Source organism: Brachycentrus maculatus, unplaced genomic scaffold (assembly GCF_059751285.1).
Source record: "Brachycentrus maculatus isolate JH-2025_06_01 unplaced genomic scaffold, ASM5975128v1 h1tg000440l, whole genome shotgun sequence".
NCBI classification, from domain to species: Eukaryota; Metazoa; Arthropoda; class Insecta; order Trichoptera; family Brachycentridae; genus Brachycentrus; species Brachycentrus maculatus.
The window spans coordinates 382,121-454,209 of NW_028281188.1; the positions used below are offsets into that span (position 1 = coordinate 382,121).

General features: G+C 34.2%; 2 protein-coding genes across 4 annotated transcripts in view; one reads left to right on the top strand and one right to left on the bottom strand.

Annotated features, from left to right (window-relative positions):
• Positions 1 to 6,616: 6,616 nt before the first annotated feature.
• Positions 6,617 to 35,441, top strand: Pak (serine/threonine-protein kinase PAK 3-like protein). 2 transcript variants are annotated; one of them, XM_088271403.1, is made up of 12 exons: positions 6,617 to 7,074; positions 10,586 to 10,749; positions 21,458 to 21,632; positions 24,277 to 24,398; positions 25,610 to 25,714; positions 26,540 to 26,721; positions 27,315 to 27,434; positions 28,685 to 28,862; positions 30,755 to 30,959; positions 32,485 to 32,600; positions 33,375 to 33,593; positions 34,846 to 35,441. In XM_088271403.1, the coding sequence occupies exons 1-12, from the start codon at positions 6,963 to 6,965 to the stop codon at positions 34,927 to 34,929; spliced, it is 1,782 nt and encodes a 593-aa protein (XP_088127529.1). In that variant the 5' UTR covers positions 6,617 to 6,962; the 3' UTR covers positions 34,930 to 35,441. The 2 variants fall into 2 exon arrangements, with proteins under 2 accessions (XP_088127529.1, XP_088127530.1); XM_088271404.1 differs by having other exon boundaries at positions 30,758 to 30,959.
• Positions 35,442 to 53,126: 17,685 nt separating this feature from the next.
• The window catches only part of SelR (methionine sulfoxide reductase SelR), a 19,420-nt gene continuing 457 nt past the window's right edge, over positions 53,127 to 72,089 (bottom strand). The window contains exons 3-4 of one of the 2 annotated variants that reach the window (XM_088271406.1): positions 65,444 to 65,605; positions 53,127 to 58,763 (exon numbers count right to left, since the gene is read on the bottom strand). In XM_088271406.1, the coding sequence (XP_088127532.1) occupies positions 58,615 to 58,763; positions 65,444 to 65,605 (311 nt within the window). In that variant the 3' untranslated portion in view covers positions 53,127 to 58,614. Of the gene's footprint in view, positions 58,800 to 65,443; positions 65,606 to 72,089 lie in introns of both variants that reach the window. The other variant, XM_088271405.1, reaches the window with a different exon arrangement.

The window sequence follows — 72,089 nt, forward strand, 5'->3', positions numbered from 1 at the left end:
TTTGTCCACTACACGGAATGTCCGGCACGTCAGTTAGCATCTTAAAACGACGATTGGCTTGGATTGGCATGTACTTTGTCTATATTTTTTGGATCAGTGCTCTTGATCGGTGCGTGAACGTGTTGCGCGTAAATTCGATCACGCTAAACTGTCGTCGCTTTAATTTTTCAAAACCGGGCCTCCGGACTGTCAAATTCCGGGTAGTGGACAATCGCCCATCCTCTCATTATTTAATTTACCAGATCTAATCATTTTGCCCGGAGTTAAGTTTACTGGATAATTTTTTTAAATCCAAACGAGTCGTGACAATCGGTCTTTGATTTTACCTAATTTGGTTTTACCTGATTTTGTTTTACCGGATTTACTCTTTTTGCCCGGCCCATGCTGATGCTCTCATAATTGATTGTACCGGGTTTAATCATCATTTTAAACAAACTTTTAATTTTTATGACTCTTGCCAGATTCTTGAATCTTCATTTCTGACACTCTTAGCGCGTTTTTTGTGACTACAATGCCTGCTCAGCTTTCGATCCCATATGTCATGATGGGTCGCACACGGGTTTTGTATATTTTCGTAACTTTTTTTAAATGTACCAATACAGTATGTATTGGTTAAATAATATGGAAATATTGAGAATGAGACTCCATTTTCATTCCGCCATTTGGCACTAGATTGCAAAGTAATAAAATCCTTAAAACTGTATATTAATATTTATTCAATCAGTCAGTTTGTTTTGAGATACCTATTATAATTAAAATATAACTTTGTTTTAAAATCATTTTAAACATTTTATTATAACTTAATTATAATGTTTACCGGTTTAGAAGCTAACCGCTTCTTTATCAAGACTGATTAATACTATAGTATTGTATATATTTTGTCCACCTCCGTAGCGCAGTGGTCAGCGCGCTTGGCTACCGTGCTGGAGGTCCCAAATAAATAAGGCCGATTCTCACTCTCATATTTATTTAATATCACCCTGGACTGGTACAAGAAGCGCAGGGCTGATCACCTTGCCTTCATGCAATTTACGATCAAGGTAACACTGCGTCCCTACGATGCTGTGCCCTATGCACCATTGGGTGCGGATAAGGGTAAGAAGAAGAAGAAGATTATATAGTGATTTTAAATCAAAGTTATATTTTAATTATAAAATGGAAAATCACAAAGTTAGTGTTTCAAATATAAATTAGATACCTATTACTTTAACCTGTTAACCGGGCGGTCCGCTGTCCAATTACGCAACTTGTAACCCAGAACACGTCTACCACTCTCAATACCCAAATGATACTGATTCACTCCGTGTCTTAAATTTATATCGAGACATATATAGATGACTGATACCTTTGTTACTTGAAAAATATACGTCCCGCCCGTTCCAGGGCACAACATATATTTCAAGGACGTATTCAAATGTCCTACCCGTACCCGATATTGTTTATGTTTGACGTATTTATGCATCCCGTCCGGTTAGCAGGTTAAAACTGTTATTTAAAAAAAATATCAATAAGTACTATTGTTTGGAGACTTGTAATATAAAGAATACCCAAAGAAAATACTCCTGAAGGGTCCTGTAAATTAAGAAAAAAAAACAGCAGTATTGCTCGGCAACAATCAAACATCATACCCGCAATGTGTGGAAATTCACAATATTTTCTGTGTTCAAATCTGTTCCGCTCAGGAGTTTTTTATATTAATATCTCAATATAGATAACTTAAATTCAATTCAATTCAATTCAATTTATTCAACAAAAAAATAATATATACATAACAAACAATATTCAAGGCGTATATATTAAAAGTAAGCAAGAAGACTTAAAGGTGTAGAAGAATCCCGCTTCGGAAAACTCCTTCGGACACATGGAACAGATCAATATCCAATGTGATATTGTTCAACATAGCGGTAGCTCTTCCTACAGGCATAACCATCGGCAGGTTGGTCCTGTGTATAGGAATGTGAAACAATCTATGCCGACGCTGTCTTAGGTAACTATCGGGAACATACAGACCAATGATCCGGTTGGTAAAACAGCCTACAACAGGTTGTATGCCCTGTCGATACTGAGGCTTCCATAGTCTTCTTCATCTTTATTGAGATATCAATATAAATGACTCCTGTAGAAACTGGTTGTTGTTTTTAAATTATTTATTGATTTGGCATTAATTTTTTGGAATGATGATTTAAATATAAAAATAAAACATGTGTATAAGAATACTTTTCAGTTTATTAATGTAAACACGACGAGTTTCGAAAACTACAGATGTTCTCATCTACGGGTAAAAAATATATGTAGTTTGTATTTTTACCTATTGATGGGAGCATTTGTAGTTTTCAAAACTAGTTGTGTTTACATTAATAACCTCAAAATTGGCCCTATACAAGTTTATTACATATTTGTATGTTTAAACTGTTGTTTTTGCATTGCCAATTGTTGTTTTCACTCGCATTGTTCACTCGAGATGTGTTATGAGAAAAAATGAAACTTAATTGCCGATGTTTAGTTGTTTGTTTAGTAAGCAAAATCATTGGCAACATGCGGCAACACTTGATCATATTGCTACACCACATGACCATATTGCTGCAGTATTACCGCCAATATGTACGTTGCCGTGAAAATGTTACTAGTTCACAGCCGCCTATATTTTCAGCTGTACGTATTTAATACATTTTATTCAAAAGTTTTATATCAATTCGTCAAATCACTGTTGTACGCGTAACCTAAAAGGGAATATGTTCCTCTTTTTACTTTTTTTCCATTGTTAAAAATTTATTGTTAATCTCTTTTATAGAATAGGCCCAAGAGTTACATTTTATTAAAGAAAAATTCCAATTTCACTAATTGATTCGGCAGTCACTTTGTGGTAAAATCTATGCATTTTTATTTTAGTTTTACTCAGTAAATACCACTATTCTGGTAGTTATTTAAAAAAATGTGTAAAAAGTGGTATTTACTAAGTAAAACTTAAATTGATAATGAAAAATTCCAAAATTTACCATATTTTTCATATTGCAAATGCAACGTTAAAATATCACTGCTAGTTGTTACCTTTTAAATTTTCTGCCCTAATTGATATTCATGGACTGTATTTAAATACTATTTTATAAGTTCATTGGTGTACTAAGCTGTGTTGGAACAATTATGTAATCACACACATTCATAGTTTTTACCTGTCAATTTTTTTTGCAATGAAAAAGACGATGTCATTACATATTAGTTTGAAATTTGTATAGTTTTTTCTTACCCTTATGTAAACTTGTTTATTATTAGGTTTATGCAAATATTGTTTAGTTAAGTTCATTTTACTCTCGGTTTTTACGCCACAAATGTTAAATTTGTTTCATTGGATTATACTGTAAAATATACAATAAAAATAAATAATGGACTTTTCTTTTATTTTTTGTATTCATTTCATGCATTGTACATACTTCAATAGCTGTTATGGCAGTTTTGATTTTTGCTAACTTCAGATTAGATCAGGAACTTGTGCTTTCGTGTTGGTGTTGTTTTCTAAATGTGGCAACACAAGAGCATTGACACTCGAACCCTTTATACTATGTATGTGGTATACATACGAATAAAAATACCAAAGTAGTCATGAATTTAATATTTCGAGTCGCCCATGGTATGTATTTAAAAATTGGTACTCCTATATACTTTTTTTTTATAGTTTATAATGATTATTTTTACAGCTAAAATCATCCACTATGGGATTCCATAGATACATACTAAATATGAAATAGATGGGAATTTAGCCGGATAAAAGACTTTCAACCGGAGCACTGTCCGGCCACCGGGTGTTGCCGCTGTTCAAATTAAATTCAGATTTATGCATTTTGTGCACTTTCCGGTCAACATACCACAGTACTGATGATTAGCAAGAAAAGATGTATAAATGATAATGACACATTACTGATAGTATATATATTTTTAATTCCACCTTGTTTCGAAGGCACACCCTTATAAGTTGGCAAAAGCCAAACAATGTGTGATCCTAAAAAAGAGCCAGATACTGGATATCGTTTCACCTCTAATACAGACAGTCTCCAGGGAGTAGTATTCCAATGGAAAGAGAAGTTAGCAACAAAGTATAGATCAGGGCTGTTCAAACCAGATACGATCCTGGCCAATTCAAATAACTATATAAATTGGAGGGCCGCAGAAACAATACCTTAACTTTTTAACCCTTTGGCTACCAAAATCCGATATATCGGCTTTCATTGCTCTAGCGAGAAATACCAGGTCCGGTGTTTCTTGCTAGAGAATTATATTGGTATTTCTAGCATCTTCTTCAAACCCTTATCCGCACCCGATGGTACAAAGAGCACTGCATCATATAAACACAGTGTTTACCTTGATCGTTAACACATGAAGGAAAGGTGATCAGCCCTCCGCTTCAGGTACCAGTCCAGGGTAATATTGAATGAATATTAGAGTGAAAAAAACCACTAATATTTATTTGACCTCCTCCTCTGGGAATCGAACCCGGGACCACCAGAACGGTAGCTGAGCGTGGACACTACGGAGGCGGACTAGCATAGTAACCCCAAAAGTCCTGATAACCAAATGTTTTGAGAGAAAAAATTAATTACGGGGAAGTCGTTGTTATAATATTATAAGTTCTTCATTAATTTTCAATAATATTTTTTATGATCATAAAAGAACTTCGCTGGCCACACAAATATAAGCCGCATGCGATCTGTCCGTACTTTGGACAGCCCTGGTGTGGATATTAAAAAAAAGGTTTTTTTCTAACATTACGGATGAATAGCAAAATACCGAAGAGGGGTTGACTCAGGGTTACCTCAACAAATAATTATCATAATTTTGAGTATTTTATATGTAACGTCATTTTTGTAAAATTAAGGAAAACGAATTGATGACGAATGAAATAGCTATAATAATTGTTATTTACGATACCAAACGAGTTTACAAATGATAGTAAAAGTAGCGTAAAAAAATATATGACCCCTTGAACAACTGTCAAAACAGTTCAGTGTTGTCAGGAAATGAAAATTTATTTCGCCAAAAATGGTATAGTAATTTCAATGCAGGAGTAGTCATTTCCTTTCATGATATGTTAAAGATATCTTGGAACTTAATACGCTTCCACAAACTATATATCTGAAGGACAAGTTTGGTCGCAATTTAAAGAATGTCAAACGGTTTTGTATATTTTCTATTTTAAAAAAATGCGACAGTGGTCCCCTCGAGAAATTCACCTGATAAATGATTTTGTCGAAGCGTAAGGCTTACTATATGTATTATTTTTATACAATACTAACGAAAACCTTTTGGAGGCAATAGCAGCGCGAATTTCCAAATTTTGCCGTTACTATCGAACCGTACAATATAAGTATTTTTAATAGAAAAAACAACAAAGCCGGACAGAAAACGAATACGGTCTGTCTGCCTTCATAGTGATGTGGTTACCATGTTTGTCTACTATTCAGGAGATCCCGGGTTCGATTCCCAGAGGGGTTGAAATAATAAATATAATTGTTTTATCACTGCAATATTTATTTGAAATAGCCCATGCTGGTACCTGAAGCGTGAAACTGATGACCTTACCCTCAAATAATTAAAGATTAACTTGACATTGCATCAATCTGATGCAGTGCTCTACGCATCATTAGATGTTGATGAGGATAAAAAGAAGAAAACGGATATATCTGAAGAACCTATGAAACTTTTATGGTGAATTTAAATTATTTATATATTTTATTAAATCACAATTCATCTTAAGTTACTCGATGCAAAGTTTGAAATATTCACACGCACCTATGATACGTATGTAAATATTATCCTATTTTGCAATATCATGGAACGTGATCATCAAGTATGTTAATATTATTATATATAAATAAAAATCATGTGGATGTAACAATTGAGTAATAATACATTTTGATAGTTAATCACACGAAACTGTAGTATATACAAAATCCCATTCCCTAGTGTTAAAATATTTTTAAATGTACAATATTCCACCCTAAATTTCCTACAAGTTTGATTGATGACTAAATCTGAGTGAAATAACTTACAAAAGGCAACATGAAAAGGCGTGAAGAATCGCGTTAGTTTCCTTCACATTTTCGGTTTAGCACGTTCAAGGATATTTTTCATGCAAAATAGATATATTCAGATGTCGCCGCTCACAAATTTGACACATTGCTGGCTGTTTTTTTGTCGCATTTTTTCAGCCTTTCCTGGGTGTGTGGGGGTTGCTTACCAGCACCAGAGAATATAATAGTATAGATCGCAAACTTAGCGTATAGAAATCTCGATATTTAAATACTTTATAATTACCAAATAGTGAGATAACGCGCTACGAAGTATGCTTATCTCTTTTAAAACCTTATTGTTGTAAAGCCCCCACTCCTACACAAGTTTTAACGTTGTCTCTTTTTATTAGAAATATGTTTTTACTGGGAAAAGAAAGATAGAGATATAAGATTTTTAATTTTGCATAATTTTTGTACTGAGGTTGTAGCGGCTGACTAGCACCAAGTGATAAATGGCAAACGCACTGTGTTCTTTCTCCTTCCCACGTATCCAAAAAGTGAGAGTAAGAAATACATGTGGCCTTGTATTTTATATTTTTCTGTCAATATCACGCAATGGCGGTTAGTCACTTTTATCTCGGTTATTTTGCAAGTGATTTCGTGCGTTTTCCCCGATAAGCGATGCATATTCCGAACGGGTGCCGCGACTCGATCGTGAATGTAGTCGATTTATAGTGATTTGGTGTTTTTATTGTGTTGTTTTATTGTTAGAGTTTCGCTATGTCAGTTGGCTTTTCAGACATGTCGGGATGTTTGACGCATAGCTCTCCCGTGGAAGGCGACGGGTCGCGCCCGCTGATAATTATACATGTCGCATCCGCGTCCTTTTAAGGGCATGCAATATTATTTGAAGCTCGCTTTGAACGTACATTTGTCGCCGTTAAGTTCCCGTTTGGCAGCATGTCGAGCGACGAGGAGAAGCCTCCGGCGCCCCCCGTGCGGCTCACGAGCAACCGGGGCGCCGACAGGACGGACTCCGCCCCGCCCGTGGACATGAGGCCGCTGCCCAAAGGTACCCCGACCTTCGCACGTCACTAGAGCACTTCCTGGCTGACATAACTCGTCGCAGAATACTTGTTGTATACCTAACAGTCCACCGTGTCACTCGCCCGCAGTTCTATTCGATTCCCCATACTTGACCATCTAAGGCCCATTACTAGAAACCCCCATGCCAAAAATTAGTCATTTTCAGTTAGGTTAGGTCAGAATGCAGTATATTCGGCTTGGCATCAAAAATACTTTGTTTCTTCATTCTTTCATGTCCCTACGTCACACTGTTGTCATTTCCAGGTATATTTTGGAAGTCTCTTTAAAAATGTTCACTATTCCGATATTAGAAGTGCCTATGTCAGCTGATGTGTTGGAATCATTCCATTGGACATTGCTATGTTAGCTGCTTCAAGCTGGGGCACTAGGACAATCTTTGGCCAATCCCCAACCTCTCAAAGAAATGATACCACTGTGCAGATGTGGTTTCTAGAATGTTGTCAGGCAGTATCAAATTGATCGGGTTGTGGCCCCGTAGTTAGTGTTGTGGACTCTTGAGTCAGAGTTTCTCGGTTCAAACCCACTCTACTACTATTTGATATCTATTCTCAGGGCCTTTTTTCAATGTAACGAGGTGGAACGACGTTCCGATAACTTTTTTCACGGATAAATTTAATTTGTATTAAATTTTCAAAATCAATTAGAGGAAACAATGTTTGCGTCTTCGTAATTACAATCTGTATTTATATAATTCGTCAAAATGAAAAGATATGAAATTGTAATGAATATTTAAATGATATTTGAATATATATTTTTTTTAGTAAAAAGCTTGACATGAAGTGAGTTCCGGAACCATTTTTTACTAAAAAAAAAACCGTCCATATTTCTAATAATGAGAAATAGTATGAAATTAAAGTATTTTTGTAAATAATAATAAAAACCACAAATATTTATCTTTTAAATTTTATAATAAAAGAAATTGAAGCAAATATTCAAAATGCAAATACAATTTGACAGAAGAATGCAGTTTTGATGCTAATATTTATCATTTGGCCTTGGTAGCTGAACAATAGATTTATGAAGTGCACAAATACGAGGCCATTGTTTCTTTGCTAAATTATAGGCTTCTGTTCAGTGCTTGCGTATTATTACAATCATGTATTTAGCTCTGAAGTGTAATAATAATAAGCCAAGAGTTCAACCCATTGGGTATAATTATTTATTAGTATTTTTATTATATTCATTCCGCCTCCGTAGGTAATGATCAGAATGCTCGGCTACCGTTCTGGAGGTCCCGGGTTTGATTCCCAGGGGGGGTCAAATAAATTTATGTGATTTTTTCACTGCAATATTCATTCAATATTACCCTGGACTGGTACCTGAAGCGGAGGGCTGATCACCTTTCCTTCATGTGTAAAACGATCAAGACAACACTGCATTTATATGATGCAGTGCCCTATGCACCATTGGGGTGCGGATAAGGGTTTTATTATTATTATTATATGCATTTATTTTTCATCTTACACAAATGGCTGGTTAAATGCCAAAGGGCCATAATTCAATAAAATTAAACTCTTTATTCCAAAAATGGTATCTAAATCGTCAAAATTTTCAAATTCGAAAGACACCAATGATTCTAGCGTTAGAAACTGACATTTCTAAAGTCTAACTTCTAAAACATGGGTGTCTTTTTCTGTCTGACATTTATAACTAAAATTTGAAAGAGAGAGAGAAGTCAAATGAATCACAATGGGAATCTTTTTAAAAATGGACTTTTTTTGTTTTTTCCACTTTTATTTTATTTGATCAGTGACCGGGTTTCGTCATTACCGGCATCATCAGAATGGGGTGAGTCCCGGTCCCGTGATATCGGTTACAGTAAAGAACAGAATCTATGAATTAAAATGATCAAATTGATTAGTATGTGATTTAAAATAGTGCTGATTTGGGTGACAATATAGAATTCTTAGAATCGTATACTTCCCGAAAAAATGGTTATAGAGATGTTTCATCGTTTCTGGCTATCAATTATCTATGATAGTTTTCAACAGGATATTTATTAATATGCTGTTGGCAATCTTTCTGGAAAATGAAGTGACTCATTTTATTATCAGTTCTTCAAGTTGGTTCCTTGTATCGTATTTGAATTTCGCTTCCATATACACGTAATGGATTATCATCAATTTATACTTACACTTGCTGATATGAAATTTTAACTTATCGCGTTATCTAGATAATTATTATCAATGAAGCCACGTGTTATGTACAATTTTATATGATGGTCTATATTTAATTTGTATTTTTTTTTTATTGATTTTCCAAACCTTGATGTAAAGTGTGTAAGCTTCTACTACTACTACAACCATCACGACGGTGTCTGCGCAGTTGTAGGCAGAGGGGATGGAACGCCACACTCTTCTGTCCTGACATACACTCCTCGCCTCCTTCACATCCATACATCCAGTCATACATGCCCTCCGATTACGCAGACTTTTGACACCGCCAGATTTTAGGTTCTGATTGATCTGATCGTGCCAAGTCTTTTTCGGTCGTCCTCGTTCTGTTTTCCCTCTCACATTCGCCACATATATTTTCTTACTCACCTGTAAGCTTCTAAGGTTCATATAATGTATACATTATATAGGAAACAATGATTTTACTATTGTTTTCTTATCTGCATATACTAGTACTAATACGTTTCAATTATACACACATATATTATTTATTATTTATTTATATCACTATTTTTAATCTTTTCCATCGTTCCTCATTAATGTGTCTTAATTTCTTATTCTTTCATACATCGATTTTTCCACGCATTCATCTAAGAGATCGCATTTCAAGGGTGTTCACTCTACTTACATATAAAAGTGGTTTGCCTTCCGTGTGTTATATGTAATATCACCCTGGACTGGTGCAGGAAGTGCAGGACTGACCACCTTGCATTTATGCGATTAACAATCAAGATATTGCCTATGCACCAATTGGTGTAGATCAAGACTAGTTAGAGGATATATTCACACACACATTCACGCACGCATTCACATACACATTAACTTTTAATAAAAAATCTCTTTTAGCCATGTGTGCATGTGTGTGTGTGAGTGTGTGTATGTGAGTGTGTGAATGTGTGTGAGAATATACTAGTTAGTTAGATATTCACACACACATTCACACATTCACACATCGGTAGTGTAATGGCAAATGGGGATATCTGTAAAATTTTTCATTTTCTAAGTTTGTTCCACAAAATGTCTAAAATAGTGTATTCCATAATCTAGCAAAAGGATATAGCTGTAGTTGCATATTTAGTTTTATAAAGATATGTACAGTTGCCATACGAACAAAGTATTTAATTTACAAGTTTGTTTTTGCTCTCCTGTAAAATTTGGTCTGAGACAGATATGCCCCTTTGCCTTGACACTCCCGACATATACACACACACGGCTAAAAGAGATTTTCAAAACTACCGGTTTTCACGCGGCCGTTATTGCCCCATTTTTGCGCGTATCTAAAATGCCTCTTGGAAATTGCAGAGCCCGACGACAGCGGAGACCGCAAGAAGAAGACGCTGAAGGCCAAGATGAAGGGGTCCAAGAGCCAGTCCTCGCACAGCGACAGCAAGCCCAACATCAGCTACCCGACCAACTTCGAGCACACCATACACGTCGGCTTCGACGCGGTCACCGGGGAGTTCACCGTAAGTCCGCTGCCGCTTTGCATCATTCCCCGAGAACATTGACGCAAGGCCGATTGCGATACCAGTCCGTTTAGCCAATCTGACTGGGATCTAACTCGCTAGACATCAATGAAATTTTTAATTAAAATATTCGCATATTATTTTTTGACATCTCATCAAAGATGAAGATGAATATAAAAGTCTGGGCATTTATGGGGCTGACGACCGTCATAGGCTGGTTTAAGTGATCACTTTACACACGTGTAACATAAATGCCCGGACTTCCATATTCTTCTTCATCTTTGTTGAGATGTCAAAAAATAAAATGAAAATAATTCCTGTAATTGGAGATAATTTATGAGTATATAAACAATATACTCTTAAAGTTGGGTTGAAAAGTATGATAAACCGAATATTATTAGTGGAGTATGATAAAAGCTTCTTGGGCATTATGAAATAGCATGGTTCACTTGTCACCACAACCAAGGAAGACGCATATTTGGTCTCTTTTACGTGGTGGACAGGTGACATTTTTGTGCAACCTAATTTAACCTAAAATGAGATTATTCAATTCTCTACTCAGCCAACCCATTTTTATGCTATGAATCTAATAAAATTATGTCTTTGAGAAATAAATACACTGAACTCCCTTTTTACATGTATTTTTTTTTACAAAACAGTAATATTTGTGTTTTTATTATTTACAAAAATACTCAATAATCATTCTCATTATTATGGCTCATTATTAGAAATAGGTATCAAATTGTAGTAGAGCGGGTTTGAACCCAGAAACTCTGACTCAAGAGCCCGCGACACTACCCACGGGACCACAACCCAATAAATAACATGGTTTAAAAAAAAGAGGAAAAAATGTAACACTTACTTTACAGTAATTTGTAATTTTCTACATCCCTTGCATATACTTACTATATACTTAGTAGTATGCGCAGAGGTATGCGGAACAGGGCTAGATGAATCATTTTAGTTACCTTTGATTTTTTAAAGTATTTCTTTAATGAAATTAAATAAAATTAAGGCATTCGAAATGTGGTTACATCGTAGAATGCATTACATTCTATAGACCAATATGGTCAGAAATGTGAATGTGCTCGAAAGAGCAAGAGTAGGAAGACAGTTGCTGATTAATATCAAGGTCCGGAAGGTGTCCTATCTGGGGCATGTGCTTAGAGGAGAGAAGTACGAGTTATCATACTTAATAGAGAGTCGGCGAGGTGTGGGCAGAAGCCAGATCTCCTGGCTCCGAAATATATGAGTTTTCACAGGGATCAGAACCGTCGAGGCGCTGTTTAGAGCTGCCCAAGACAAGGATGATTACTCTCAAGTGATAGGGCGCTTGTCCAATACCCGGAATTTGACCGTCCGGCAGTCCGGTTTTGAAAAATGAAAGCGAGTACGGCAGTTTAGTGAGACCGAATTTACGCGCAAGGTGTTCACGCACCGATCAAGAGCACCGATCCGAAAAAATATGGACAATAGCACATGCCAATCCAAGCCAATCGTCGTTTTAAAATGCTAACTGACGTGCCGGACGGTAATATTCTGCGTAATTTCGTGTAGTGGACAAACACCCATAGTTGACGTCAGTGAAACCTTACGTAAAATTAAGATATAATGAATATTATGTTTTTGATATCTTGAATTGATTTTTATACTAGGAAACCTACCCACCATATTTTTATTTTAATATATTTTTTACACATTTTTTTTGTGGAATAAATCTGCCGTGTCGTGTATCACTCAATTTTGGGTGCTTTGCCAAAAAAAAAAGTCTGCCTTGTAAATAGGGAGTTCTGTGTATATGCATTTTCAAGATGATTTTTTAAAAAATATTCTTTACTGATCCCGATGGTTCAAGAGACACATTTATTGTATTTTAAAATTTGCCATTTTTCTTTACGCTTTGCTGCTTTGCGAGCAACGATTTATTGGAATAGCTGAGCTACGATGACTTATGATGCACCGGAATGGCAATTTTAAAATGACTTATTATGAAGCAATATTTATTTCTTAGCTTTATTTTTATATAGGCTGTTTTAGTCTTAATGATTTATTGGTTGTGTACTCCATATACCTTGTCATTATTCTTCGGAATGTTTAGCGGCTGCGTTTTATAAAAAAATGTAGATAGGAAAGTATAATATATTAACCTGTCTGGGTGTGAGTTTCTCCGGACAAAACTGTATCTGAGGAGTGGATTTGTTTTTGTTTTTTTTTTACTTTTAAACTTTTATAGTATAGTCGATGCTATAAGCAACATGTTTTCTTGAATAAACAAAGATATTTACCCCAGTAAACATGATTTATATCAAAATTATCGAAATACCGATAAATCATGTTTTGATATAAATCGTGTCATAAATCATATTTTGTATCGGCCGTACATGTACGTCCAAACTCCTTTGAGAAAAGTTTGGTATGGCCGTACATGTACGGCCATACTCCCGGACAGGTTAATTGATGAATTAAAAAAAAAGTTAAAAAGTATTTTTGGTGTAATCCACAAGAATTAGCAAATAAACAGAAATCCAGTGCCTCCTTTATCAAATATAAATCTTTGCTTAAGTAATGCAGCATCAGATGTAAATGGTAAACCTGGTTTACAAAATTGTAATGTTGGTATATAACCATTTACCGAGTGAGTATGGTGAACACTTGATCAAATTGATGCTTTAAATATAAAAATATAAATTGAATACCTAGTTTTACTTGTACGCTAGTTGTAAAAAATATCAAATTTATGGCCTGACCGAAAATATATGAAACTTTGCCATGTTTCAGATAATACTTTTAAATAGGTTTTTTTTTAAAAAAAATTAATCTTGCAACACCAATGCTAAAAATCAACTCTGATGACTGTTAGAACTTTCGCTTAATTTTTTATAAAAATAAATCATAAATATATATATCGCTCACTCCTTTCAAGAACGTCATAAATAAAAAAAACTTGATTTTTCAGGAGAACGTTTTTAAAGTTTAAAAATATAATGCAATGTTTTAAAAGTAAATATCAAGCCAATTATTGAACTTTTTATTGTGCAACAGATCTTTTTAGGTAAAACCTTGAGGTTTTTTCTCCATTTGAAAAATATTTAATATATTTATAAAATAATTAAACAATACCTTTTCTTCAAAATGCAAAAACAACACTTTCTGCCCTGTAGCGGGTAAATATTAAGTTAAAAATATGCCTCTTTTGCTGGGATATAGTACATTTTCTGGGCATTCCGAAAACATGGACAACTGAAAATTGACAATTTTTGATATATGACGTTCTTGAAAGGAGTGAGCGATATATATAATAAGTTATTTTGTTCGAGTTTCTGTTTTTTTGCTAATCAGTGAAATCTATAGAAATTGGATTTGCATGGGTTTGGAATTTGATGTAAAATATATATACCATTGAATTACACTGTTATTACACTTGTCTTTTGTGAAATGTAGTTCTCATTCCAATTTGTGTTTGAATGTTGTTAAAATCATGTGTTCATTTTGTATATTTCACATTTTCATACAACTTAAAAACAAAGTAAATGCTATATAATGTGTAAATGGATATAAGTAAATGTTATAATTGAAATCAAATCAAGATATATTTAATTCGTTTTTAAGGAAAAGGGTTATGAGAAGAAATTAATTGAAAGAATAATGACAAAATATTTGGATTTTTTTTTAGGTTAGAAAATAAACTTAGGTTATAAATGCATTGAAACATGGTGCTTAGATTATTAGGAAAAAATAGCGTTAATCCGCAAATTATCTTACCGATAGATGGTTACAAAATGTAGGTTAAATGACATGATATTAAATTAAGAGTTTTAGAAATAAAATCTTAATGTTGCCGTACTTAAATATAAGATGTTTGACCACCCTCTTTCAATGTCTATTATATCAATAAATATTTTTAACAACTAGCCCCGTATTAATTATAAATCTTAAACTTTGTTCACACTTATTTCTTTGATAAGTAGGCCCCTTGAAGAAAAAAGAGTTATTGGAAGGATTATTTGGGGAATAAAATTTTAGACTTTATTAATAAAATCTCAATAAATAGTAATAGTTCTATTGTGGAGACCCTCGTTGCAGTTAAATATTCCATTTAGCATATTTTGGATGCTGTAAATGTATCACATGAGAAAATTCTTTTATCATATTACTATATGTACAATCATATCGTTTCACTGCAGAGGCAAGCAAGAGGATGGAACGCTACACTCGTCTGTCCTGATTCAATACAATCATATTTCCAGGCCAACAGTTTGTTGGAAAACAAGTCTAAAAATTTACTTTAAGTACAAATTGAGTAAAACCTTTTTTAACCATATTTATTAAGTTTTTTTTATATATCGCTCACTCCTTTCAAGAACGTCATAAATCAAAAATCGTGAATTTTGAGTTGTGCATGTTTTCGGAATGCCCAGAAAATGTATTATATCCCAGCAAAAGCGGAATATTTTTAACTTAATATTTACCCGCTACAGGACAGAAAGTGTTGTTTTTGCATTTTGAAGAAAATGTAATGTTTAATTATTTTTTTAAATATACTAAATATTTTTCAAATGGAGAAAAAACCTTCAGGTTTTACTTAGAAAAGATCTGTTGCACAGTAAAAAGTTCAATAAGTGGCTTGATATTTATTTTTAATATATTGTGTTATATTTTTAAACTTTAAAAACATTCTTTTTTATTTATGACGTTCTTGAAAGGAGTGAGCGATATGTGAAATAAGTGTGAATATAGTTTAAAAAATAAATAAAATTATCATCTGATTAGTAACAAAACCCTAACTATGCCAGTTTCATTTTGCCGTACCGAAAAATATTTTTAAAATTTTAAATATTTTTACCTGTATCTCTTATATGCTACTCGTACAATTATATTTCTATAGTCAAGGTTTACGTTACTGCTTATGTAACATTTACAGTCGTGATAGTTAATGGTTTGGTTACAAAGCACATTTTGGGCCCTCTGTGACCATACCAGCGCCATTGCGACTGCGATTGTTACACGGGTGACTTGGTGATACATTTTGAAATGATGAATGTTAACACATTTTGTGCGGGGAGGGTATTTATACCCGCGCTGGTGCTTATCTGCGGAATCGGATGTGGCGTTCACAGAGTTTTTAATCAGTGTAGGCAGTAGGGTTGGGTAAGAATAAGGCATAGTAGGCAATGGTCGTGTTTCTATATGGAACGCGAGTAATCCAGGGTAGGCACTGCCTTTCTGCCTATATAGAATGCTCGCCTCTGGGGATGGGTAGTAGTACCTTGTACACCGGATGTACTTTAAAGGCGGGTAAGGTATTTCTACTCGATTATTTCATAGGAGTATTATATGTCAATGCTTGAAGACATTTCAAACTAAGCATGCATAAGATGTGCCATTTTGTATTTTTACATACACACATAACCTTGCCCATCTCTCTGTGTGAGAAGGTGATTAGTGATAGAAATTAAAGTCAATGAGGCAGTGAAATAATTTCCATTTTAATTATAATAAATACCACTATCGAAACAGTGGTATTTACTAAGTAAAACTTAATGGATAGATTTTACCACAAAGCGACTGCCGAATCAATTAATGAAATTTTTGTTTTAGCTTGAAAAAAAATGATATTTTCTTTTGAACCAACCGGTGTTCAAGGGCCAAATCACACATTCACCTCAAAACTGTCAATTCCTCAGTGTTCTGGACGACTTGTTTAACCAAGTTGATTGCTATGTTGGCTATGTTGAAAGCTTTCACAGCTTCGGAAGTTGGAATTTTTAAAACTGCATGCCTCAAATTACAGAGCATTTCTGATTACGGAGCGTTCGAATTATCTAGCTGGCACTGTATAGGGATTTTTGATAAATTTAGTTTAGTTCTGCTGGTTTTCGGCAGCTGTAGACACCAGTATTCCGCGAAGCCCGCACAGAATATGTTAATACGGGGAGTGTTGTGTCGTACTGTATACCTTTTGAGAATTGTTTGTATTGAGCTTCTGTGTTGTATTTTTGTTTCAAGCTGCCTCTCACCGTAAGTACAGCTTTGGATCAATGTTTTAACTATCCTAGACGTACGCTTCATCGCATATAGCATTTACTTTGTTTAATTTTTTCCGTCTATGTTCGTAAATTATGCACCGTAATATTGTGACCATGCTGCGAAAACTGACCGAATCAATTATAAAAAAATGTGAGAAACTTAATACCTTTATTTGTTTTAGTTTTATTTAATCATACACATAATTACAAATTACAGTAAAGTGCCGAGGTCACATTTTACAATATTTATTTAAGTATTAAAAAAGGAAAATTGTGTATGTAATCAAATAGGAGGTGGCCGAATGATGGTGCGTCTAGCTGTCCATGGAATGTCTCCTCATACATGCCTGCCCATTATTCCTGACTTGACCGCTTACAAGTTTTTCTAGGTCTTCCTCTGCTCCTATTTCCGACAACATTTGGCTCACAAATTTGTTTACCATTCTTTTCTCACTCATTTGATCCACATGCCCAAACCATCTTAACACAACTTTGTTTATTTGAAAGACAATGTTTATCTCTGCCTTACATCCTTTCCTTATATCACCATTGGAACATCTACCATACATGGTTTTGCCGCACTGAGAAATGGCATTCGGACTACGTTCAGTCTGCTTTCATCCTTCTTTTGCCAACTCCATGCTTCAGTTCCATACATTAGGGTTGCTACCCATAATATTGATGTAATAATAATAATTTTGGATAATTTATAAAATGCCATTTTTGTAAAATACTACATCAAGGGCGCCTCCTTATTTGAGGGTGAATAATCCAGTGTATGAATTTAAATGAGCCCATATCAAAATGACATGATAGACTTGGTCACTTTTTCCAGTATACTCACAATATATATATATATATATATATATATATATATATATATATATATATATATATATATATATATATATATATATATATATATATATATATATATATATATATATATATATATATATATATATATATATATATATATATATATATATATATATATATATATATATATTTTTTGTTACTTTAGTTTACTAGTTTAGAACTCGTCCCTGTTTAGGCAAAATGCACCAAGTAATAGAAGCTATAGTACCGTATTTTTTTTTAATTAAAAAAATGCGAAGCAGCTGTCCGCCTCCGTAGTGTAATGGTCAGCACGCTCGGCTACCGTTCTGGAGGTCCCAGGTTCGATTCCCAGGGGGATCAAATAAATACAAGTGATGTTTTCACTCTAATATTTATTCCATATTACCCTGGACTGGTACCTGAAGCTGAGGGTTGATCACCTTTCCTTCATGTGTTAATGATCAAGATAACACTGCGTTCGTATAATGCAGTGCCCTATGCACCACTGGGGTGCGGATAAGGGTTTGAATGAAAAAAAATGTGTTCTTATTATCGTATACGCAAATATATAAATTTGTATTTATCAAATGGCCATATTTACGGTGTAAAATTTCACAATGTGCAATTAATTATTCATCAAAACCAGCGCTGAATTTTCAATTTTACCTGATTTATTTATTTTGTGACAGCTGTTTCGCTCTTCCAGAGTGTTGTCAAACTCTCGAAAAAATCAAATTCACTATTTGACAATGTTTTTTGAAGTTAGGTACTAAAAACTAAATCATTTCATCAATTTACTCAGCAGTCATTTTGTGATGTCTATCCATTTTTAGTTTTTATTTTATTTTATTTTTTTTTTATTATTTTTTACTAACATAAATTGTATATATTTATTTGAATAACAATTTGAAACACATTAATTTTTTTTTTTGCAAAGCCTAACCAAGCCACCTTGTGTGTCTTGTCGGTGGAGTTCTTTTTTAATACATTTTTTATTGTTTTTAACCATTTTAACCTAATATAATGTGCACACAAAAAAGGGAGAAAAATTAAGAATATAAACTTTTTTACAATTTTCATAAAAGTAATTTTTGATCATTTATTCATTTCTTTATTATGCCTTTGTTCCATATTTTATTTTGACCTCTAACATCCGTCGGCAACAAATTAAAAATGTTTGGAACGATATATTGCAGTGTTGGACTCCCATATTTATTGTTAATTCTTGGGACTATCAAACCTTCCTTGTGGGTAAATCGTGTATCATAATTGTGTACTAGAAGATTTCGATATTTTTGTCTAGATTGTTGTTCAAATAAGTTAAATACCACTATTTCTTAAAATCTATTGACACGTGTTTTGATGCATTCCGCATCATTTTCAAACAACGTATTTGTTATTTTATATAAATGTATATAACTATTGATATGGGAGTACTAGTTGGTGGTTTTATATCGCTCACTCCTTTCAAGAACGTCATAAATCAAAAATCGACAATTTTCAGTTGTGCATGTCTTCGGAATGCCCAGGAAATGTACTATATCCCAGCAAAAGCGGCATATTTTTAATTTAATATTTACCCGCTACAGGGTAGAGAGTGTTGTTTTTGCATTTTGAAGAAAAGGTATTGTTTAATTATTTTTTTGAAATATACTTAATATTTTTCAAATGGAGAAAAAAACCTTCAGGTTTTACCTAAAAAGATCTGTTGCACAATAAAAAGTTCAAAAAGTGGCTTGATATTTATTTTTAATACATTGTATTATATTTTTAAACTTTATACAGACTTTAGACAGGCGCTGTGGCCTAATTGGGTAGACGCTCGACTTCTAAACTGGCGTCGCGGGCTAGATTCCCGCCAAGTGCAAAATAAATTCAAGAAAGATTTATTTTCAATTGGTCTGGGTATTTGTGATGTATTTTTCACATTTACCTTCCCTATCCTTACTATCCTACCTACAGACAAGCCTCTAATAGAGGCTTTGCGGGTTATTCCTTAAAAAAATAAAAATAAATATAAATAAAAACGTTTTCCTGAAAAATCTACTTTTTTGATTTATGTATGATGTTCTTGAAAGGAGTGAGCGATATGATGTTTTTAACTATGTTAATTATCATATTGACTGCTGAGATCTCATCTCGGAGCCCATACAAGTGTACAAGTGTGCATGATATTATGTATATGTTCGGCATGGCTTTGTAGTTGTAACGTCAGATATGTGCAAAACGCCAGAATGAGCTGTAGACACTAAATGTTTGTCCGCCTGACTGACATCTTTTGTTTTTATTTTTATTTTGAACACTCGCTTTCTTGAGATCATTAATTTTTTATTGCTACAACAGATACGCAACTATAGGGTGGGCCATCTAAGGTTTGGAGTCTAAATTCTTGGTATTTTTAGCTGGAAAGGTACAATGACATTCACAAATTGACAGAAAATTAGTTTTATGTTTGATATTTTCGAATCGGGGCGCTTTACACTTGAAAGAAATTTTGAAATACACTGGTGGAAGACGGTTATAAGTTGGCGTATCTGACCCACGTTATTTGATCACCGTGGTACAAACTAATCGTCCAAAATAACGATTTTATGATGAACAAAACATTTAAATATTTTCTTAGTTATTTTTGTAAAATATAAACGAAAGTCATAATACAATCACTTTTAAAAAATCAGTCATCTCTTTCTGTTTTTTTTCTAAATGATCTTTTTTTGGGAATATAATTTTTCAGGCAACTACTGCCTTTTACAAAATGTATGCAAAAATTTTCCTAACTATTTTACATACTAGGACACTTTTCTCAACTTATAATTTGACCAGTTTTTTTATTCATGTACTATAAATATCAATGCTAACACCCAGACTATCTTATTCTTCTTCATCTATGTTGAGATATACATGTAAAATTCACCATCCTACCCATGATTGACAACCACGCCACCCAAATTTCGGAACTTGTATATATCCTTATTGACACCTTCTTTCGCTTGTACGTGTCGGCACCATCTATGGTTGAGTTTTTTTTATTCACCAGAGACCTTCATGAAATGTATAAAAGATTTTCCCTATTACTTTACATACTATGAGACATATCTTCATCTATGAGATGTCAATACAGTAAAACCTCGATATAACGGACCTCTTTTTAACGAACCTCTGATATAACGGACAAAAAATCCAGTCAAATTATTAAATATTCATTAGATAACGAAGTTTAACTATGCTAAATGCATTTTTGTAATTTAAGTGGGTTGATTATTAAAAAAAGCAAAGTTCAAAAGTGCAAACAAAACTTGATTTCTTTTCCAAAGCAGGATTACTGAAAGCAAGCGCGTCAATATCAAACAGCAACGTCACTTCATGGCTAGTGTCTGAAGACAATAAATATAATTTTGTTTGTGTTTTGTATTGTTTATTCACATCTAATTTTAAAAAAAAGTTTTATTTTATTTCCTCTCTGTCTTAGTCCTCTTAATCTTGACTTTGAGATTTAAATGGAACACATAACATATTTTTCTTCTCCGTCTTACTCCTCATTACTGAGGGTTGTGACCCTTGTGGAAGCAATGACTCTTGTCCAGTTATCCCTTGACTGCGCTGCACGTAGCGCTCCAACCACCTTAACTTGATCGGTCCATCGTGTGGGGATCTTCCTCTCCCTTTCTTCCCCTCCAGGCTACCCATCACAACCAGTCCTGTGTATAGGAATGTGAAACAATCTATGCCGACGCTGTCTTAGGTAACTATCGGGAACATACAGACCAATGATTAAGTGCAATAGCTTGTACTTGTCTCCTCTCAGCATTACTTTGATTTGTGATTGCAATCCGGTATTGCAGGGCATGCCGGAGGCGTGGGCGCGCCTGCTGGTCTCCTCCAACATCAGCAAGCAGGAGCAGAAGAGCAACCCGCAGGCCGTGCTGGACGTGCTCAAGTGGTACGACGCCAGCAGCAACCAGCCGCCGCTCTCCAAGTACATGACCCACGCGCACGTCCACCACACCACGCACTCGGGTAACTATGCACCCACACCACCTACCGCCAATCCGCCGAGACATCTCTCCGGATGACCTCCACATAATGAGATACGTGGAGGTCCTCACGAAAACGTTACATTTCCATGATTTATTTCGTAGTCGTACAGGAGAAAGTGACCATCTAAGAAAATGTAAAATATTCAGCAGGGCTATTTAAGTCACTTTTGCTTGGCAAGAAAATAACGATCAATGCAGTTAGTCATTTTTAACTAGTCAACATATTATACTTCCAAGTTTAAAATCATTTGGGATTTTTTCGGGGCAATATTAAGCTAGTAAGATATCAAATAGTCAATGATCACATTTTTGTAAAAAATGCACTTGGTAACTTTCTCCTGTATGACTACGATTTATTTATTTATTTATTTAAACTTCATATACAGAAAAGAAACAAGTACATTAATAATAATAATAATAATAATAAATTTGGATAACTTATATAGCGCCATTTTTGTAAGAAAATACCTCAAGGGCGCTTATTGGCGGGCTTACTGCTAAAAAGTAATTATAAATGTTTTTAACCTGTCCAGGAGTAAGTTTTTTTATTTAAATATATTTTTTACTTTTTGTAATTTATATCACTGTCGATGCTATAAGCAACATATTTTCTTGAATAAAAAAAAATGCACCAGTAAACATGATTTATCGCAACATTGGCAATTTTGATATAAATCATGTTTTAAACATGTTTTTATATAAATCACGTCATAAATCATGTTTTGTATTGGTCGTATATATACGACCATACTCCTGGAAAGGTTAAATAATCAAGAACCCTAATAATAATAATAATAAATTTGGATAACTTATATAGCGCCATTTTCGTAAAATAATACCTCAAGGGCGCTTCACTGTAAAAGAATTGGGGAAAATATTATGGTGGAAATGATTTAGCAAACAAATGTGTTTTTAGTCTTTTCCTAAAGATCATCTCACTCTCACTATTTCTAACCATTGGTGGAAGAGCATTCCACACCGTCGGTCCCGCAACAGCAAAGGCACACTCGCCAAATTTAGTGTGTTGATTGCAAGCTGGTAGGATCACTTTGCCCATTGCAGATGTTGTAGCCGATGGAAGCGTGAGACGTCTATCAACCAATTCATCTGGAATACACAGCTCTTTTAGATACTCTGGAGCCATATTGTGTATTGATTTATACATGCTATTTATGCATTCTAACTTGTAAAATTCTTACCTTTTGGTGCGGTTAAATGATTTCATATTAGTTTAACACAGGATTGGTCACGTTTTATCGCAACCTTAATTGAGATTTCGATAGAATACAATAAACAGAACAGATTTGCATTAAAGGATTTTTTGTGCAATATTGGAAATGTAACTTTTTGGTGAGGACCTCCACAGATATGACACGATGAGACATTTATTGGAATGATTATGAAAAAGTATGCCTTTTTTGATAAATTTTTTTAAAATTTAATTTTCATATTATTTTCTGCTTCGATTACGCAACAGGGTTCTAGTTCCATCCCTAATGTATTTTAGTGAGGCATGAAGTTGGCTAAAGAAGGTTGAAAGTAGACTGAATGCAATAGAAATGTGATCTCTCAGTGTAGCGAAACCATGTATGGTAGATGTTCCAATGGTGATATAAGGAAAGGACACAAGGTTGAGATAAGCATTATTGATATTAACAGGCGTGTTGAGATGGTTTGGGCATATAAGTCGAATGAGTAAAGAAAGGACAGTAAAACAAAGTTATGAGGCGAATGTAGTCGGAAATAGAAGCAGAGAAAGATCGGGGAAAATTTGTCATGATTGAGTATTTCAATTACTTGGGAGCGGTCAGCTCAGAAGTCGTAATAATCGGCGGGTATGTATGTTGTATATTGGCATCTCCAACGATGAGGTAGTAAGATTGATCAAGGAAAGGAAGCACCTACTCGTGACTATCTCCAAAAGACGCACCGAATGGATCGGCCACGTTCCAAGACACGAGGGTTTCCTGCATCAAATAATAGAGGGGACGATCGAGGGAATAAACGCCAGAGGACGCCCACGCTGCTAATACGGCTGCTCCACGTATGAGGAGCTGAAGAGGACTTCCGAAAATAGGCGAGAATGGCGAAAGTGATGTCATCTGTTGCTACAGACCAATTAGCAGGATTGAGACCAGAGAGAGATGTATGATGAGATGCATGAATATGGAATACGCTAAGATTGTTTGCAAAGCCATGTATGGTGTTCTATTCTCTATGCGAAGAAGCAGCATGATGGTTGGTTAGTGAGCTAGTATTCAATTTTGATAATTGCGTATATCGGGAGTTTTCGTCAGTTGCTACCGTAAATTTTATGGAAGAATCGGTTTTCTGCCTTTGTTTTGGTTATAGAAAATTAGTGCCCATTACATATAAATATTGAAAAAAATATATAAAAAAGACTATTATGTATACCATTAATTAAATAAGACTTTAAGCCTTGAGTGTAAGTCCCTCTCCAAGCTCAGTCTCTTTTTTGGAGAGGCACAGCGAATCTAAAACTATAAGTTTGCCATATGTATAAATGCTTAGAAATTGTATTATGTTGTACCTAAAAATGTAAGTATGTAAGTATATTAAATAAATAAATAAATAATAAATGGAATTGTCTCTTTCTGTCGCAGGCTCGTCGCTATCTCGCGTCTCGTCCAGCAGCCCCTCCAGCAGCACGCCCACGGACTCGGAGCAGCACCCTGACCCCCCGCCGCCGCCGCCCCCCTCGCGCCCCGACCGCACCAAAAGCATTGTGAGCATCCCCACTGCATATAGCGACGATGCAATTTTAATTGATTATAATGGCAATACTGGCCGTACAGGTTCTTTTGTATCGTGTTGAGAAAAGTCACTTTTCAATTTGCTGAACAGTGAGTTGATTAATTGAATAATGTCATCCGCAAATTCTTCTTTTGATATATGACGTTGTTGAAAGGAGTGAGAGATATTTAAATAAAAGTTTCACTTTTATTCTCAAGTTACATGTTACAAGTAATAATTAAAACATGCAATTCATTAAGACTCGTGTTGCTCTGTAAAAGCAAAGAAACGACACCAAAATTTATCATGTAAACACAGTGTTATTTTTTGACATCTCATCAAAGATGAAGAAGAATATGGAAGTCTGGGCATTTACGGGGCTGACGACCGTCATAGGCTGGTTTAAGTGATCACTTTACACACGTGTAACATTCACCAATTCTACCCACCATTGACAACCACACTACTCAAATTCTTCGAAGTTCTGTATATATGAACCAATTTAGAAACCTTGTTCTTGAATCACTAGAACTTCACTAGAGACATCTATTGGTGAGATGCAAAGAAGCTTTTTACCAAGCAGAAACTCTTATATTAGTATGTGAGGTCCAAATCCTGGATTATAATCACACACATGAGAAACGCCAGAAAATACCATTTTCATTTTTATTATTTAAGCTTATAATTTGACCAGACAATTTATTTACAACATTTTGAGTGTGTCCAAATACTTGTTCACAAAATCTGGATTATCTCCAATTAAAAACAATTAGTAAATGCCCAGACTTCCATATTCTTCTTCATCTTTGATGAGATGTCAAAAAATAATATGAAAATAACTCCTGTAATTGGAGATAATCCAGATTTTGTGAACAAGTATTTGGACACACTCAAAATGTTGTAAACACAGTGTTATATTGATCGTTAACACATGAAGGAAAGGTGATCAGCCCTCCGCTTCAGGTACCAGTCTAGGGTAATATTAAAAAAATATTGAAAAAAAACCCATATTTATTAAACCCCCTCTGGCAATCGAACCCGAAACCTCAGAACGGTAGCCGAGCGCACTGACCATTACACTACGGAGGCGGACAAGTAAATTTATGAGGCGAATATGGTTGAAAATAAAAGCAGACTAAGATTGAGGAAAACAGATTGGTGTGGTGTTCTATTATCTATCGTATTTTTATTATTATTTTGCAGTACACAAAGCCCATAGAGGAGGAGAGCACCCCCAGCAGTGGAGGGCAGAGCCCCCGCCATATCCCCGCCGTGCCTTCACCGCCGTGTGCCTCTCCCGGACCTCAGGTAACTCGGAAATTTAAAATATCTAACAATTAATTTTTTTAATAATTTTATCTATCACTCATTTGTGAATTGAACAGATACTCTTGTCATAAAAATTCACACGGAAACAGTTTTTCATTGTAACTAACAATATCTGTTGGTAAACCACATGTTCAGAAATTTAGTCACATATCGCTCACTCCTTTCAACAACGCCACAAATCAAAAAACTTGATTTTGCAGGAGATCGATTTTAAAGTTAAAGAATATATTGAAATGTATTAAAAATAAATATCAAGCCACTTATTGAACTTTTTACTGTGCAACAGATATTTTTAGGTAAAACCTGAAGAGTTTTTCTCCATGTGAAAAATATTTAGTATATTTAAAAAAACAATTAAACAATACCTTTTTTTAAAAATGCAATAACAACACTTTGTGCCCTGTAGCGGGTAAATGTTAAGTTAAAAATATGCTTTCTGGGCATTCTGAAAACATGCACGACTGGAAATTGACAATTTTTGATATATGACGTCTTTGAAAGGTGTGAGCGATATTTAAATCAAAGTTTTACTTTTATTCTCAAATTACAAGTAATTATTAAAACATGTAATCAATTAAGACTTGTATTGCTCTATAAAAGCAAAGAAACGACAGCAAGATTTATCTTATTCTTATTTATTTAAAGTCCTAAACGTCGCCATCTTGGGTTTTCTCTATCGCACTCTGTTTTATTGACAGAACACTTTTTAAATAAAATAATAATTTAAGGAATATATTTCTTCCAACCTTCACTGAAAAAGAAAAATGAATTGAAGAGCCAACTTAAGGAGTTTTCTTTGCCCAGGTGGCCAACAGCACGAGCCTGTCCCCGGTGGCGTGTCCGCAGCAGCCCGTGCTGGATCGGAACAAGAACAGCGTGGCCCCCTCGCCCCCCGCCGCCGCGCCGCCCCCGCCTCTCGACGCGCCTCCCGCCAACGGGGCGCCCGCCACCACCACCACCACCACCACCACGCACCAGGACTCGAGGTACAGCCACCACCACGCACTTGCAGTCACTACCACACACTAATAACAGTCGTTACCACGCACTAACAGTCACCACCACACACTTACAGTCACTACTACACACTTACAGTCACCAGTACATAGTATACAAATCATTACTACACACTCGCAGTTTCCGCCACATATTATAACAGTCATTACCACACACTTACAGTCATCACCACATACTTACCTACTTACTTAGTCTCCACCACACATAGTTACCACCACACACAGTCACCACCACATAATATAAGTTATTACTATAGATTTACAGTCACCATCATACACTTACAGTCACCACCACATAATATAACAGTCATAACCACACACTTTCAGTCACCACCACACACTTTCAGTCACCACCACACACTTTCAGTCACCACCACACACTTTCAGTCACCACCACACACTTACAGTTACCACCACGCACTTAGTCACCACTACACACAGTCCCCATTACACACTTACAGTCACTACCACACACTTACAGTCACTACCACAAACTAACAGTCACCACAAGAGACACCCCTTGATATTGCTGTTAATAATCATTTGTTTTGTTTGCGTTACAGAGCGGCCGCACAGAGAAAGAAGAAGATGTCGGACGACGAGATCCTGGAGAAGCTGCGGACCATTGTGAGCGTGGGTGATCCCAACAGGAAGTACACCAAAATGGAGAAGATTGGACAGGGGTAAGCTATTTTCATTAAATGATAAACAGAGGCGAAGAAAATTTGCAAAGACAGGGTGGTATGGCATTCTATTCTCTCTGCCTACTCCTGCGGACAAGCGGCGTGATGGTTAGTTAATTTAGTTTAAAACATGACTGCCACGGCAATTTTCAGAATTCCGGTCTAAAAAGCTAATTTTATTTTTTGTTCATTGATTAATAAATTTTGTGTTTATGTAAGCCAGCATTGATGTTTTGTTCTCTTCCTATGCGCCACCTATCCATATTAGCACTGATGTACTAGGAATTAGGTGGTAGCTGCAGGAATATGGCAAGTAAATACAGTAGGAGATAACCCCTAGTCGGGGCTATCCATATTAGCACTGATGTACTAGGAATTAGATGGTAGCTGCAGGAATATGGCAAGTAAACACAGTAGGAGATAACTCCTAGTCGGGGCTATCCATATTAGCACTGATGTACTAGGAATTAGATGGTAGCTGCAGGAATATGGCAAGTAAACACAGTAGGAGATAACTCCTAGTCGGGGCTATCCATATTAGCACTGATGTACTAGGAATTAGATGGTAGCTGCAGGAATATGGCAAGTAAACACAGTAGGAGATAACTCCTAGTCGGGGCTATCCATATTAGCACTGATGTACTAGGAATTAGATGGTAGCTGCAGGAATATGGCAAGTAAACACAGTACGAGATAACTCCTGGTCGGCGTCCTAGCAAAGAATGCAATCCTAGAGTTATCTCGTAGTTGGCAGTCAACGTGCTAATGTCTAGTTGTAGTAAATACATATCACCGGGAGGGAAAGGTGAAGATTCTGTTGCCAGAAAAGTTTTAGAACCGCTGATCTAGAGCAGTGGTACTTAGCCATGTTGGATGTACCGAACCCCACTAGTTTCATATCCGCGTTCACTAAACCCTTAATTGGAAACATTTATTGCTAGAGTGATATATTCCTTTCAAATAATATACTAGATCTATTGGACAAATGAATATATTGTATCACTTTTCATAATATCGTACAATAAGTCGGGTGTGTTTTGAGCTCCACCGAACCCGGGAGACTGATTCACCGAACCCCTGGAGCTCGATCGAACCCAGGTTAAGTACCACTGATCTAGAGGATTGAAAGCTGTCCCACCGCATTCTCAGATCTAATACAGAAGCATCTAGGTCTCCTGACAGACCTTCTCTTGCAAAGCAATTTTTTCTAGAGAATTAAAATAATTAGTGATTGGGAATATTTGTTTCAGGGCGTCTGGAACGGTTTACACGGCCATCGAGACGTCCACGGGCATGGAGGTGGCCATCAAGCAGATGAACCTGGACAAGCAGCCCAAGAAGGAGCTCATCATCAACGAGATCCTCGTCATGCGGGAGAACAAGCACAACAACGTGGTCAACTACCTCGACAGCTATCTGGTCGCGGAGGTAACCATTTACCCCACCTCCCCCGGCCAGCGCGGGTCGGCACTATACCCCAATATCTATATAGTATCCAAAGAAACGGCGATATCAACCCCGATGTGTGGAAGTGAAGTTAAGGAGGATGAAAGTAGAATGAATGCAGTCGGGATGCCATCTCTCAGTGCGGCAAAACCATGTATGTTAGATGTTCCAATGGTGATATAAGGAATGAATGTAAGGCTGAGGTAAGCACTATCCATCAAACTAAGAAAGATGTGTTGAGATGGTTTGGGCACGTGGAATGAATGTCATTTATTCGATTAACATGCGCAAAGTGATTTAGGTTATGAATGTGAATTTACCAAAGACCAAGGGAAACTTGGCATGATCAAGTATTTCAAATTTAGCTCCGTACACGAGTGTGGTTGAGGATGACAGAGAAGACGGCGTGGTTGTGTATCGTTTATTGAGGTTGAATACACAAGGCGTGTTCGTGGACAAATTGCAGTTCTGGATGAAGGCCAGAGGTTGATGATCGGTGTCTTGATGTCGGTCCAAGGGTCCGGTAGACGAAGACGTGAGACAGTTTCCGAGTTGATGGGTACAAGAGTTCCAAGGCTGAGGAAGGTGCTGGTCGTAGAGGTCTTAGCGAGAAGTCGTAGTAGTCGTGTCGCCGGTGGAAAACTGAGGTTGAGGGATGAGATGACGCTTGTCGTGGTCCCGGTGAAGGAATGAGTTCTGAATGCACGGGCTATACCCCTTTTATATGGTTCGGGAAGCCATTGTTCTATCGTCTCGATGACCTGAAGAACCAAAGTTCGCATTTCCCCACGTCTGCTGAAATGCCTACTCAACAACTTCAGGTCACCGCTTTTGCAATCCTTTTATTCCCGGTCGTCATTACACGTGTATATAATTCATTTTGCATGTTCTGAGAAGTGTTTTGTGGGTATTGGCAATTGCTATTATTCGACCCCAAACAAATACTGGACGTGGCCAGGTCAGCAGTCGGAATAATCAGCAGGCATGTATGAGGAGATCCACGAATGTGGAAGAATGAAGATTGTTTGCAAAGACAGATTGGTGTGGTGTTCTATTCTCTATGCCTACCCCTGTGGAGAAGCGGCGTGATAGTTAGATAGTTCATTCATTAAAGATTCAGATAATTTTTTGATTCAGGGTACATCTGAAAATAGATCACATCATTCGGCCATGCCGTATTTGATTGCATGTCATAAACAATTTTCTTTCATATAATTTTATTAATATTGTAAAATGTGCCCTCGGCCACATGTCGCTCACTCCTTTCAAGAACGTCATAAATAAAAAAAATCTTCAATTTTGAGTTATGCATGTTTTCAGAATGCCTAGAAAATATACTATACCCCAAAAAAAGAGGCATATTTTTAACTTAATATTTACCCGCTACAGGGCAGAAAATGTTGTTTTTTTCATTTTGAAGAAAAGGTATTGTTTAATTATTTTTTTTAAATAAACTAAATATTTTTCAAATGGAGAAAAAACCTTCAGGTTTTACCTAAAAATATCTGTTGCACAGTAAAAAGTTCAATAAGTGGCTTGATATATATTTTTAATACCAAGTTTTTGAAAAATCAAATTTTTGATTTATGACGTTCTTGAAAGGAGTGAGCGATGTATCGCAATTTGGTTTGTTTTTAAATTTTGCGCTACATGATCAAAATATCACAAGGCGTTTGATAACCTTGCGTTTTCCTCGGTCCTGTTATTTATTGTAAGACATGATTTAATTATAAATGAACCACTTGTTTTTTACCATTTGAGTATTATATTGTTACGACTAGTTTCCGAAGCTACGGATGCTTCCAGTATAATACTGGAATGGTGGTAGGTGTGACAGTAGTAGTAACGGTGTGTGGTGTGGTGTGGTGCCCAAGCAGGAGCTGTGGGTGGTGATGGAGTACCTGGCGGGCGGCTCGCTCACGGACGTGGTCACGGAGACCTGCATGGACGAGGGGCAGATCGCGGCCGTGTGCCGGGAGGTGCTGCAGGCGCTGCGCTTCCTGCACGCCAACCACGTCATCCACCGCGACATCAAGAGCGACAACATCCTGCTGGGCCTCGACGGCGGCGTCAAACTCAGTCAGTACACCTCACCCTTACTTAAATCTCAAATCTGGGTATAACAAACTTCACGGGACCAAAAAAATATTTCGCTATAATGAAAATTCGTTGCACTGGATGTATAGGATATGACACATTTTTAATTTATTTTATCGCGATTTTATACCCACTCTTATTAGAAAATGAAAATTAGTTATTACTGTTACACTACATCCAATCTTCCGGCCAGTGATCAATACAATATAGGTACCTACCTACTACAGGACACAACAGAAATTAAACTATGATTTTCAAACTGAGAGACTTTATTGGAAAAAAGAAATTTACAAGCAACGAAAGAAAAGTTGATGAAAAAGCAAGTTCAAATAGGTTTTTAATTTTTGATAAAAAAAAAAATTGGAAATTTTCTTTTTCTTAATGTTTTAAAATGAATTGTAACATAATTTTAAAATTTTGAAAAAAAAAGTTAGTTATTCTGAGGTCGGCTTAACTACATTGAATTTTGGTTCAGTGCATTTTATATGGAAGTTTTCCGAATTGCAGATTCGTTATACTGGAAATTTAGTTAATTTAGTATTCGCTACAAAGAGATTTAACCTGTATCTGCCCCCCCGTTACTAAACCCGGCATTCCATCTCACTGATTCACACTGGGCTGGACAAATTGTGTCCAAATACTTGTTCACAAAACTGGGTATATCTATTAACACGTTGTTTGCGGGAAACGCTTAAAAGCGTCTTTTGTATACAGTTGGTAGCAGGTGCGTGCATTCCAAATAGGCAGAAAAGCAGTGCAGTATTGCACTGCTTTTACTATTAGAAAAGCAGTCAGCACGTTTGGCTACTGTGCTGGAGGTCCCGGATTCGATTCCCAGGGAGGTCAAAATAAACATGGCCGATTTTCACTCTCATATTTATTTAATATCACCCTGGACTGGCACAAGAAGCGCGGGGCCGATCACCTTGCCTTCATGCAATTAACGATCAAGATAACACTGCGTTGCTACGATGCAGTGCCCTATGCACCATTGGGTGCGGATAAGGGTTAGAAGAAGAAGAATTGCTGTTTATGGATAGAAGTCCAAATCTTTTTACTCTAAAATGCAATGGATGCGGAGCATCCACAGTATGTATGGGCGGACCGCGCCTGGTACCTACCCTACCTTACTAAGTAGTACCTAGCTTACCTTACTGCCTACCTCTACTGTCTACCCTAGTAAGTAGTACCTAGCTTCTGTTACTCCTGATAATGAATAATAAAGTGGAAAAACCCAGGTATGTGAAATGCCATGTATCGTTATGGTATTTATACTTTGCGAATTTATTAAATGATGCTGCCACAATCAACCATACTTCAATATCTTTGAAATCAGAACCATCAAAGGTATCCATCCAGTGTGGTTTCCATACAAGAATAAAAATGTCATATGAAAAAAATTTCATTAAATTGTAAAATATGAAAATAAATGAATAACAAATCCTCTGGTTAGCTGCGGCGTCTGTAATATATAGTTGATAGTTTAATAGTTGTGATCTGATTGCAGCGGACTTTGGGTTCTGCGCCCAGATCTCTCCGGAGCAGTCCAAGCGCACCACCATGGTGGGCACGCCCTACTGGATGGCCCCCGAGGTGGTCACCAGGAAGCAGTACGGCCCCAAGGTTTGCACTCTCCTCTCTGTCTGACTGTATTAACACACTTGGAATGGGTGTTTATTACGCCTGCGGACCGCTGGCGACGGGAATCGACAATTATGTTCCTCTCTGTCTTATTCTCTCTCTCTCTCTGTCTTCCACATGGGTTGTGACCCTTGTGGAAGCAATGACTCTTCTCCAGTTATCCCTTGACTGCGCTGCACGTAGCGCTCCAACCACCTTTACTTGATCAGTCCATCGTGTAAAGACGTGTCCAACGTGCTTTCAAGTATGAAATAAAAAACTCAAATGTGTTACTCTGTAATCAAAGATTTTTATTATGTTAGTTTTAAGTTATATCTCATATCTTAGTTTTGGTATTGAACAATTATTTTACCTAAACTCCTACCTGTAATCAAAGAAACGGACAATTAAAGTTTATTCTATAACGGATATATTATTATATTCTTTAAATTAATCTTCCATACTACATATTTTCTTCTCCGAACTCCATATTATTTTTTCATCTGACATCTTGCTCTATCGGCAATGCTGTGCGCGACGTCTAGTGACAGCATTGCGAGATCTGCCTTTCTGACAGTCACAAAATTGAATAAAGTATATTTTATTTACATATATGTATGTATTTTATAAATATTGTAAAATGTGTCCTTGGCATGTGAAAATTCAGTGAGGGGATATTATTATTTTTGTTATTGTATTTATGATGAAATAAAAAAATATATATTTCATAGTGGTCCCGTTAGATGGTTTGTAGTAATTAGTTTATTGTTTGGTCAGGTGGACGTGTGGTCGCTGGGCATCATGGCCATCGAGATGATCGAGGGGGAGCCGCCGTACCTGAACGAGAACCCCATCCGGGCGCTGTACCTCATCGCCACCAACGGCAAGCCCGAGGTGCGCGAGCGCGAGCGCCTCAGCCCCGCCTTCCGCGACTTCCTGGACCGCTGCCTCGAGGTGGACGTGGAGGCGCGCGCCCCCGCGCACGACCTGCTCAAGGTGACTAGCCTCATCAGACAATTCCTCTTCAAAGGATCCGTAATAGAATGTCGATGAATACTGGTTGAGTGGGAAATGTTATGACTGAAAATTTTCTGCAACATGTCTTGGCACTGTTCCGTGTCTGTCTGCTGCACCCTTCTCTCTTGCCAAAGTGATTTAAACCAAACATTTGGTCTCACTGGGAGATCTTGTGTGCATTCTGTTCCTTCAGAGTATGGGGGATAGTAAACGGCCGCAGACAATAGCTTTTGAGTTGCCTTTGTTTAACACATTATTGTCGGGCGGGTATTTCATCAACCCCGACCTTAATTATATTCTGGCAGTCTGCCACCTGACCTTCAGTATACTAATCACAAGTAACCGCAACACCCAATTCCCATCTGTATAATGTTTTTTGGCATCTCTCGCGCTCTACCAAATAGAAAGCTTATAAGCCTCTCCTGCTCTCCACCAACCGTATGTAAAATAAGCTTTTAAGCGTTTCCCGCACACAATGTGTTAATACTGGGCAACCCATATGTAGCATTGAATACTTGATTTTTCATTCTTTTTGTGCTTCTTCATTTGTCATGTCAGGTTCTCCCTAGTCGACTTTCACTCAAGAGTATATGTCTTGGGTAGCTCTAAATAGGGCTTGATCTGATCCCCGTCCAATTTTGTATATTCCGGAGCCGAGAGATCTGCCTTTTACCCACACGTCGTCGACCCTCTATTAAGTCAGCAACAGTCTTTCTATTCTTGCTTTTTAGAGAACATTTGCGTTGCTGACCATATCGGTCCGCATTCCACGATGCAACCACATTTCCAATGCCTTTAACTGGTTTATAGTGCTGATTTTGAGGGACCACGATACTATTACATTCATACTATTTCTGTGAGCCTAAGTGGCTCATTATTAAAAATAGGTATCCAATTGTGGTAGAGTGGGTTCGAGCTGAGAAACTCTGACTTAAGAGTCCGCATTACTGACCACGGGACCACAACCCGACACATATTTAATATTTAACTTGCCATTACCTTATTATGTCGAAGATTTATAGATAAATTAGTGGATTTTTGTTTCTTTTAGCTAAAAACATGTTTTATCCCGCCTATTGCAAAATGAATTCAAGAAAGATTTATTTTCAATTTGTCAGGGTGTTTGTGATGTATTTTTCACATTTACCTTCATGTGGGCCAATATATCAAAGTTATAATTATAATTTGTAAATTGGTAAACCATATTACAATCCAAAATATCTCCTTCCAGCATCCATTCCTCAAGTTGGCGCGGCCGCTGGCGAGCCTCACCCCCCTCATCATGGCCGCCAAGGACGCGGCCAAGGGGCACTAGCGACACATGCCACCGCCGAGCGGGCCCTTCCCGCCGCCCTCTCGTCACCCCGCCGCCTCGCCCGGGCCCCTACGTCCACGCCGGGAGACCAGCAAAGCTCAGGACCTCTGACGACTCTTTGGGATTCGGTCGGAACGCATCGGGACCATCTTTTCTGGCTAGACACTATCGAAAAGCGAACAATCACGGGAAAGGGAAGAAGAAGAGTATTTTGTCCATCCGAAGACACGATTTATAGACACATCCTTCGTATTTTGTTTTCGTCTCTATATTAATTGATACCTAACGACTGAGAAGATTCATTTTCGACATCAAAAGTGGAGATAATCCAGATTTGTGAACAAGTATTAGGACACACTCAAAATGTTGTACTGAGAAGATAACTTAAGATTTGATAAGCGCCCTTGAAGTAGTATTTTACGAAAATGGCGCTATATAAATTATCCAAATTGATTTAATTATTATTTGCTGGTTTTCAATAAAAAAAATGAGATGTGTCATTTTTTGCATTTAGGCTTCTTCTTCTTTATGTCTTCTGTCCGATTCTCATCTTCTCCCTCCGATGGCATACAGGGCATTACATCACATAAAGCAGTGTTATCTCGATCGCATGTTACACATGGGAAAGAAAATCAGCCCTCACGCTTTATACAATAAAATATCAAGAATCTTATTATCGATGTGTCAGAAATTAAACCTGTAGCCTTATGAATGATAGCCGGACAGTTAACCATTGTGCTACGGAGGCGGAATTGAAGAACCGAGGTGCTTTCCGATCAAAATGAAATCCCACCGAGTCGAGTCTTTGAGTGTTTACCTTATTCTAAATTAGTGCAACTAGGAGAACTGAATGTTAACAAATTGTGCGCGTTCCCGGGGTGAATAGACGGAGAGGTGTGGTTGTGCGCGTTGCGAGTCACGGACATTTATACACAAATATGAACATAGTTAGTCAACGGTAGAGTGCTAGCGACGCCGAAGGGAGTGTTGGGACCACTCCCGATGTCGGCGCGTACATGTGACAATTTAGACAATTTTACGTTTTATTTTTGACATTTGCACGTAGACCAGAACAAGAGAGACATGTGATATACATACATATATATTCCTGTGCAGCGAGCTAATTTATATTTTATACATATATATATTATTATTGTTTGTTTTTTAGAGAAAAGTCGACGTTCCATTATCCGGCAAACCTATGTATTCTTATTTTTTTCATTTAAACCCTTATCTGCACCCTATGCTGCATAGGGCACTGCATCATATAAACGCAGTGTTATCTTGATCATTAACAAGTGAAGGAAAGGTGATCAGCCCTCTGCTTCGGGTACCAGTCCAGGGTAATATTGAATAAATATTAGAGTGAAAAAATCACTAATATTTATTTGACCCCCCTGGGAATCGAACTCAGGACCTCCAGTAAGGTAGCCAAGCGTGCTGACCATTACACTACGGAGGCGGACTTAGCAAGGGAAAATGGTGTCTCATTTCTTGATTGTTTCCGCCATTATTATTGATGGTAGATATTGTGCTTCATACTATGTAGCGAGACGCCATTTTCCTTGGTTTCTGTCAAATATCAAAATGATTCTCGATGTTTGCTTGCAGAATCTGATATTTTCACAAATTGCTTGGCCAATGTCAACCTAAAATAAATGAATTTCATCCATATTTATTTATATATAATTCAAATTTTATATTTCCTAACCTGGCAGCTTAAATCAGGAGGCTTAGTAAAAAAATAAAATAAGCTGACAGTGTTTGTGTTTAAAAATGCATAGACAAAATAATTGTTTTCAGTTATATTTTACAGCCATAGATAAACGAATCTGAGAATTTTTACAAAATGATTTTGTCTTATGTTAAATTCTGGTACCTACGCAACCTAACCTTACCCAACAAAGCAGTTTATTTTTTTTATTTTTTAAAAGCACGTATTAAATCAATTAACAATAGAAAAAATAACATGAGCAATTCGACATAACTTTTGTCTTATGTAAGGTCACACCAAACCTAACCGAGCAGTTTATTTTTAAATATTTAAAAAGCATGGACAAAACAATTAAATTCAGTTTTAAAACCATAGACGAAAGAATCTAGACATTTTGACAGACAAATTTTGATTTGTGTTAGGTTAGGTTCATTAATAACTCCTAATTGCAGTAAATACGCATGTTTCGTCTAATTTTTTGGTGCCGGATAGTGGAGAGTCGACGGTGTCACTGTGAATAATATAATTTCCATGGCTAGCAATATTTAGAGATGTATTTTTCAAAGTTTATATTATAATTTGTTAGTTTGTACAGTGCTGCCATCTTGTGATCGTCTCTTTGTTGTGAATGTGATTGTAGAAACGGACTTCTGCGTCGGGTGAACTTGTAAATTTCGTATACCTATTGTATTATTAAACTGTATGCATTGAAAGTAAAGTGGAATCGACATATTCAGTACGAAGAGTGGAAACTATAAAGGCTGAAGCAATAAACGGTATTTACAAATCGCAAGCTTGATAGTAAACTCCAGTTTCGAGTCACTTGTACTAATGTGTAAAGGCAACTAGCCGTAACTCAAGTTGCGGCTGTTTGGCGTAACACGGCTCAAAGCATTCTTATAACTAGCCTCTATCATATACATTCACAGATTTTGCTCCATCTCTTTCCTTTACCGAGATATTCATTGTATTAATTTGATACATGTTTTGGCAAAAAGCATCATTTGGCAAAAGTTGACTTTAAACTCGTTCATCTCAAAACTACTGTTTTTAACATGTGGCTATTTGCCTTTGCACATTAGTGTATGCAGACACATATTGAACCGCTTCTATGCATCTCTGATTTTTATCTATTAATTTTGATTGAAATTCAAAGCACATTCAAACAACATATTCAGAGCCTCGAAATATTGCAAGTAATTGCTTGATTAGTAGGCATGAAATCAAATTTATATGTACTGAAAAATATGTCGATTCTGCCCGTAAAATCAAATTTTTAAATAAGATTTTAAGCAAATGCAGCTAATGTTTCATTATGAGTTCTTGACTTGATCCAGTGCCTTATGCATCGTCAAAAATGCCATCGCTACCTTGCTGAGAGAGATTTCAATCTAGTGCAATTCAATGCAGTGTTCTAATCCTTATTTACCGATGGTTTGTAGCGGCACTGCATAGTATGGATCCAGTGCCATCTTGATTGTTAATTACTTAAAGCCAAGGTGATCAGTCCTGGCTTCAGGTACCAGGTACCAGGTCCAGGGGTGACATCTGATAAATATTAAGCATTAAAGATTACTTATATTTATAATGTTCCCCTTGAAATCAAATCCGGGACCTCTGGGACGGTAGTTAAACGTACTGAGCATTATGTGACTGCGGTGTCCTATAAATAATAGATGAAGGTAAAAACAAATACATCCTTTATATGTTTATAAACAAAACTTGGGATAAAAAACACAAAGGACATGTATTTTCATCATTTATCACGGTTCCAGAATTGTCTTTTTGCAATAATTCAAAATTTCTTATTTGTTTCCCAAAAATTATTCACATAATTTGAAATGAACAGTTGACAAATTCTAAATTTTAGCTGAACAACCGATTCAAACATGAAAATTCTCTCAATTCACCAATTTTTCTTTTGTTTTGTTTTGTACATATTAAAACATATAGCAGTTCTCAAAATGTTTCTTAGCTGTATTTAGCAAAAATCTTATTTAGTGACCCGATTTCTTATTTGATGATTATTTTGTATTTAGGAATTTTTAATGAATTAAGTTTTTTGAGTGCGCTTGTTTTATTAAATTCAATTTGTCAAAAATGATGAGTAGTGCGTAGGCGTGCCATGTTTAGTATTCCATGTATGTGTTTTTTATTGAAACATTTTAAACAATAATTGATAAATTTCTAATTACTACTTATAAGTTTTAAAGCCACCATTTTGCGGGTTTTTAAAAAATGACAAAATGGTTCGCGATGTCTTTGGCATTGAGACCAGCAATTCACAAAATATGTTACATTATTCCAATTATTTTTTTGATATATCGATTAATTTTATTTATTGACAGCTGTTTCGCATAATGACAATTTTATTGCTCGCTTGTGAGGAATATGTTTATTAATTATTACATATAATGGAAAATAATTGTATGAAAAATTATAAATAAAATATAAATATTACGCCCTGTTATATGACAGCATTGGGCAATATGAATGAATTTTTTTTAATGTAAAGGGACACATTCATTGCTAAACTGAATGTGCTTTTTTATCGTTGTGACATGAATGATCTTCTTTATATTTTTGTTTTGTGCAATTTAAATTTAAGCTAGATTGAGTTATTCGTATCAAAAAATGATTTTAAAATATGGCTTGCTATGTAATTTTAAATAGATATTTTAACTAATTTAGTTTGGTAACGCCCGTGCGGGATCGGCTTCAGTATATTTTTTAGTAATTTAAAAAATATATAAATACTAGTTGATTTTATTTTATTTTGTAATCGAAGTGTGCCTAACTATCTGTGTAAATTGTTAAACTATGTAAAAATCTTTAAGATGATTTTTATGTCGAGAGTAGGTACTGAAAAAAATATTGAACAATCGGCCCCGTATTAAATCTCCATAGATTTTTCGTTATTCAAATTTCATATTTGGAATCTAAATTGTTTTCTGTTGAAAATTTACTAAAAAAGATTTCTTTTTTGAATTGAGATTAAATTTATTTAAATGATTCATTAAATTTAAAGAATAATTGTTAAGTATTTTTTTAAAGTGTTCAATATTGATTTAAAATTATTTAAACATAACATTTTATGTTTATAGTATTATGTATATAACAGAAGGCACCTATTAAAAATAAATATTCGCCAAAATGACTTCTGCATTGCAATTGTATTTCATTACATTTTCCAAAGAGTATTTTTTTTTTGCTATTGTAATTTTGTAAAAATAAACTGGATTGAATGAAATATGATTTTATCCGCAGCAAAGACAAAGAAACTAGATTGTAATGAGGAAACTCGGTGTTTTTCAAAATAATTTTTAATAAAATGGTTGATTATTCAATTGGCAAAACATATATTTTTTATTATTACCACTATAGTTTTTTTTTATTTAAAAAAACATGGTAGAACCTTTGGTTACATTAAAGAAACTGAATTTAAGTTACGAACGGAGGGCACCTTAAAGTCTATTTTATACAAAAAATCACCCGTATAAAAAAAAAAATGTATTTTCAGTTTTCAGAAAGTTATTTAGCCCCTCCAAAATAGAAGAAAAAGTTTGGAACATCAATAAGGTTTGTTTATTGTGCATTGAATGCATATTTCCCTAGTACCTACCCAATACATAAGAAAACATTTAAAAAAATCTAATTTAGGAAGCACTGAATTTTCTCATTAAAAAAAATATAGTTTTCAAAAGCAATAACTGTTTCATTTAAACCCGCTTGCAGAAAAAACAAGTCTTCGACTGACTGAGGTAGCTCTTATTTAGTTTTAAATTAGAATCTTCTTGATATAAATAAATAAGACAATGCAAATTTTAAGTATTACTTTTTTTTCATCTTTTGAAGGCATTTTTGAATATCTTTGAAATCTTAAAAGCATTGTTAACTTTGTGGTATGGTAATATAACACTCTCTTTATCGTTCATCATTCACTTTGTGTAATACCAAAGAAAATTTAGTCGTCATAATAAATAACCTACCAAATTTAACTTCAAGTCCACTTTTAAAAATACTCCCATTGTGATTCATTTGTCTTCTTTCTATCTTTAAAAATTTTAGTTTTGCACAAATGTCAGACTGTTATAATTTTATTATAATGAACTGATGATGAAATGATTATTTGGAAACCGGTAGTTACAAATTAGTGTTTATTAAACTGGTATGACACAAAGTGAACAATGAATGATAAGGAGAGTATCTTTGCAATCGTCAACGTATCGCGCTGCTAGTTTCACACTGTAGCAAGTAAATGATTAGGCATTTTGAGATAAACATTTGATTTTTCCATTCACCCCATTAAATCAATTAGCCTATAATTAGACGGAAAGGCATTTAAGAATGAAAAGTCTCTATTTAAACAGGCTGGAAAGCGTACAATTTGTTGCCGCGTGAAAAACTTTCTGAATTATCGAGTCATGTATTAATTATTTTTTTAACCCTTCCCTCCCGGTGTTGTGTACCTTGTACGCATTGCTTCTAATAACTATAATATCTCTATAAATATAATAAATACAAGCCTAATATTTTAGGTATTCCTCCATAACATATTTATGCATTGATTTAAAAAATGATACTAATAATAATCAGAATTTATCGGGTACATCGGAGGTATTTTGTGAATATCGGAAACAAATTTGCGTATAAACAGCGCTTGAAGAGTATGCGGGAACCGCGACACTATATTTGCATCTTACTCTTGCATACTTGCACTGTGTAAGCGTGAGGAGCTCAAAACTCAATGTTCTCTGGGTAGCGGTCAGTAGCTCTTGAGCCTCCGGCAAAAGTGGACCTATGCTTGTTCCGTGAGCGTTGCCATATGGTTTTTTAATGTTTTCAGCAAATAAATCTAAATTATTATAATTTTTAACTTCATTTATAATTTATTAAGGGGATTAGCTATGAATGTCCGTATTTTTCCGATTTAAAATTGCTAATTTTTTATTGTGTATTGACTACCCAACACCGAGACGCACATTTTATTTTAGCACCGGAAGGGAAAGGTTAAAGTGATATATTTTTTTAATACCTGTTTAGCCATACCAATTCTAGTCCCTGATTCACTAGTACACTTGGAGTTCTCTGTGTGCGTTTACGAAAATTATTCCTTTCCCCAGAGAACTCGGTCTACTCTTTTCTTAAAATTAGTACTGAGACTCTTCTTCATAGACAGTGGTCATCAGATTGGTTAGCTGTTCAACTTGCGTCGCTTTCGGCCAGTGCCGCAATGCCATGATCAAATTTAATAGATACAAATTAAAGAACCGACATTCCGTCGGCACGCCTAAACACCATTAGTACGTATTTAACCAGATAAATGATGTCATTCTTACTTAAAGTATCAGTTTTAATATGATTTATTATTTTCATGAGCTAATATTTCTACTATTATCATTATTCATTTCTTTTTTGAGCCGATTCTACAAATATAATATTACATTAATACCACTCACGCGGGAAGGTCTTAGGAGTATTTTTGGACTATATACTTTATAGGGTATTTTCACTTTTGCTTGACATACCACTCATTACCTTAATGTGTATTCAAACATCTCCGTTTAACAAAATTTTGCAAGACCTCAAATTATTTCATTAAATTAAATGTTTATTGGAAGATCTAATAACCTGTAAAGATTGTAAATAAGCTTTATATACATATATAACACGCTTATCGGTACCCAGTGGTGCATAGGGCACTGTTTTTAAATAAATATGACGGAAAAAATTACTTATGTTTATTTTGACCCTCCTGGGAATAGAACCCGGGACCTTCAGCACGGTAGCCAAATACGCTTACCACTACATTATGGAGTAGGATGTATATTATAATATACTTTAATAATAGAGAGAATAAGTTATATATTAGCAGAGACCGTAAAATAAAACATTGAATATTTTTATTTAAATATGTGTGTTTTATATACTGATAAATTCTCAAACAAAATTATATTTCAAGAATATAATGAATTTTTTTTTTTTTAAATCTTCAAATTTTATTAGCTACTCTTCTTCAACAAATACAATTTTTGATATTTGAATGAAGATACTTCGCTCACTCCTTTCAACAATGTCATATATCAAAAATTGTAAATTTTCAGTTTTGCATGCTTTCGGAATGCTAAGAAAATGTACTATATCCCAGCAAGAGACATATTTTTAACTTAATATTTACCCACTACAGGGCAAAAAGTGTTGTTTTTGCAGTTTGAAGAAAAGGTATTGTTTAATTATTTTTTTAAATATATTAAATATTTTTCAAATGGAGAAAAACATTCAGGTTTTACCTAAAAAGATCCGTTGCACAGTAAAAAGTTCAATAAGTGGCTTGATATTTATTTTTAATACATTTTATTATATTTTTAAACTTTGAAAACGATCTCCTGAAAATTTGAGTTTATTTGATATATAACATTGTTGAAAGGAGTGAGTGACTTTTCCGTGGTAGGCTTTTTTTTGTTTACATCAATTTATACATTGTTTTTCCTACCCTAAACAAGAACTCCGTACACTACTGTAGTCATCAATGATCAGGTTGAGGTCTTGCAATATTTATCTAATAAAGATGTCACTCGAGGGTAATGATATGTATTTAAAAAAACATTTTGTTAAATAGTATGGTTTGAAAAGACATAATCCTTTTATTATAATGCTATTATTAAATATTATAAATATTTGTATAGATTAATAAAACCAGTATTTTTTGCATCTTATTATTTTATACGCTATAATTTTGTATTTTTCTATTTTTATTTTGTGATTTGTTACTTATACAATAACCGATAAAAAATTACTAATAAAATAGAAGATTTCTTCTTTTAAATTGTATTTTTATTTTATTGCATTTTCCTTATCTTTTTCCCTTTTTTCATATGTTTTTACTGTATTTTATTGTTCATATGTTTTTGCTTTCTTGTTTTATTAAAATGATAGATTAATTAATTATTTAATTATTTGGTATGCACAGTTTGTGTTCTCTCATTAAGGATGAATATAATGAAATCTTTAACAACTATGGCCAATTATTTTTGTTTTTCTTTATTTGATATGAATATCTCAGATCAAAGTTTAAATTTATTAATATTTTAAACGTTTTTATTGTTAAATTTCAAGATTAACATATGTGTGGAAAACTAAGTAGTAATGGTATTTAACCTTCTTATATCATCTGTATTCTGGTAAAGTATACCAATATCTCAGCTTATAATTTTCTTTTGATGTTTCATGAGGTGAAAACCTACAAATTTAAGGCACTTGTAAAAGTACAGACTGTCAATATGTTACATTACAACCTTGGAGATATAATTATCCAACTTAAATCAGCATGTCTACATTAAAATTCATAGAAATGATCACAATATAGAAGAGTAACGATAACGATAGAAAAAATTCTAAAACGATTTGAGTTCTATGGATTTCTCCATAGACTATCTACATATGGTTTGAGGTTAGGTAGTAAAATGCAAGTATTTAATGTATGGCATACGGACATCTCTGTTTTCATAACTGATGATTTCTATTTATATATATTACACTTTAACCAACTTACTTGTAAAATGGCCGAGAATGCAACTAACGTTTATATACTTTTTAGCAAAATTAATAAATAACTTTTACATGAACATTGGCAACAGTGGCGCCCCCACCGGTTTCAAATAAGTTTGTCAAAGTGTACCATTTTTTGTCAGAATAGAGATGATATTGTATCTTTGGCTAGTGGATTGTCGTTCGTTGATAGAAAGAAATTGATTCTGTAAAAAAACTGATAGATATTTTGGTGTTCAATTGCATTAAGGTGGTCGTCATATCAGGAGATCAGCCGTGGACCAAAGATTGTAGATAGATAGATAGTAGATAAACGCTACTTGGTATAATGGATCCTTTTCACAGAAAAACTAGAGAATATAAACAAATACTTTCACAAGAACACAACAAGGGGCATAAAGAAATTGACTTCTTTTTCTTCTATGCTGAAGGTTGGCCATCATATAAATTTTTACTTTTGTCTGCAGCTGCGCTTAACAGAAACATGCTACAGTGGATCTACTCTCTCAAGTTGTTAACTCAGGATATACGCCTTCTTCCTATTCTGCGTTTACCTTCCATGCCACCTTGTAATATAATATGTATAACTTTGTATTTCTCTCCCTTAATAAAATGGTCAAAGTACTCTAGCTTTGTTTTCTTCAAAGAAATTATATAAAATTGACATTAAATTATATAGCATTTGAACAAATGTGCTATTAATTCATATTTGATATTCCAATAAATCGCATCCTTATACTCTAAGGCCAGAAACATAGAATAGCTCATTTTTATGAATTAAGTCTTTATATATATCTCAAGAACAGGATTCAATACACTTTTGATAAATTCTCCACAAGGATTTCTGTGACTTGGTGCCATTACAAGTAAGAAAAGATAACACTAAAGAAATTATTCTAAAATTACAATCAAAACATTTGGAATTGATTCATGCAATATTTAACTTGTAGTTTCCTATTATTATAATCTACAAGAATATATCGTATTGACGCTGGAAAGATAAAAAAGGTTCAAAATAAAATTCATCAAAAATGAGTTAAGCATAGAAAACAACTGCTAAAATTGAGCTGGGCATACTGACAACTGTCAAAAATTTGTTTCTGTTTCTGTCAATTTTTATCCTATTGTTTTAATATTTTTCCACATCCTGCTCTTAAAATTCCTTCTTAGCTCTTTATTATCGCCTTTTGTGCTTTCCGCCGTCGATATATTATGTATAATTACTGTATTATTGTGTATAAAAATAGATTGTATTTAGAAAATAAAATAAACACAAAAGTTAAAAGGATTGAGGGGGACTGAGAGAAGAAAAATTAAGATGGCAACTCTGTTTTTCATGTATTTATTTTTATCTATGCTTTTCCTGTATCTTAGTATGTTATTTCAAGAACATATTTTAAATGTACAAAATATAAATGTATTTGGAAATTTGGTAATAGCGCTTTTGTTGAATCACATGTAACAGATAGTTTATATGTTTCTATAGGGTGGGCCATTAAGTATCAAATGAGTTTTTAAAAATATTAAATAACTTAGTAATAAAAGAAACATCTTCAGTATTGCGAATGATATCTTTACTAGACATAATTTTAATTTGTTTTGCTGAGGTATGAAAAATTATATCCAGCATATCACCATCTCTGTTGATGTATGCTTTCGCTTGAATTTAAGCACTTTTTGCAACTGTTCCTGACTGAATATCGGGATGCTGGCTTGGAATATTGGCAACAGACCTTGCTTTTCAGACATAAAAAAATGCTGGTATTATATTCGAGTGGGTGGCCAAGTGGCAATGTGAAATTCCAGAATTTCAACATGGGACTTGGTCATAAAACATAATAAGCATTTCTGCTCGCTTTTTGCAAATATCGCCTCATAACACTTTTTGTGTGCCTGCTGGATTAAATAAATACAAGAAATAGTCTATTTTTTTATAGTTTATCTTATTATGGCTCACCCTGTACATATTTTAATGGAACAAAGTAAAGAGTGGCCTAAATCATGTAGACATTTAAGTAGAAATATATCGAGAACAAGATTAGTATCATTTTAGAGAAGAGAAAACCGTATAATTCATTTCTTAACTCTGCCAACCTGTACTTATAGTTTGTATTCAAAGTGTATAGAATAAGTTCACTTAAATTTAAATTTCTTGGAATGGAGTATTATCACTCTAAGAGTTACACACTGAGGGTAGACCCCTCAACATTCCAACTCGGGTCATCAGTGAACGAGATTCACTCTAAATTGGAATCCGGTATTGAGTGATCAATCAGTGTAATGGAATAACCCACATATAATGTGAAGTCCGTTATATCGGACATTTTTCTTAAGTGATAATACTCTTAGTGACAGTCCACCATTTTGTCAAAGCATATTAATTTAACACTTTTCCGCTGTCACTTTTAGCTTAAATAAAAAATACGTATATATGCAAAAAAATCTTTTTTATAAATAATTACAATGCTTAATTGTTGTTTTTTATTATGTTTTAGTAAGTTTTGACAGAATGGTGTTTAAAACAATTAAATTAATGATTTTTTATAAATCCTCTATTCTATATCTACAAAGTGTATGGAATAAGGATTTTCCTGTGTCTATGTAACATATATTTCTAAAATTGATTTTCTCATTAGTGATGTATGAAAATTGAATGAATTTTTTTCTACTTCTAACCTTTATCTACAATTATTAGTGCAAATGGCACTGTACAGTGTTAAATTGATGATTAATTACACTAAGGCAATGTGATCAATCATGCGAACATCAAGGTAACACTGTGTTGACGCAATGCAGTGCTCTATACATCATTGAGTGCGGATAAAGGTTCGAAAAAGTACAATGAATTTCCATGAATTTGAAATACAGCAGCCTCTTGGTTTACAGGGATTATCTTTATCTTTTATCTTTAAAGGAATAACCCGCAAAGCCTCTATTAGAGGCTTGTCTACAGGTAGGATAGTAAGGATAGGGAAGGTAAATGTGAAAAATACATTACAAATACCCGGACCAATTGAAAATAAGTCTTTCTTGAATTTATTTTGCACTGGGTGGGAATCGAACCCGCGATGCCAGTTTTGCAGTCGAGCGTCTACCCAACTGCGCCACAGCGCCTGTCGGATATTTTGTAGTTTTCAAATATTACAAACTAATTAATATTTGTATTTACAAACTTATGATTAAGTTACTACAGATAATTAAATTTACCTAAGTAAAAGACTATAATATGTATTGTCTTTTAGGTAAATTTTGTGCGGTTTCATATTATTTTTATTATTGAATGTTTTGAATTGACTGTTTTACGGCAGCACATAGCAAAATAATGGGATATTTTCACATTACCATTGGTAAATAAATATAAAATATCACAAGATAATCGGAAATTGTAAATTTGTAAAGCTAAAAGGGAGATATAAATTATTTAATTATCTTTATTTCAATTGTAAGAAAAATCCACAATTTGTGTCGACAATCAGAATTAAAATTTCAAAACTTGCAACCCCGTAATTCACAATCTACCCCGGTTAATTCAGAGTCTGCTGTGCATTACAGATGTAGATAACAGATTTTTGAAATATGTGTTCCATATAATTTATTATAAGTTTTAATACCTATCTATAAACTGGGTTGCCATATTTGAAAATATATATGCATATATTATATAACTAATAAACCAGTTCACTACGCAATTTCACTATTCATTACCCTACATTGCCATTTAAGGAACTTTATCAAGGCCTTCATTAAGCAAGCATCTAGCTATTTTTTTCTGAACATATTGTTAGCTTACTCCATAAAGTGCCTAACTCCATCTGGGATTTCTTAAGAGACAGTAAAAAACATTTTAATTTTACTATGAAGTACTCTATGTGAGTGTATTATATAAATACACTCACATACTTGTGTAACAATCTGCAATAATTAGCACAGTAGGATAACTAATTGTGTGATTTTATCACACAATTAGTTATCCTACTGTGCAGGACTAATCACCTGTCCTTCATACAATTAATGATTAACATAACATAGTGTCAATTTGATGCAGTTCCCTATGCACCAATGGGTGCAGAAGAAGAAAATCAGTTTGCATAAATTACTATCTTGAAATTATTTACAAATATTGTGAATTATTAGTACATATTATCTAAAATTTAAAACATGGCAACCCGGGCTAAAAACCATCCATTTTAATGAATAATACGATAGTATAAGTGTTTATCCAGTTGCATATATTGCACGTTCATCACCCGCAGCAAATTATTTTCGATGTAAATGTTGGTATAACTGCGTTTGGTCCAACAGTCTTATGCTAATGTGTGCCATTATTAATATGGGTGAGGAGATTCCATAGCATACTAACTTTGTATTATGAACTAAACTTATATGTATTCTACATACTTCCTATAAATGTTTTAACACTTTAATGTCTGGTGATTTAGTAGAATTAATATTGATACTTTATTTTTTATAGGGTGAACATATCCCGTTCAGTTAGAGAAACATTAATATAAATGAGTCAACTAGCGAATTGGTTTGAGAATAAATGTTAACACATTGTTTACGGGAAACGCTTAAAAGCATCTTTTACATACTGTTGATAGGAAGCGAGAGATGTTTATAAGCGTTCTATTTGCTTACTTTTGGTAGCGCACGGGAGACACCAAAAAACATTGTACAGATAGGAATTGGGTTTGCGGTTACTTGTGAATTTGTGATTAGTACGCTAATTAGGGTTGGGGTTGATGGAAAAATTGCCCTACATATCGGTCACTCCTTTCAAGAATGTCATAAATAAAAAAACTTGATTTTTCAGGAGAGCGTTTTTAAAGTTTAAAATGTATTGTTATGTTTTAATGTATTAAAAATAAATATCAAGCCACTTACTGAACTTTTTACTGTGCAACAGATCTTTTAAGGTAAAACCTTCAGGTTTTTTCTCCATTTGTAAAATATTTAGTTTATTTAAAAAAATAATTAAACAATACCTTTTCTTCAAAATGCAAAAACAACACTTTCTGCCCTGTAGCAGGTATATATTAAGTTGAAAATATGCCGCTTTTGCTGGGATATAGTACATTTTTCAGGCATTCCGAAAACATGCACATCTGAAAATTGTCGATTTTTGATTTATGACGTTCTTGAAAGGAGTGAGCGATATGTGAAAAACTAAAATTTATTTTAACTGTTTTAAGGCGGGATTCATTTTCTTTATTATTAAACCATATCCGCTCCCTAGGTGGAGCATATGGAGTCCACAAACTGTCTTCAGGCTTTTCTGTCGGCAAAACCTAGGTGTAATTTTCTTTACACCTAGGTAACATTAAACGTATTTTCTTTTTGCCTCTAAACACCGTTTTTGTATTATTGTAATAACTAATCTAAAAATGTCTCCTAATATGAAACCTAACTAACTTAGTAACCACTACAGCACTAAGCAGAGAGAATAATGGTACAACGCTACACCAATCTGTCTTTGCAAACAATCTTCCCCTATTCCACATTCATACAAACCCGCTGATTATTCCGACTCTTGACCTGACCACGCTCTACTATTTGAAATACTTGATCATGTCAAACATTGCTCTCCTAATATAATGTTTCTCTAACTCTGGTAGGAATAATTTCTAATACCTCAATCATTGCAAATACGACAGAATTAAATGTGTATATTATGTACATAAATATATTAGTATTAGAAAGAAAAGAAAAACACATATTATTTATATAACTTACAAAATAACATTGCTGTAAAATCACTATGTATCTTATTTTAACTTAATTATAACGCTAAACAGCTTCTTCCTCGAGAAGAAGCTGTTTGTTTTAAAGTCTTGAGGAAGAAGCTGTTTGCTTCGAATCCGGTCCACATTATAATAAAGTTACGATAAGATTATTTTACAAAGTTATTTTGTAAGTTATAAAATGTAAAACCACAAAGTTAGTGCTTCAGATATTAATTATTATACTTATATTGGTGTATCATGAGTTTTGTAATTGGGATCTTTGTGACATACAATATCAAAAAAATTAAGGATGGAAAAAAAACACAATGTTTTAATTCACTTGTTTAAAGAAATGATTCTAATTTTATATTTTAAATCCTTTAAAGACCCATAAGAATATTTTTAAAACATCGTACCCATTCATATAAAAGTTACTAATAAACAAATGTTATAGTAACACTCTCCTTATCATTCATTGTTTACTTTGTGTAATAATACTTAAAAATAATAATAAATTTGGATAATTTATATAACGCCATTTTCTTAAAATACTACCTCAAGGGCGTTTCAAACTCTTTTTTTTTTAAAAAAAAAAAAAGAGAAATATTTGTATTTTTTATTATTTACACAAATACTTCAATTTCATACTATTTCTGTGAGCCTAAGCGAATCATTATTAGCAATAGGTATCAAATTGTGGTAGAGTGGGTTTGAACCGAGAAACTCTGACTTCCGAGTCCGCGACACTAACCACGGGACCACAACCCGACACACTTCATGACTGCCGGTTCTGTAATAGCAATTTCTTCGTCAGGTCAACTATAAACTGAATGATAAGATAAGTGGAGTGTTATATCAATAGTAATGCGTTATAGACTGCAAAGTTAAAAATGACAGACATCGAAGTCTGAGTCTGAAGCCAAAGCAAACAACACCAAACATTTTCTTCACTTCTTATAATTTCTTCCCTCACTATATTTTCTCTCTTTATTGAAAAATATGTTTGTGAGAGGTAAAAGTTTGAAAAAGTGTGATAAAATGATGGTAAGTAAAGTTGAATGCGTGTGAAAGTCACGGGGTTTTGATAGATAACTGTGTCTAGCCGGGAAGCAACATGTCAGTTATGACTGAGAGTAGCGTTGGTTTGTTGGTGACAGAATGGGTACGATATTCTATTGTAATATGTCACAAAACTCTATTAAAATGTAAATTCTCATAATTTTTAATCAAAAGCGCATATTTTTCTATTTGACAGCTAATCTAATGTGCAAAGGCAACTAGCCGTAACTCAAGTTGCGGCTGTTTGGCGTACCACGGCTCGAAGCATTCTTATAACTGGCCTCTATCATACACAATCACAGATTTTGCTCTATCTCTTTCCATTACCGAGATATTCATTATCCAAATAGCCGCAAAATTGTATAAATTTGATACATGTGTTGGCAAAAGCATCATTTTAAGTTAACTTTAAACTCGTTTATCTCAAAACTGCTGTTTTTAACTTGCGGCTATTTGCCTTTGCACATTACCAATGTTTATAAATTAACTTGAATTCTGCACCAGTCGTTAAAGTGTTGATAAGTCTACAGTTGATTCAATACCAGTTAGAATATATTCATATTAAACATCAGCTGTTCTCCATTTACGAATGAGTTGCACTTCTAGATGTCATTGGTCGAATGTCCTGTATTAATCCACTAGCATATGCACTTTTTACATATACTATGTGATTTCTTATAAAGTTATAAAAGTGCTATCATTTAAAGTAAAAGTAACAAACAAAAAATAATTCTTAATTACTTTTAAATTAAGTTAATATTTCATGTATCCATACATCAGTATTGACAATAAATTTGTGTGTCCCACCATGCCATACTTAGGCAAACACTTCTTTGAATTCTTTCCTTGATTCAGCAAACACTCTTTTTATAAAGTACCATCAAATTCTTAACCATTTGAATGTAAAATAAAAAAATAATGTGACAAGGTCAAGGTGACATTTTATTATTTTTATAACAAAGTCATTTTTAAAGTTATAAAAAGGAAAATCGCAAAGTAATGCTTCAAACATTGATTATACAAAATTTACATACGTGTTCTTTTGTAATTCTTTTAATGTTCAATATAAGAATATAACTGGTATTGAAAGCTGAGATAGTTAAGTGACTGTATTCTAGTTTTAAAATGAAGCTGTTATTGAAATTGTGAGAAATACTAGATTTTGACAAAGAATAGATTTTTCTATCTAGATTAGGTAACGCCTACAGAATAATAATTATAATAGTGTGCAGATAAAATTACTGTTGAAGAGCTAGTGTTGGTATTAACAAACATTTGTAAGTGTTAGTTGTAGGGATCATGTGAATTTATATAAATTTATATAAGGAGATTCCTGTGGTCGCTGTAAATATATCCAAAAATAAACAACATATTGTTATTCCGACTTTTATTAACCTTTCCCGTACTGATAATCCAAAAATTATATGTGATGTGAAGGGTGGTATCAAAAGATCCCAGTTCATATTTGTATGGAAATTGAAGTACGCAGCTTGCAGTAAGAGTCATAGGGACACCACGTCTATGCCGCACTGTCATGGTGACTGAGTGCAGGTGGCGGGACACTAGCTCAAATAAAAGCCGAGTAGTTTAGTTGTCTCGCTCTCTTATTATGTTAGTACCACATTTATCAGAGAGAAAGAAATAAAATGTCACTAGCAGACAAAAAATTAATGTGCTGATAACTCCATTTTTCCTTTGCACTCCTTGCAAACAGCTATATATGGTATGAATATGTTTTGATCAATAGCACTAGTCTGTTTTTGGTTGGTTGGAAAATATTGCTTTTTAGCAATAAGCCCTCCAACATACTTAATTATTGTATGTAAATGAAGTTTAAATAAATAAATATATCTATATCTTGTAGCATCAGTAATTTTTACTTTCCATTATTATTCAAAGCTATGAATAAAAAAATAATGTTCATTTGTAATTTCCTTAAGTACTTACTCACAACTGATTAAGCCCTATTTGTCTTTGTTGCTGGCAACCCTTTTTGCAGTTTTTGTGTGACTATATTCATGTTCTTATGACAAGGTTATAAATGGTCTTGAGTCATAATTTTTTTTTTTTTTCAGAAAAAACACAGTTTGGCATGTATTACTCAATTTTGGGTTCTTTGTCAAAAAAATATAAATAAATAAAATGCAAATACATATTTTTTTACAATTTTATTCACCCAAAACATTTGTTCATATAAAATATTTCCATTGAAAAATGGTGCAAAAATAAATTATTAATAAACTAGGAACATGTTATTACATACAAAAGACAATTTACACAAATCTATTCTCAATGTTTACAGAAAACTTATTTGGTTCGTCAATAAATATCTCTGACTATTGTTATTAAAAATGGTATTACATATCACAATACATTCGAGTAATTTTATATTGATGTAAATGTTAGAGATGTGCCTACCGGGTAACGGCTACTTTATCTGTTACTGGAATGGGATGGTATTTGTTACTCTTTCCCCATTTATATTACTTCCAGCTTAAGTATTTGATGTCAAATTGTCAAATATATTAGGAGTTAGAAATAGGTAATTTGCAACATAATTAGGGCACTGATTGGCGTAAACATATTGCAAGACAGGACCCCTTAAGATGACCCCAAGAATTTTACGATGGAGACCTTGGGAGAACAAAAGAGGTGTCGGAAGACTTCAAAAGAGATGGTCCGACGACATAGTCGCTGTGGGGGATAGAAACTGGTTGCAAGCAGCAACCGACCAGAGGAAATGGAAAGAAGGGGAAGAGGCCTATATCCAGCAGTGGAAGACAGAGGGCTCATGAAGAAGAAGAAAGAGAAGATTGGCGGGATAGAGATGGAATCCAAAAACCAAATTAAGAAATCACTTATTTTAAAGAAGTCTTGATTCAATTTGATCGCTAATGTGAGTTAATATCATATTATCGCAATCACAGATGGATGGTATTATGGATATAAAATGCAAGGGCATTTTATTAGTAAAATTAGCATGTTTTTTTATGCGCCCTGAGTTGTGGTGTTGGAGAAGGATGGACAAAGTGACAATCCAAGAAGTTCTTAAGAAGAAGGATTCAAAGAGCACAGAAAAAATATGTTTTAAAGGCAAGGCCTAGGTGACGTTGCCCATGATAGAAGGACCTACAACCTGAGGACGAATATAGCTGACCCCAAAAGTTTACAAAGTTGGGATGGAGCAAGGAAGAAGAAAAAGGAGATATTGTGGGAAGACTGTTACTGTATAAAATAGTATGTCAAAAAATCTAAAGCAAAAGTACTAAAAGTTATATAATCTAAATATGTATATATTGTATACATTAATGTGTGCTGATATATCACATTTATTTCTACATAATATATAAAAGGTGTATTTTTTTGCACAGACAATATCATGAAATATTAAAAAAATACTAATAATCTTCACTTGATATTATAGCTGGAATTCCATACGGAATTCAAATGGATTCCATATGTATTATAGATAATTTTGACTTTGTTTTAAAATGCCAAAATCATTGCAAATGAATGTCAGAAGTAAATTTATCTACACTACGTAGTTAAAGCGTTATCATTTCATTGTAATTCTAGCCTTCGGAGTCAATTTTAAACAATAAACAATATTAAAAAATAAGTATGATGAATTGAATATCATATTTTCAGGCATTTCTCAGTATGTGAAATAATTTGGGAAAAAAATCTCACATGCATGAATGTAGGTCTCTGCTAAACTTCCTTTTTTAAACCATAGATGTCGCTGAAGTTTATACTTACAATCTGATGTGTCATGACTCACAACATATACACAACTTAAAAAATAAAAATTATATGATGTATTTATATTATAAAGTCAAATTTCTAAATTCATTTGTGGATTTAACATTTGTCATATTGATAGGTTTAGGACCCGTTTATCAAGTTAGGACCATCTGTATTCATAAGTACATTTGATTGCATTTTTCTGGGTTATTATGTTGTGTGGCATTCGCACATCCTACAGCATACACCATCTGGGTTGTTGCTGTAATATTCAAGTGCAAACACATGACATAATACCCCAAAAACATATCTCAATGGCCTAGAAAACCTAAAAAAAAACAGAATAAATCACCGACATCAGCATTTTATATAATTTATATACCAATTGCAAATAATGAGATTTTTTATACAAAATCAATTAATAAAATACATTTCTTTAATATGTAATTTTTTAAAGCACAACCTGGATCTAAACATGTATGTTCGATGTCCATTTCTTTCTCAAATACGGTAAATTTTATTATTTTACGTAGGTAACAATCATTTGTATACTATAATACAATATAAAAATATGAATTTCACAATTGACAAACTTCTTTAGTTACATTTGAAAAAGAAAACTTTTCTCTTCTTTTCTGTTATAAGAATCATATAAGGTAAATACAGAATAGTTGACACCACACCCATCCTCCCAGTTATCAACACTACTGCCTTCATATGTGAACATTATCTGATAAAGATTGTCCCACGTTTCTCCCATTAAAATACTAACCTATAATTACCAACAATGATTTAGTCTAAATATTTATATTAACTGAGGTCAACACAGCCCATTTCTGGGAATATTTTTTTGTGTGTTTCTAATTGAATAATATATTTTAAAATCAATTTAACGGAATGAATATTTAGGTTTGTAAGAATGAATACTTGATATCCATAATAATTATCATTTTGGATCGGGAGAGCAGGCAACCAAGAGGTCAATTAAGATGATAAGAGAAAAATATGATAGTCAGACCTTGTCATAACAACATGAATTTAGTTGCGGGGCATACAGCAAAAAGGGTTGCCAGTAAAAAAAGACAAATAATGCCCGATCAATTACGACTAAGTACTTAGCAAACCTCCACAGTGTAGTGGTTAGCATATTTGGATACCATACTGGTGGTCCCGGGTTAATTCCCAGGAAGAGGTCAAAATAAATATATATTTTTTCACTGTAATATTTGTTTAATATTAGCCTAGACTGGTACCTCAAGCGCGGGACTGATCATCTTGCCTTCATAAAATAAATATTGCATTAATTTCATGCAGTGCCCTATGCACCATTGGGCGTAGATAAGGAGGAGTACCAGTAGTATTTAGACAAAATAAAAATTACCAAATATAACTCCACCACCTTCTAACAATTTTTTCTTAATGAATTGAATATTGGACAACCGAATCAATCAGAGCCTATATTCTGGTTGCGTCAAAAGTCTTAATTGGATATAGAGGGAGCTAGGAGTGTATGTCGGGACTGACAAGTGTGGTGTTTCATCCTCTCTACCTACCGCTACAGGGAAACGGCGTGATGGTACAGCAGCAACATATAACATAGTGCAGTATATTTTTTACACCTTATTCGAGGGATATACAATTTCATTAAAGCCCCTTCTATTGTATCGTGTAATCATAGACAAGGAATATAAAAATTCAAAATATAGGATTATTATTGTTTTTAATCCAAAGTCTTTATTTGTAATACTCCAAAATATCTATGGTGAAAATAACTGGCACAAATATGTAATGACTCTTTTTCTATCATAAAAAGTAAAGATCAGGCGTGTCAAACTTGCGGCCCGCGAGTATTTTTCATTTATTTTAATTCTTCATTAAAATTATTTTTTTCTTTTGTATGGGAACATATGATATTCTTTTACAAAATCATTTCATTGGATCTACTTTACCTTATGTGACTGTCTTTGATGATAAATTATTTACTTAAATTTATATAAAGGTGAAAATGAGATTTTTGAGTTTTTTTGATGCCTTTTGAGTTTGACACCCCTGATAAAGATAAACATTGAAAAAAAGAAATAGTTTTATATAAACTGAACATTTATTCATACAATAAAAAATAAATTACATCAATATGACAAACAGTTTGGTCGTAAATCAATGTTGACCTAACTTATCTGCTTAAAGTGACAAGTAACGGAAGTCTTATTTTTAGGTTAGATTTTGTTTTAAAGTTACAAAGCGAAATTCTCATTAATCATAAACAAAACTTCAAATACAAGCTAGTTTTTTAAGGATTATTTATTTATATTTGGTTTTGGACATACACAAACTTCCAATCATGTATTTTATTATTTCGTAACATACAATTAAACAAATATCTGACTATTTTATTAGTAAATGTAACATAAGACATTGAATTCTTTATTATAATATATATTATTATATCCGTCCGCCTCCGTAGTGTAATGGTCAGCACGCTCGGCTACCGTTCTGGAGGTCCCGGGTTCGATTCCCAAGGGGGGTAAAATAAATATAAGTGATTTTTTCACTCTAATATTTATTCAATATTACCCTGGACTGGTAGAAGCGGAGGGCTGATCGCCTTTCCTTCATGTCGCTCACTCCTTTCAAGAACGTCATAAATCGAAAATCGTCAATTTTCAGTTGTGCGTGTTTTCGGAATGCCCAGAAAATGTACTATATCCCAGCAAAAGAGGCATATTTTAAACTTAATATTTACCCGCTACAGGGCAGAAAGTGTTGTTTTTGCATTTTGAATAAAATGTATTAAGTTATTTTTTTTAAATATACTAAATATTTTTCAAATGGAGAAAAAACCTTCAGGTTTTACCTAAAAAGATCTGTTGCACAGCAAAAAGTTCAAAAAGTGGCTTGATATTTATTTTTAAAACATTGTATTATATTTTTGAACTTTAAAAACGTTCTCCTGAAAAATCAAGTATTTTGATTTATGACGTTCTTGAAAGGAGTGCGCGATGTGTGAACAATCAAGATAATACTGCGTTTATATGACGCAGTGCCCTATGCACCATTGGGGTGCGGATAAGGGTTTTATTATATTATATAATTATATATAATAAATAGAGGTACTGTATATAGTATCTGAAAATGGTTTTTAAACATATTAGAGGACTTAAAAAGGTATTTCGTAATAATTGTGAAGGATCCTTATAGGTCGGTATAAATAAAGCTTATGATAATAGGTATAAAACACTGAAATACTTCACAGTTCTGAAGACAAATTATGAATACGGAAGATTTTTGGAAAAACGGTTTAAAATACTGTCACACAAAGCACGGAAAATGGTCATTTTTAAGATATTTTTATCAATTTGATCACTTGAACAAGCCAATGACAGGTCGTAAGTCCAGACTTGCATATTTACAATGAAATAAATGAATAATAGAAGTTAGAATATTTATTTTTATATCTTATTTTAATGAGGCACCCGAGGGTCATATATCAAGATATATTCCAATAAATAGTTTTTAAAAAAATCATCAAAAAAAAATGTGTTTACTTCATAAAATTTTCAACAGATGGCAGTTCTAGTCACAGAAAACTGTTGTTAAAATACTCCATAAATATACAACTTCTAAGATTATAAAAGACAAAAAAGCCTGGAGACAGTTTGTGGACTCCATATGCTCCACCTAGGGAGCGGATATGGTTATTATTATAAGATTATAAAACAAATTGCAAAGATGTCTCTGGCTATAAGTCCGCTACACTAACCACGGGATTACAACCAATTTAAATACTCATTCCGTACTTTGTATGGCAGAAAAAATGAATTGTGTTTACAAATGGCTGAATAATATAACCGATACAATTTAAACTATTTCACAGTTGTCTTTTTTGGCATGTCGAGATCACGATTTCTCCTGTTGCTGCGCGGGGATGAACTCGATGGAGGCCGAGTTGATGCAGAACCTCTTCTTGGTCGGCGCCGGGCCGTCGTCAAACACGTGGCCCAGGTGCGCGGAGCACGAGGAGCACCGCACCTCGGTCCTGATCATGCCTGGGCGCGACAGAAGCAGTAAGATGTTGCCCCCAACTACTCTCCATAATTTGCGGCCATTTTGAAAAGGACGGATGGGAACGGGAGGTTTCGGAAGTATTCGGGTCAAGTTAGATAAGAAAAAAGGGTTGCGATAAGTCAGGAAGGAAGAAAACATATATATTTACATTGTAGATAAGTAACGTTAGATTGCGAGGTTAGGTTAGGTTAGGTAAGGTTTGCAATAAGTCAGGATGGAAGAAAATATATAAATTTACATTGTAGGTTAGGAAAAAAAGTGTACACATTTTTGGAAATTTTGAAATACAGGTTTAGGTTGGTTTAACACAATTTTAAAGGAGAGGAACACATTAGAAGCAAGGAGAATTTGTGGTGTTATCAAATTATGGCGAAAGTTTGGTGGTATTATTTAAAAAAAAAAAACACAAAAATCAAGTATTGAATCATAAGTAAAATAAATGCCATAATTTTTGCATAAGTAGGTAATATAATGCAATCCAAGAGTTAATGTTAAAAATGGGGGGATGGAGGATAATTTTTTTGATGTCATGTCGTGTTAGGTTCATCAAAAAGTAGCGGCGTGTTATCATTTTGATGTTTACAAATGAGATGGTTGTGACGTGAGCAGATCAGCGTATCCGGTGATTCCAAACAGGATGAGCAGCAGGTAAAGAAAGAAAAAACAGCATAAAGATGCGGAAATCAATCAAGGTCGGGTTAGCGGACAAATCAAAGTGACGATGAAGCAGACGAGGGGGAGAAGGAGACAGGACAGTCGTGGAGGGCAGAGGCAGAGGGAGAGAGGAAGAAAAATAGTAAACATTAGACAAAAGCTTTAAACCCCCGTCACCTGATGTCAACAAGGAATAGAAAAACATATTATAGGTGTCTAAACCATCAAACCATACCCGGCATCTATCATTTTTGTTTCCGAGGATCCAGGTCATTTTGCCAGGGCATTTGGTTGGTTCAAATGAACATTTTACGCACTTGTATAACGTAACTTCACCATTCTGCCCATTATTGAACATCCATATTACTTATTTATAGATTTGGCGTTTAATTTGTACAACTCCATTTAAATTTATATATATATATATATATATATATATATATATATATATATATATATATATATATATATATATATATATATTTTTTAAGATGGGAATTGCATTTATTATTTACCTTGCTTATTATGTACAAGGTTTATAGATCATTTAGTGGATTTTTGTTTCTTCTAGCTAATTAAATATGTTTTTATTTGAATCTGTGTTGGGAACAGGAGGGATCATCTAGTGTGGGTCAAATAGGAACTTGTCAGCATTTGCTCATTGCTGGGAGGAAACCACGTTGCACTCCTCAGGAGAAGGCGGACTGTTGACTGTCATCAGCAGACCTTCCGTTCCACTAGAAGAGGGTTCGGCATTTTGTGTCCTAGCTTGGTTTACGTTACCAATGTCTAAATTCATATATTAAATGTTATAACTCATTGTCGGCGTCCTTGCAAAGAACGCAATCTACGAGTTATCTCATAGTTAGCAGTCAATGTGTTAAGTATATTATGTCGAGAAATAAAAAGACTTTGTTTTTTGATCCACTCACATTTTTACTAACAACTAACTAGTTTTGGCAACAACCTGTTGCCCTTTTCAGTCATAAATTAAACCCTGAAGAGGGCAACAGGTTGTTGCTGAAACTAGTTGGTTGTTAATAAAAATGTGAGTGGATCAAAAAGTAAAGTCTTTTTATTTCTTAAAATAATATGTCAATATTATCAATATTCAAAACAATGTGCCTAGAAGTACCTAGAATTGTATAGCTATATACAATCTTTTGTCCGCCTCCGTAGTGTAATGGTCAGCACACTAGGCTACCGTTCTGGAGGTCCCGGGTTCGATTCCCAGGGGGGGTCAAATAAATATAAGTGATTTTTTTACTGTAATATTTATTTAATATTACCCTGGACTGGTACCTGAAGCGGAGGGCTGATCACCTTTCCTTCATGTGTAAAAGATCAAGAAAAACACTGCGTTTATATGAAGCAGTGCCCTATGCACCATTGGGGTGCGGATAAGGGTTTTATTATTATTATTATATACAATCTAGGTAGGTAAGCGCCCTTGAGGTAGTATTTTACAAAAATGGCGCTTTATAAGTTATCTAAATCTATTTGTCCGCCTCCGTAGCGTAATGGTCAGCATGCTCGGCTACCGTTCTGGAGGTTCCGGGTTCGATTCCCAGGGGGGTTTAATAAATATAAGTGATTTTTTCACTCTAATATTTATTCAATATTACACTGGACTGGTACCTGAAGTGGAGGGCTGATCACCTTTCCTTCATGTGTATTCGATAGAGATAACACTGCGTTTATATGAAGCAGTGCCCTATGCACCATTGGGGTGTGGTAAGGGCTTTATATATAATTTATTATTATTATTTTATAAGGACCATCGGTCCATTTAATCAATATTAAAATATTTTTTTAACGTTTGTGGTTGGATTCATTTCATATGTTAATTAATGTAACTTTGATAGATGTGGAATTTTGGCTGACAGTCCCACCCTCAGTTGAAAATTCATCATTCGTATGGCTTTCTCAAATCGAGGCACCAGCTGAGACACCTATAATATACATCGATATGTCATCCATAGGGTGAATAATCCAGAAAAAAATAATAGAAACTTAATAATAGGTATGTAAATGATTTCTTTGGTTAAATTGGCGATTACTTTCTACAATTCCAATTTCTTGTAACAACTGTTTAGCCTTGCTAGGGGATTGTCAACCCACAGCAGTTCTCAATTTTTTTCATATTAATTTTAACCTAGCACCAATTATTTAATTCATTTACAAAAAAACCGACATCATCACACCAGTCTGATATAGCTGTTGTTTTATTATATAAAATGCAGTACCACCAAGAAGTGTCAATACAAAACTTTGAAAATGATTATCCTTAAGGTGGAGACTGACCAGAGCATTTCGTCGTAACGTAACGTAACGTTTTAACGTTAGGATGCGAGCATTCAGGCAGTCAGTACAGCGAGCCGAGCTCTCCATCCATAGTTTCGGATGCTTGCTGATACTCGCCGCAAGCGATGTTACGACGAAATGCAGAAGCATTGAAGTCAGTCTCCACCTTAAGTTCCAACAAATGAAAATTATATTTACATTTTGTGTGTGTGTGTGTGTGTGTATGGATATATGTTTACATGTATGTGTGTAAATATGTTGATTGTTATGTATGTTTTGTTTCGTAGTTAAGAATTTAATTGTTTTAAGAACTCGATGACAATTTGACTGAATAGCAGTTTATGGGGACTTTTGATGTTTGTAATTTTTATGTATCGTATGTAAAAATAACAAGAAAAATAAACAGTAATAATAAATAATGCATATCTCTGTGAGGTGTTCAAATCGACCCGTTTGACGGTGTGAACTATGCTGATTTTAAAGAAATTTTTAAATAAAATACAGTATAATGTTTACTTTACTCAAACAATGCAATTTTTAAATCAAATTTACAGTAGCGTAACTTCCTAATTGCACTTCAAACTGTGAATATTAACATACTTTAGACGGGTATTTTTTATACCTGCGGACCTCTGGCGACGGGATTTGATAATTATATACGTATAGCTAAGACATTAACAAAGAGATTGGTACATATGTAATATTCATATAAAAACATTAAATATGTAATTCCTTCTTTTCTGCCTTTGAAATGAGGCCGGCGCAGAAGGTAAAATACCCTTCCCGTCTTTAAGCATCAACCGACCCAACAGGTAGAAATACCTATCCCGTCCATAGTGTGTGATCTCTTTGAGAGAGGTAATCGGTATTATCTTGTTAGTTCTGTCACACACTGTGTCTATATATCAACAGATGATAATGTGAAAGCCATTAGGAAATGTCATTCTGTTAGACTGACACCAAGATAAGAATGAACAATATTTATTACATTTGCTTGGATAACATGACACTTGGCGATACCCTGAGCGTACCAACACCACTGTTATTTATAACTTTAGTTACTGTACAATTTTTTACACCATATCTATACAAACGTGATACCGTTAACATGTAATGTTTGAACTATGACATATGGATTGCGATCTCAAAGCTGGGACTCCATACGGAAGTCAACCAATTGATATTGCCTGTCACAATTGACCACCAATGTGCGTTTGCAGTATCTAGTTGAGTCGATTATTGTAACGTATATATACACGGGTCTACTAAACAATAAAATGGCTCGACTGCAATCAGTGTTAAACCATCAATGAGACTGAGTTTTGGAATTTCTAAATTTAGTCACATCACCCCACTATTTCACCAAAGCTGGTTACACTTTCCCTTTCGGGTAGACTGTAAACTGTCTACTCATGTATAAATCAATATATTACTATTAATTATACGGCCTCAACTTTATAAGTTTTATAGCCTATACCTACTTATGAATGGATTTACTCTTTATGTTTAACAGATACTATAATTTCATGGTCAGCACGCTCGGCTACCGTTCTGGAGGTCCCGGGTTCGATTCCCAGGGGGGGGTCAAATAAATATAAGTGATTTTTTCACTGTAATATTTATTCAATATTACCCTGGACTGGTACCTGAAGCGGAGGGCTGATCACCTTTCCTTCATGTGTAAACGATCAAGATAACACTGCGTTTATATGAAGCAGTGCCCTATGCACCATTGGGGTGCGGATAAGGGTTTTATTATTATATTATTATATAATTTCATGTAATTCATGAGTGAAAATTGTAGGCAAATACACTAGCTATCTTGCTAAAGGCATGAGTTTAAACAATTCAATGATACTAAGTTAGCAATGACGTTACTTGGGTATATTATTTTAGTTCTACAATTTGACTTTTCAGTTTACATAGGATAAGAGTTTCCTTATTTCTAAGTACATTATACTTACTTAACGCTTTTTTACATGATAAACAATCAAAATAACACTGCTTCAATATGATGCAGTGCCCTACGCACCATTGGGTGCGAATGAGGGTAAGAATAGCTGTGAAATTGGGCCTGGCATTGCAATATCACTTGCAACGCAGTATTTGATTATATTTGCGTTATTATTTGTTCAACGACATCCAAAGCAAATAAAATGACCATAACAGAACGTCGTGAAAGATATTCTTTGATACATGCAAATTTGATTGAAAAGCGAACGGTATTTGGATGCAATGAAGTGAGTCATGCTGATGTCACCCCATCAGGTACACATAGCCTAATTTGACAAATAATGCATTTCGTCATATAAATACAAGACAGTGAAGGGCTTGTGACATTTTCTTCTATGTAATATTGAGTGTCAGATTGAGCAAGGCAAAAAATGTCATTTTACTACTATACACTTTTGGCAATTCAACATAGATGAAGAAGAATATGGAAGTCTGAGTATTTACAGGGCTTATGACCCTTCAGGGCTGGTTGAGTGATCGCTTTACACACATAGCTCACTCCTCTCAACAACGTCATATATCAAAAATTGACAATTTTCAGTTGTGCATGTTTTCGGAATGCCCAGAAAATGTACTATATCCCAGAAAAAGCGGCATATTTTTTACTTAATATTTACCCGCCGCTACAGGGCAGAAAGTGTTGTTTTTGCATTTTGAAGAAAAGGTATTGTTTAATTATTTTTTTAAATATACTTAATATTTTTCAAATGGAGAAAAAACCTTCAGGTTTTACCTAAAAAGATCTGCTGCACAGTAAAAAGTTCAATAAGTGACTTGATATATATTTTTTAATACATTGTATTATATTTTTAAGCTTTAAAAACGATCTCTTGAAAAGTTTTTTGATATATCGCTCACTCCTTTCAAGAACGTCATAAATAAAAAAACTTGATTTTTCAAGAGAATGATTTTAAAGTTTAAAAATATGTATTTACCCAAACTTCCATATTCTTATTATTTTTTGACATCTCATCAAAGATGAAGAAAAATATGGAAGTCTGGGCATTTACGGGGCTGACGACCGTCATAGGCTGGTTTAAGTGATCACTTTACACACGTGTAACATTCACCAATTCAACCCATTATTGACAACCACACTACTCAAATTCTTGGAAGTTCTATATAAATGAACCAATTTAGAAACCTTGTTCTTGAATCACTAGAACTTCACTAGAGACATCTATTGGTGAGATGTAAAGAAGCTTTTTATTAAGCAGATACACGTGTGTAAGGTGATCACTTAAACCAGCCTATGACGGTCGTAAGCCCCGTAAATGCCCAGACTTCCATATTCTTCTTCATCTTTGATGAGATGTCAAAAAATAATATGAAAATAACTCCTGTAATTGGAGATAATCCAGATTTTGTGAACAAGTATTTGGACACACTCAAAATGTTGTTCCATATTCTTCTTCATCTATGTTGTTGAGATGTAAAAGCTTATTTTTGGGTAACTATACCAAACAAATATTCTATTTTTGGCAGAAATTTTATAGATTTCAAATTTCGAATATTTAAAATTTCAAGGAATTCAAAATTCGAATATTTCAAATTTCAATTATTTGAAATCATCAAATATTTGAATATTTCAATTTCAAAGGGGCCATTACAATGACCCATGAGCTGATGGCCATAAAAATGAGTTTGGAAAATGTTGCGCGCCAAGTTGCTGTGTTGCGCGTGGCTCTACCTGTGCTGGTGTCCTTGTGCAGCGTGACCTTCTCCTTGGCCAGCACGTCGTTGAAGGCGGGCCAGCCGCAGCCCGAGTCGTACTTGGTGTTGGAGCTGAACAGGTCCTGCCTGCAGACGATGCACACGTACATGCCCTCATCGTAGCATTTGTTGTAGCAACCTGGAAACATTCGTTTCGAAAATTTGTATTGTACACATCAACAAAAAGTACATGTTTTTCAATTCGATTCAATTAATTTATTTATAATTCCGTTAATTAATTTATTTATAGTCCGCCTCCGTAGTGTAATGGTCAGCACGCTCGGCTACCGTTCTGGAGGTCCCGGGTTCGATTCCCAAGGGGGGTAAAATAAATATTAGTGATTTTTTCACTGTTGTATTTATTCAATATTACCCTGGACTGGTACCTGAAGCGGAGGGCTGATCACCTTTCTTTCATGTGTAAACGATCAAGATAACACTGCGTTTATATGACGCAGTGCCCTATGCACCATTGGGGTGCGGATAAGGGTTTATTATTATTATAATTAACATACACATTTTCATTTCATTCGAAATAATAAATATTAGAGTGAAAAAATCATTTATATTTATTAGACCCCCCCCCCTGGGAATCGAACCCGGGACCTCCAGAACGGTAGCCGAGCGTGCTGACCATTACACTACGGAGGCGGACAAACATACACATTATACACTAGAATTTAAAGTATATACATTAACAAAAAAATAAAAAATAAGCATGAATACTCTTGTTAAAGATGTAGAAGAATCCCGCTTCGGAATACTCCCTCAGACACATGGAACAGGTCAATTTTTGTCGCTTGTCCGCGATTTTACTGTATTTATTAAATATCACCCTGGATCGGTACCCGAATTGTTCGGTATTCAGTTGTGGTCCCGTGGTTAGTGTTGCTGACTCTTAACCTTAATCACTAGAACTTCACTAGAGACATTTATTGGTGAGATGTAAAGAAGCTTTTTATTAAGCAGAAACTCTTATATTAGTATGTGAGATCCGAATCCTGGATTATAATCACACACATGAGAAACGCCAGAAAATACCATTTTCATTTTTATTATTAAGCTTATAATTTGACCAGATAATTTATTTACAACATTTTGAGTGTGTCCAAATACTTGTTCACAAAATCATGATTCATGAACAAGGTTTCTAAATTGGTTCATATATATAGAACTTCCAAGAATTTGAGTAGTGTGGTTGTCAATAATGGGTAGAATTGGTGAATGTTACACGTGTGTAAAGTGATCACTTAAACCAGCCTATGACGGTCGTAAGCCCCGTAAATGCCCAGACTTCCATATTCTTCTTCATCTATGATGAGATGTCAAAAAATAATATGAAAATAACTCCTGTAATTGGAGATAATCCAGATTTTGTGAACAAGTATTTGGACACACTCAAAATAATTTGTATTTGCAAAAAAAATCTTAAGTAAGTTTGGACAAAAGTTGAAACATGTGCTGAGCAAATGGTCTAGTGACAAAAGAGGCCATTCTGCATCCCAATATAGCCACGACTAGTTCCATTAGCCTGAATGCACGTCCGCAGCGCCTTGGCGGTCCATCAATGGCCCGACCTTCACAGTGTCCATTCAAGCCCATTCCACTCTGAATAGGAGACCTCACAATGCTTCAGGGTCATTGTGGAATTGATAAACAATCGATTGCGTAATAAAAGAGCCCAGATTGAAATAAGTAAAACACTATATGTGTCGCCTACTTTCAAAATCCGCCAGATCCACTTTTATACGATTTTAAAGTAACTAACTAACTAACTAACTAACCATCACGCCGCTTCTCCGCAGAGGTAGGCAGAGAGAATAGAACGCCACACCATTCTGTCTTTGCAAACATTCCTCGCCTCTTCCATGTTCATGCATCTCCTCATACACACCCGCCGATTGTTTCGACTCCTAACTTGACCGCTTTCAAGTATTTGGCATACCTGATTTTAAAGTATAAAGATTTTAAAGTAAATACTCTTATCAGAATGCCAAGTGTGGGTTTTATTGTTTAAAATATTTATATATAATACTTGAAAACCCTGCTAAAAAATACTTAAAAACAGCATTGTATTTCGAATTCTGCTATATTCATGGAACTTGCCTTCTGACCCATATCGGCCAATCAGAGAGCAGGGATAGGTCAAAAATTAAGATGACGTTATTATCGGTTTGTGTCTTTTTTAAATACTGAAAAAATTTCCAAAAAAATGGGAAAATTCTCTATTTCATAATATTTTATTTAAAGATAGACAAATCTTTGAAACATGAATGTTACCCGGAGAATTTTGCATTTTTTGTAAAATCGACTTACATGGATCTGGCGCATTTTGAAAGTAGGCGACACATAACGCTCACTCCTTTCAAGAACGTCATAAATCAAAAAACTCGATTTTTCAGGAGAACGTTTTTAAAGTTTAAAAATATAATACAATGTATTAAAAATAAATATCAAGCCACTTACTGAACTTTTTACTGTGCAACAGATCTTTTAAAGTAAAACCTGAAGGTTTTTTCTCCATTTGAAAAATATTTAGTTTATTTTAAAAAATAATTAAACAATACCTTTCTTCAACATGAAAAAACAACACTTTCTGCCCTGTGGCGGGTGAATATTAAGTTAAAAATATGCCGCTTCTGCTGGGATATAGTAAATTTTCTGGACATTCCGAAAACCTGCCCAACTGATAATTGACGAATTTTGATTTATGACGTTCTTGAAAGGAGTGAGCGATATGACCACTTAGATTTTATTTAGATTAGATTTAAATAGATTTTATTATCCCTTTAGGTGAGGTGTCCGTAAGGCTGTTCCAGGAAGGTTGCAACATTTCAAGGAAAGAATGAATTTATCCACTAAAGCATTAATGCTTGGGTTTTTCACAAAATTAGGACAAAAAATATCACACTATTTTACTAAGATTATATAATTTAAAAGTTGTTCAGTTTAAAAAACAAAACACTAGCGATAAAATGTAAAAATAACTTAAGTTTATATAAAAGAAAAATAAAACAAATCTAACTTTAAGGTTATCATTATTATTTTTAAAAAAAACATATTTTTTAAATATAAAATTTGGTAATTTCGCTCACTCCTTTCAACAATGTCATATATCAAAAAACTTGATTTTTCAGGAGATCGTTTTTAAAGTTTAAAAATATAATAAAATGTATAAAAAATAAATATCAAGCCACTTATTGAACTTTTTACTGTGCAACGGATCTTTTTAGGTAAAACCTGAATGTTTTTTCTCCATTTGAAAAATATTAAGTTTATTTAAAAAAATAATTTAACAATACATTTTCTTCAAAATGCAAAAACAACACTTTCTGCCCTGTAGCGGGTAAATATCAAGTTAAAAATATTGCGCTTTTGCTGGGATATAGTACATTTTTTGGGCATTCTGAAAACATGCACAAATAATATCTCCCTTAGTTCCCTATAGATTTTAATAAGAATGTTATCGATAGTCTTTTGATTTTTCATATTAATTTATTAGCCAATAAACCAACAATGTGACAAAAATCCATTTTAACAATTAGTATTTTTATGTGTTTTTAACAATAAAATACAACTGTATTTAGTAGACTCTAAAAATCAGTGTTTGATTAGTAATCAGCGTGCATTTAATATATAAATGACTAGGGTGCTTGTACCAGCTTGTGTACCTTGGACATTGCTGTATGCACAAGTCCCTTGGTATGAAATTTAATATAAGGAGGTGGTAATAAGATACAGCAAACATCCATCTTAATGTAAATATCATTGTTGTTAATTAATGATAACGATATTTGTATGGGTAAGTGATTGACACACTTTTTTGTATCATTCACTACTGATAGTGAAAGGTTATGAGTTATTGTGAATGTTATTTAAAATTTGAAATAACACGAGTAAAAATTATTAAATAATGATAATTTTTAGTATAAATATTTTTAAATTATCATATACTTTGAAAATAGCTCTGTGATAATAAAAAAATCACATCGAGAAATTATAACTGAAGATTATTTGTTATGGTAAAGATAATTAAATAGAAAATTTATTATGTAGAAATACTTCTTTAGACTGCTGCCTGCACCCAATGGTGCATAGGATACCATTTTAAACGAGATCGTTTTTAAAGATTAAAAATATGGATGTACGGATGTATGGATGGATGTGAAGGAGCCCAGGGGTGTGTGTGAGGACAGAAGAGTGTGGCGTTCCATCCTTTCTGCCTACCCCTGCGAGGAAACAGCGTGATGGTAGTAGTAATAGTAGTAGTAGTTACTTAATTTGATTGTATGTGTTTAATAATATGTACATTATTAAAAGAAAAGATCTCTTTAACATCAAAAACCAATAATTCTTCGTTAACTCTACTTGATAGAGAGAAAACTACACAAGAACCTAGTTTACACTGGTAGATTGAGTAGTAGAACACATTTGCATACATTTTCTTCATACAACTCATACTAATTTTGGTAGAGAAACTGTCTGCACATATAAGAAGTATGGCTGGAGAAAGTTGTATGTAAGTGGAACTTCCATAATACCAATAAATCACAGTAGTAAAATTTGTTCTATGGAAAACTTCATTAATTGTTTCAGCAGTCACTTTGTGATAGAATCTATCCATTTTCAATTTAAGTTTTACTTAGTAAATATCACTATTTCTTAAAATCTATTGTGAAATACTATTTTTTTACGCTGTTTGAAAATGATGTGGAATGCATCGAAACACGTGTCGCAATATCGCTCACTCCTTTCAAGAACGTCTTAAATAAAAAGTTCATTACGGAGAGCGCGCGCAGAACCTTACCCATCTGTTGGATTTACCATTTTTTTTTAAATGATCTCACACTGTGGACCATGGAGCACATAGTTTCTGTGACAATTCTTCCATACTTAAACGAGGATCGGCTTCCACTTTGACCAGCTTTCCAGCTGCTGATTTTTGATCATCTGTCAGACTTCTATCACCAGATTTACATTTTCTAAACCAAAACTGACATTTATCTGGTGTTAGTATTGCTATATTTACTTCACAAATTGATTTAGTCGTTTTGGTAGCATTCCATCCTTGATCGAAAATTAAAAGCATTAAATGTTGAATATGTTGTTCGGTTGCTTCTGGTTTCCCCGTTTTATCCCTAACTATTTAAAATTTAAAAAAAAACCAAAAGAAAGCCGAGAAAAAGTACTATAGAATGGAACACTTACAAAGATGTTAACTACCGCGTTCAGGTACAGACTGATCCCAAACAAGGCATGAAAAAAATGGATTTCTTTTCGGTACCCCTAATAAATGTGTTTTTAAAAGTTTATTCAACTGGCAGTGCACAACGGAGTCCTGGTTCCAACTCTAATGTATGGAAGTGAAACATGGAGTTGGCAAAAGAAGGATGAAAGTAGACTGAATGCAGTCGAAATGCGATCTCTCAGAGGAATGTGCGACAAAACGATGTATGATAGATGTGCGAATAGTGAAATAAGGAAGGAATGCAAAGCTGAGATAAGCATTATCGATAATTTTATTAAGAAAGGTGTGTTGAGATGGTTTGGACATGTGGAACGAATGAGTGACGAAAGAACGGTAAAACAAATTTATGAGGCGAATGTTAGCGGGAAAAGAAGCAGAGGAAGACCGAGAAAAACATGGCACGATCAGGTATGCCAAATACTTGAAAGTGGTCAGGTTAGGAGTCGTAACAATCGGCGGGTATGTATGAGGAGATGCATGAACGTGGATGAGGCGAAGAATGTTTGCAAGGACAGAGTGGTGTGGCGCTCTATTCTCTCTGCCTACCCCTGCGGGGAAGCGGCGTGATGGTTAGTTAGTTAGTTAGTTAGTTATTCAACTTTAAGTATAATAGGGGGTATTTTGTTCAGGCTAAAAGCTTTAAATAATAGGGATTATTCAAACCGGGATTTCAGAGTTAACGTTTTTTGGCAGTATACCAACGATATATTCATTCTTGTTCAAAAGAGAAAACATATAATTTTATCATAAAGTATATAACATGTATTTTATATATATTATGTATAAATTGGCTACAGCCGTTAATAATAGTTTTAAACAAAAAATGTAATGAACCATAGTACTAGAAATAAAGATAAAATAAGACTGCCATTTTTGAAAAAAAACAGTGTCGCAAAATGGTATAATGTATAAAGGTTTGAAAATGTATGATGAGATGCCAGAATGTATGAAGAATGAAAAGAGTCTGAAAGAATTTAAAAATAAATGTTTTGTTTACTGTAAGATGTAAATATATATGACATAAATTAAGTGCAAAAAATAGTTTGTATTAAATGTAATATAAGCTAACTAAAGAAATAAAAAAAAGAATAAAAAAATTAAGGAAAAATAAATCAAAGAATGAAAAATGGTCTGAAAGAATTTTAAAATATATGTTTTGTTTACTGTAAGAAGATGTAAATATATATATATGATGAAAATTAAGTGTAAATAATAAGTTTATATTAGTGTAATATAAGCTAACTAAAGAAATAAAAATAGTGAAAAAATAAAATAATAAATCCTTAGGATTAAAATTGTAATGTCATCGAATTATTACGCAGATAGCGGTATTGTGGCAAGAATAGCCTTGTATGTCGTAATACGAGAATAAGAT

Coding starts and splice junctions, on each gene's coding strand:
- Pak (XM_088271403.1), top strand. CDS start 6,963: ATGTCGAGCGACGAGGAGAAGCCTCCGGCGCCCCCCGTGCGGCTCACG. Junction 28,863..30,754: donor ACAGCTATCTGGTCGCGGAG/GTAACCATTTAC, acceptor GTGGTGCCCAAG/CAGGAGCTGTGGGTGGTGAT. Junction 30,960..32,484: donor CGACGGCGGCGTCAAACTCA/GTCAGTACACCT, acceptor ATCTGATTGCAG/CGGACTTTGGGTTCTGCGCC.